The sequence below is a fragment of the Erythranthe guttata genome, chromosome 2, assembly GCF_056151865.1.
Source record: "Erythranthe guttata isolate IM_541 chromosome 2, IM_541, whole genome shotgun sequence".
Taxonomy (NCBI): domain Eukaryota; kingdom Viridiplantae; phylum Streptophyta; class Magnoliopsida; order Lamiales; family Phrymaceae; genus Erythranthe; species Erythranthe guttata.
The window spans coordinates 9,621,734-9,677,427 of NC_142534.1; the positions used below are offsets into that span (position 1 = coordinate 9,621,734).

The following is a 55,694-nucleotide window of genomic DNA, read 5'->3' on the forward strand; positions in this document are numbered from 1 at the left end:
AAGTTTAACTCACACTAAATCTTCACTCATCTCCATAATAATCCATTACCTCTAATATCACATCAATTAACTATCAAACCACATGCTAGTAGTTTTCCAGATACTCTAAAAACATACTGAAATTAATTCATACTATCTACTATCTACACAAACCATACAATTTTTTTTCCCACTCAACATGACATATATATAATTTATGTTCTGCATATACTGATTCAAAACAAAGAAATAACCCCCTTATTTCTTCACATGAAACATAAACAAATATATACTTCTTATTCCCAATGAAACTTAAATAAATAAAACTTTAAGCAACTCACAGATTTAGAAAAAATCTGATCCACAGATGAGGACTCCATCATTAAAGTCTAACCCTGAAACTGTAAAGTTGACAAAATTAGTACTATGAGGGAAGGAAAATAGATCTATAGAGACATGAATGAATTGTAGACAAATACTTTTTATTTTGTTGATCACTACAATCTAAGATTGGTGAACTAAAACTAGAGGATATTACAGAATAAAAATATCCAATTATATTTAGTATTAACGAAAAAATTGAACTATTTATACGTGTATTTATTCACTACTCCAAGTCCCTATCCACATTAGCGTGAGACGCAACTTCATCATCACTGGTCCAATATTCAACTAAGGTGTCGTCTTCTTCTTCTTCTTCATCTTCCTCTTCGTTTTTATCATTTTGTGTGTGTGGAATAATTATCTTTTCAGCAATTTCAATATCTAGAGGAGCTTTATCATTCCGAACTATCGACCCAACCTCTTGAGCAGAAATTCCAATATCAATATGAACACAAGTTTCTTGTTGATATGCATCATTCACGTCAAGTTCATTTCCATCGGTAAAGTGGATGAGTGATGGGTCAAAAAGATGTCGATGTTGTACATGTTGAACAACTTTCCACTCCTCACCTAATTTTGTATCGCTAATATAGAAAACCTGGGATACTTGATTTGCTAAAATATAAGGTTCATTTTTGTACCCAAACTTGCCCACATTTATGCTGGTAAGATCACCATCTATTTTTACTGCTTTATGACGATCCAAATCAAACCATTTACAACTAAATAATACACATCGGTAACCACAAACATAGCTCAACTCAATCACATCTTCTAAGACTCCGTAAAACTTGATCATTTTACCTTTGTGAATAGAATCTGTACACACTCCACTATTTTGTGTCACTCGTCTAGAATCTCTTTTGCTAGTTAGATACTTAACTCCTTCCACGACAAACCCACTACATTTACTATGACGATAATTAGGTCCTGATGCAAGTGCAAGTAACATGCAATCAACAAATAAGATACTAGTTAAAAAATCAATTAAAATATAATTTAGCAAACCATTTCGCAAAATTAATTAAAATATAATTTAGAGCTCTTACTCGATTATCAAACCATTTAGCAAACTCTTTTTTCGTCTAGCCTCCTAACCAATAGAATTTTCTTGCTTCAACTTTTCTTCATGCTCCCTGAAAAAGAACCGATAACTAAATTAAGGGGAAATTTGCTAGACACCCCTAATTTTGGACTTATATGGGTAGAAGTCCTAGTTGCTAGATGAATATAGGCCTAGGTCCATCCACATAAAAAAATAATATAAATTAAATAATAAAAATAATATATAGACATAAGTACCCTTATTGAATAAACATATTTTAGAGGATTCAGTTATTTACGTAAAGTTGGGAAATCAAATCCCACTAATCACGATTGAAGGCAGAGTATCGTGTAAGACGTTTGGAAAACAGATCTTAGTCGATTCAAGTGGAATATGAGATCATCATGAATAGTTCGACAAACCAATACGAGCGTATTACAATTAAACACGAGAGTCGGTGTTGATAATCAGTTTAACCCTTTTTTTGGCCTGCAATCAACATGAAATTGAATTATACGAAAAGGTTTGTTAATGGATGTTTGTTGTTTTGAATTTTCGATTTATGAATCGTCGTTTTTACAACTTAATTTTCGTTCAATATTGTTTGCAGTTTATCGTTCTCCACAAAATTGGTGTTCAGGTATGATGTATGAGAATCGGTGAAGAAAGTGTCGGATGGAACGAGTTATAAGAAATTAGTTGATTTTGTTTGCTCGAAGTGGAGTTGCCTATGTCCGGGTAATTTTTCATTGACATATAATTTGTTAAATCACGGGGAATGCGTCCTGATGGATGACGAAGATGTTGGGGTGATGATGGATTATGTTGAAAAATTTTCAATCGACGAAGTATTTGTGAAAGTTACCTTAAAAGATGGTATGCTAGCAAATGATAACATGGATATTTTTGATTCACCAAATGAAAACCAAATTATTACAGTTTATGAAAATGCAACGTCAGCTCGAATTTCACCCGGAGGATCACAAAACGAAAGGACAATGTTGAGTGCAAAGTGGAGTTATTTAATACAAGATGTGGGGCAAGTATTTGAAGAGGGGGTAGAAAATTTTAGAAAATGTTTAGTAAAATTTGCGTATCAGTGCGGTTTTCAATTTGAGTATTTGAAGAATGACACAAAAAGGGTGACTGCTGTGTGCAAACAAAAAGAAGCTAAAAATTTCCCTTGGAGGATTCATGCCACTGTAAACCTAAATAATGGATTTTTTTACATAGGAGCTTTCAATAAATCGCATACTTGTGGTGTGGCACTATGTCGTTCGAAAAAAATTAGAATGAGTACAGAAATTGTGGGTGAATTAATGGTTAGTGACGTACGAATCATGCCACAAATGACGCCTACCGATGTTGTACAACAAGTTAGGGATAAGTACGGAATCAACGTTACTTACTATGTTGCGTGGAACGCAACTGACAAAGCCAGGGGGCTGTTTTTGGCGACCACCGATCATCATATTCTGCGTTAATCGCGTATTTTAAGGAAGCAGAACGTGCCAATCCTGGTAGTGTGTTCGATGTACAATATGTCCAAGAGACTTTGGCATTCAAACGATGTTTCTTTGCGTTTAGTGGATGCTTAATTGGTTTTCGCGCTTGTCGGCCAATGATACAAATTGATGGAACATTTCTTAAAGGCAAATTCAGCGGTATTCTTCTTAGTGCCGTGTCAAAAGACGCTAACGATGGTTAGTACTTTAAAATTTATTACATATTTTCTTGGTAGTAACTGTGTGTACTGAATGTGTTAATGTTTTATGTTAAATGTGATAAATGTGGTATGTTTTACGAGTTTTGAAGGAGTGTCAATCAAATTTTCCCTTTTGTATATATTGGTAAAACTGCAAATTGCAGATTGCAATCACGAACCAGTAACTGCGAAATGCAAACATCTGTGTTTTTGGCTCACCATTTTTTTTTATGTATTGTTTGATGCAGGACTTTTCCCTATTTCATTTGCTATAGTTAACGAAGAAAACGATGATAACTGGGACTGGTTTTTAGCATTGTTAAAACAGGCAATAAACGACGATCGTGTGTTCACATTTATTTCCGACAGACAACATGGCATTCTGGTCGGGGTTAAAAAAGTGTTTCCAGACTCTTTTCACTCCTTTTGCCTCAGACACATGACATGTAATTTAAACAACAAGTTTAAAGGGGTCCCAACTGGTTAGAGGGAGGCAATCGTTAGCCAATTTATATCATGTGCATTTGAATTCTCAAAGACATCGTTCGACAAGAAGATTGAGAAGCTTAAAGCTAGTGGGTCAACCAGAATTGTCAATTTTTTGAATGACTTGCCTTATCACAATTGGGCGAACGCATATTTCGAAGGGCAACGATATGGTGAAATGTATTCAAATGGAGTTGAATCATGGAATTCAAAAATCCTTGATTATCGCGACTTACCGGTTATGACTATGATGGATACAATTAGGAGTGAACTGATGAAAAAGATGACCTCAAGGAGAGATAAATCATCCAAGTGGTCGACCATATGTTGCCCCAACTATGAGAAATCTTTGGGAGATCTTGAACTCGAATGTAGGACATGGAAAGCTGAGAAGGCTGCAGATGGTATTTACGAAGTTCTTAGTGACCCGTCCATGGTCGTAGATTTGTCACAAAAAACTTGCACATGTCGAAAGTGGCAGATACTTGGGTTCCCGTGTGTTCATGCGGTCTATGTATTGGTCAATGAGACGTCACAACCGTACGATTACATTGACAAATTATATTACACAGAATATTACAGGGAATGTTATGCCTCACCCATTTATCCGTTTGTGAGACACAGTTCAAGGGATGATGAAGTTTGCGTTTGCCCTCCTGAATTTAAAACACGTCGTGGTAGACCAAAGAAGAAGAGGATACCGTCTGTTGGCGAGAAGATAAAAAGGAAAATAAGATGCGGGAGATGTAAAGAACTCGGTAATCACAACAAGAAGTCTTGTACAAATCCGATGTATTCTTAGGGGTGATGCTTTTTTTGTTATGTTTTTTATCTTCTATTTAAGAACTTGTGCTATGATTTTCAAGCTTCTATTTTTTATTTTTTTTTTGTTTATTAATTATTAGCTTATGTTCATGTTTTGATTAGCTTATGTTCATGTTTTGATTAGCTTATGTTCATGTTTTACCATTTCGCAAATGGTAAATTTGATTAGCTTATGTTCATGTTTTGATTAGCTTATGTTTTGATTTAGTAGGTGGTAAATTTTGATTAGCTTATGTTGATGTTTTGAATAGCTTATGTTCATGTTTTACCATTTCGCAAATGGTAAATTTGCTACAGACCACAAACACGAAGCTATTCAGCAAATACGTACCTCCACCTCTTATGTTATAAACAACAAACAACAAATAGCAAACAACAACTATAAACTTTTTTGGCGTTCAGTGAAAATGCCGACTTTGTTTTGGTTCATTACATCGCTAGCTGCACTAGTGAGCACACAATATGTGTAAAACACAACGAAAATAGCAATTTGCCTAATTTGTTAACCTGTCCTAGTAAATAGCGAAAATTGAAACTGCAAACATAAAAAAAGTAACATAAACAACGAGAAAAGTACATCAAGGTATAGAATAATACAAGGATGTTTTAGCAACTGCAAAATTAAAATTGTATCAAAATGCAACCAAATTAAATATCCAAAATAGCAAGACTTCAAGGTAGTTTCTAAAATCTGATCATTATGCGCTAATCTAATTTCACAGTGTGTTCATCATTTAAGAATTGATGAACAAAGTCACTTCGTAATGCGCATATCCCATTTTGTGCATCTTTAATGTCTAAGGGCTGTTGGCGACAAAATTGTCGTGCGATAGAAAGGACGAACATCCCGCAGTCAACTGAATCAGGCTTTTGTTGTGGTGATGTCAAAACGGAAACTAATTTGGCCTTTGACTTAATACCAAATTTCATCTTCCCATTTGCAATTTGCATGAAACTCTTCATTTCTTTGGCATCAACCAAGAATGGATCTTCTTTTCCGTCCAATCTTCTAGGCAATGAGGAGTTGAAATGCTCCCATGAACAGTTAATCCTATCATAAACAAGTAGAGTCCAGTGGGGTATTCTGTTCATGGGACCTTCACCTGAGTTGAACGGGAAAAGTAAGTAACGGAAATTGGTCACATCTTTTCCCGTCATGAAGTGTTGTACCATTTGAGTTGGTTTCATATTTTTTCGTATAACTCCCTGAAAAAACATAAGATATTACCTACATTACAAATTTTGTGTTTAAGACTTATAAACAAGATTAGATTATATATACCAGAAGCAAGCTGGGGAATATCAGACTCCTCCCCATACGAGTGGGGTCTACGCCGCTTGCAAAATGCCCTTCATCTTGTTGTTTCATCAAAAGGTACGCACAAGAGTCCATTATCTGCTTATGCCATAATAACCAACCATTTCGAATAAAATATACGGTATGTACAAATATACGGTATGCAAATGTTAACTACAATTTAAATGTGAAAACACTGTACAATAGACTGCAAACACGAAACTGCAAAAACATATTGCAAACAATCAACATGATAAGTAACACAAATATAAAATGTAAACATCACAACAAACAAAATAAATTGTAATAACATAAGACAAATATTCATGTCTAAAGTGCAAACCACAATTAATAACAAATTGCAAACACCTAACTTAAAACATCAAACCTAGTTAAATGATTACGGAAATGATCAATAAAATGTGCAAACATCAAATTATAAATGTAAAAATACAAACCACACATGCTAACTGCCAAAATGCAACAATTGCCAATATCGAAATGAAACAATCATGACATACTTACATTTCCTGTGACTGACTTCCTCTCCAACAACTTGAAAATATCGTCCAAATTTATACTTTCATTCATATTTGAATTAATACCATCCCAAAGAACGTAGCTGCATAAGACGTTTTAACTAAAATTAGTAAAATATTGAAGATACTTATTTACGTTATAAAATGCTAAATGTAATACTTTTTACTTACTTTAGTGGAAACCGATCCGCAATGTTACTGACTTTCAACCTGTCATCGCTTGGCAGATGTCTGAAAGGTAAAAATTTCTTATATTTTTTGTTTTTTTTCATTTCCTTTGGTTCCATCGTGTCCTCGAAATCATCATCGTCGTTGCCTGATGGAATGGTTTCGTAATGTACAGGCACCTCGTTATTGACATTTTTGTCATTCGGAAATGTTCCGACCACCGTATTATTACCCTTCAGAGAGGCAATTGTGGCACGGAGCTCATCGTTAAACGTTTTCAGTTCCACATTTTGTGCATGCATCTCCATGATCTCTTGAGTTGCCTTACCCGGACTTGAAACATTTGGTTGTGTCAGGTGTTGTGTCATGTTGAGGCTGAAAGACGGTGCTTCAATTCCAGTAATTCTGCGTTCATTTGCAACAACAATTTTAACATTCAACTTTTGCAATTCTTCTTTTAGCGTTCTCTCGGATTGTTTTGATGTCTCGATTTCAATACGCATAGCAGTGTTTGCAGATTGCAGTTTGGCCAGTTCCTCATTCAAACGATGATTTTCAATTTCAAGTTTTGACAATTTAGTATCCTTGGCCAAAATCATTTCGGTTAGCCCAACATGTTTTGCTTCAACTAATTTTTTTGTTGCTTGCAGCTTTGCATTGACGGACTCCAAACTAGCAATCTTTTTCAAGTGATCTTGAACTTGTTGTTCCAAGACTGCCTTTGACTTGATGAGATTTTCATTATCCGCCTCCAATGTGCAAACGTATTTTTTCAATCCAGCTTCGCGTTCATTTCGCTTCGTTGTTACCTCGTTATACTTTGCCATTCCGTCCCCACATTGATCAATAAAATCGTCTTCACAGAGGGGATCACGAGATACATGCTCAGGGGTCGCGACACGTTCTGCATCTTCAACACGTTCTGCATCTTCAACACGTTTTTCAGCAAGAAACGTAGACGAAGCAATAATAGTGTCTATGAGTTTTGCCAGAACTGCGTTATCCGAATTTTCGATATCGTCATCATCGATATCATTATCCATGGCAAGTTCTGTGTTGGCATCATTAAACTCATCAACTAGGAATAGTCTTTGACGTTCATGTGGCAGGGGCTCAAGTGAGTTATGACAAACCTGTGGTGGTGACCATATAATAATTAAAAACAAGTTGTTATGCCAAGTGCAAATTGCATTTTAATAAAACAGTACCTTGTCCCTATCTATTGATTCCAAAGTGCTTCCTTGAACCATATCAAGGATAGAAGAAATATTCCATTTTCTGAATCTTCGAAAAGCATTGACAGATTTAGGTAGTACCAACGATGATCTCTCGGCGAGCCAATACTACGAAAAATAAATAAGATAATTAGTAAAAAAATCATATGTACTTGAAATTTCAATGAAAATGCATAATGCTAATGCTAATAACTAATGGAATTTAATCACCAGTATCAGCAGGCTGCATCCAGTAACCGACTCTGGGTCATGAGTTTGCATTGAATTCAGAAAGTATGAAGTTATCTCTTGCGCCCAATTGTAGTTAATGGTGTTATCCAAATCTTCAACATACTTAATCCATGACCATGGAACCACATCCCCTCCGGTGGTGAAGAAGAAATTGACCATTAGAAACAGCAGAACGATCCTCGTCACATCTTCGATGTCATGATCTTAGTTTTTCTTCATCAATTGATCCAGGGTTGCATTCAGATGTTTAACTTGTAGTCGCTTCACGGATTGAAAGTGCCTTGCTACGATGCCATCCCTCGGTTTATGACTGCTTTTTTTAAACGTTATATTCATGCCGGTGGCGCCGCTTTTTACCCCAAAAATCAGTTGGCACTCAATAGGGCTTAACTGAAGCTCTTTTCCACCAATTATAAATCGACGTTTATTTTTGTCGTACGTCACTAGAATTTTATACATTTCTTGTACAGACTTACGGACTTCCTGCGTTGGGATCTCTCTCCTCATAAACGGCGGTATAAATTCTACAAACGCGGTCCTTTGAACACATTCAACGTGACGTTCATTGAAATTATATTTGTTGAAGAAGCGGACAACAGAAACGAGTGTTGCACGATATTTCGGATTTGGAACTGCTGGTTCTATTTCCTGCTCAACTGGTGCCCTCAAGCTAGGTGCTATTGATTTTGTCTTCACTTTTTTTGACGATGTTGAACCGGCATTTAAAGGCGTGTTCCCTTTCTTTCCCGCGACTGGTTAATTTAAAAAAATATGATTATACGATATTGAACAACAAATGTACGCTTTGAATTCCAAGATGCAAATTCATAACAAAAAACAACAGCAATACTAAGTACGAAATCATAACAATAAAACTACTAAGTGCAAACTCATAATAAACAAACATTGATTGAAACTACCACTAACAAAACTACTCAAATATGCTATGTGCAACTTTAAAATGCAGCCCAAAGTTGGTTATTGTAATTTCAATTTACATTTTTTTTTGTTTTTTTTTTAGTTTATACAAACAAAAGCCTGTCTTATGTTCAAAATAGGCTGCCATATGCAATATTAACCCAACTACGTCCAAATCAAAATTTTCAGTAAATTAGTTTTTTGCAAATGAAAAACGAATAAATGGGTTATTCAAAGTACCAAAAAATATAAAATCAATAAATTTATTATTTGAACAAAACCGGTAAAATGTGGAAATCCAAAACAAACATATTGAAATTCAACTTGCAAACTCATAACAGAGAAATGCAAATAGCAAAGTCAGAACACATAATTAGGTTCTTCAAATGTATTGTTTTAGAATAAACATAACCAAAGTCGTAACATACACAAACCCCTCAATTTACCTGATTTCGGGGATTGGAAATCATCATCATCCTTTGCTGTTAAGGGGGAAAAAAAACGGGTTCTCAAATTATTATTAAAATATTTGAAATAAATAGCAAACAAACAAAATACAAAAGCAAAAAAGGAACAAAATACAAAATTTGAGATGAAAGAAAAAAAATCAAAAGCGAAAACCGAACATGCAAAATTTTTTTTACACAAAGGATCATTGATTACCAAGACTTAATCGTGTTTTGGCCATCGTATGAACTCCAAACAACAAACCCTAAACACCAGCCGTTGATTCCGAGCAACAAACAATTTGTAAACTGCAAACAGAACGAAGTCAAATTGGGCAACAACAAATCGAACGAAGGCAAACGGAATAAAGGCAAAATGCTCAGACCTGGTAATTTGTAAACAGCAAACGAAACAAATGCAAATAGTGAACAACAAATTTGTAAACAACAAACGAAACAAATGCAAATATTGAACAGCAAATCGAACAAAGACAAAATGCAAACATCCTGGTAAAACTGCAAACAATCAAACACCCAAAACCTATGGAAGGATTCAAAATTCGTGGTGAGATTTTCGCTTTGAAGCAACAGCGAAGAAATCGATTTCCATATTTTTGCAATTGGAATTTTCGAAACAACAAACCCTGTAAACAGCAAACGAAACAAATGCAAATAGGGAACAACAAATTTGTAAACAAAAAACGAAACAAATGCAAAAATTGAACAACAAATCGAAAACGAAGACAAAATGCAAACGACCTGTTAAAACTGCAAACGACCAAACACCCAAAACCTTTGGAAGGATTCAAAATTCGTGGTGAGATTTTCGATTTGAAGAAACAGGGGACAAATCAAATTCCAGATTTTTGCAATTTGAATTTCGAAACAACAAACCCTGTAAAACAGCAAACGAAACAAATGCAAATAGTGAGCAACAAAGTTGTAAACAACAAACGAAACAAATGCAAAAATTGAACAGCAAATCGAAAACGAAGACAAAATGCAAACGACCTGGTAAAACTGCAAACGACAAAACACCCAAAACCTTTAGAAGGATTCAAACTTCGTGGTGAGATTTTCGATTTGAAGAAACAGTGGAGAAATCGAATTCCAGATTTTGCAATTGGAAATTTCGGATTTGCAGTATAATAGGGAGAGAAATGGGGGATTTGATTTTGAAGATATATTTTACCGTATATTACTAGGGATATTGATAGGGGTACTTTTGACAAATTATAAATACAAAAATTTGCTGGAAATTAGAGTTTATTAGATGGATTTTAACACATATAATCTCTTATAGGAGGACCTATAGCAAATTGCCCCCTAAATTAAATGATGTTAAAATATTATTGTTATACTAAAAAAAGTTATACTAACCTAAAATACAATTCTATCTCCGCACAATTATTTAAGACAAACCAATGCAATTCATTATATTGTTGAGAGGTCATCTCTAAAAAATCTGTTTCTCCAAAAGTTCGAATTTTACTTTTGAAAACAGAAATTGTTGCATTTGGATGTGCCTCCCCGTCATAATTTCTTTCATCTCTCTTATATTTTGTCTCCATTCCATGGAGATACAATGAGCAAAAATTCAAACACTCTTTCACAATATAAGCCTCCGCAATTGAGCCTTCAGGACGAGCTCTATTTCGGACCATCCTTTTTAGACTACTAAGATACCTGTAATTATATCGTAAAATATTGAAGTATTATAACACATTTAACTACCTAGATAAATTTATGAAAAAGTAACTTTATAAACAAAAAATTGAGAATTTTTTTTAAAATAAATGAATATTTTACCTCTCGATAGGATACATCCATCTATAATGAACAGGGCCTCCCACCTTTGCTTCTTGTGCCAAATGAACTGCTAGATGGATCATAACATCAAAGAATGCTGGTGGGAATATCATTTCCAACTTGCTTAATATCACAGGAATTTTTTTTTCCAAATCATCAAGGACTTCAAGGTTCAATTTCCTAGAACGCAATTGTCTGAAAAACCATGCCAACTCGGTAATAACATCGAGAACGTCTTTATTAAGGTAACCACGTAGTCCTACTGGAAGCAAACGTTGTAACAAAACATGACAATCGTGACTTTTCAACCCTGTTATTTTACCATCCTTGATATTCACACACCTGGAGATATTCGCTGCATACCCATTTGGAAATTTTACTGCTTTCAAAAATTCACAAAAACTTTTCTTCTCCTTTTGAGAAAGAGTAAAAACTGCACGCGGCTTTAAACACTTGACTTTACCTTCTTTATTAGCTTTGGCACCTTCTAGTGGTTTTATGTGTAACTCACTCATTATACCCATATCCTCCAAATCTAAACGAGCTTTTTCCGTATCCTTTGATTTATCATCAATGACTAGTATAGTTCCCATCAGATTATCACATATATTTTTCTCAATATGCATTACGTCAAGATTATGTCGTAATTTAAGTTTTGACCAATACGACAACTCAAAAAGTATACTCTTCTTGGACCAACATGAGTGTTCGGAAGAACATTTTCGTTTTTTATCCATAAAATGTTTGCCTAGCACGACATTTTCTAATTATTTTAGCTGTAAAAGAATATCATCATTAGAAAGCTCCAAAAGGCTTAGATCGAAGTTCTGTTTCACCATTGAATTTAAGACTTTTCCGATACGGATGATGAGGTGGCAAATAACGTCTGTGACTCATATAAGCAATCTTACTCCTTAGCCTTAGTGAAGGAGTATTGGCGCTACATCTCGGACAAGCACAATATCCCTTTGTTCGATGTCCAGAAATATCACCGTATGCAGGAAAGTCATTAATCGTCCATAAAATCGCAGCATGCAACATAAAAAATTCTCCAGTTTTTGCATCTCTTGTTTTTACTCCAGATACCCATAACTCGTTCAATTCATCGATCAAAGGTCTCAAATATACATCAATATCTTTTTCCAGGTGATCAAGGACCAGGAATTAAAAGAGACATCATCAAGTAAGGCTCTTTCATGCATTGCCAAGGTGGTAAATTATATGCCATTAAAATCACCGGCCATATGCTGTAAGAATTATTCATGTTACCGAAAAGATTAAATCCATCAGTAGCTAGGCCAAGACGTACATTTTGTGGATCTTCGGCAAACCAAGGGTATTGCTTATCAAAATCCTTCCAAGCTTCAGAATCTGCAGGATGAATCATCATATCATTTTCCTCACTTTTTCCATCTTTATGCTATCTCATATCAGAGGCTGTCTTTCTTGACATATACAACCTTCTTAATCTTGGCTTTAGAGGAAAATATCGCAAAATTTTGTGAGGGACTTGCTTTCCTTTGCCATCATTGACCTTCCATCTGGACTCTTCTTTGCATACTGGACAACTATTTAACCTCTCATGTTCTTTCCAAAAGAGCACACAATCATTTTTACATGCATGAATAAACTCATATCCCATTCCAATATCTTTTAATACTTTCCTCGCCTCATAGAACGATGAAGGAATAATATCCTCCTCTGGCACAAATTCTTTGAATAAATCAATAATCATGTCATAACATTTATTAGTCATCCGATTAAAAACTTTTATGTGAAGCAATTTGACAAGGAACGATAATAACGATTTCGAGCAACTAGGGCATAGTTCAACAAGTTTACTCAAATAAGTTAAGCGGGTAAGACTCATGAAAATAAACCATTTAATTTATTTAGTAGTGAATAAATTATTTGGTGGTTATAAGATATCTTAATGTGAGGAGAATCTAAATAATGATCGACCGGAGCTCGAATGTAATATTTGAGAGTATAAACGGGAGTTCAATAATTATTTGGTAGTGGAAAATAAATAATTATTTAATGATTAATTAAATGAATTCTTTTAAGAGTTTGGATTTAATTAATTATTAATTGCCCGATTTATATTTTCTCCTTTAGTCCCTATTGTAGCCCAATGGATTTTCTAATTAATCGAGGAAATAAAGTTCAACCAATGCTATATATTGGAATTAATATAGGCGAAAATTAAATCCCATGGGACTGCAATTTTCAACTATATAGAGTTATAGAAGGAGTGGGATTTGTTTCCATGTAATCCTCTCTATGTGTGACTCTAATTCCTTGTGCTATATATAATAAAGATTGGGTTGATGAGAGATAAGGATGCTGCACGTCTATTTCATGTTGGAGAGAAATATTTTTCTCTTCTTCTTTTCTCTCTAAGTTTCTCGATTATAGATTTAGATTCTTCAAGTACAAGTCCACCCTTGTAGAAGAATTATTAATCCGGGATATTCAATAGAAGATTATAGGTTTTTAGAGCAAACTATTATTCCCGAATTTTTGAGGAGTCCTGCGAAGAAATTCACCATAAATCATCCGTTAGTCGGATAGGCTCGAAGTTTATACAGTAGCTTGCTAACCCTTAGATCTACAATCCATCTGAAGGGTTTTATGATCGGATCAACGGTCGCGGAGATATCGGTGAAGGGAGAGGACTGGAAATTTCTAGACAGCAACTTTTACGAATGTTGAAGGCTTGACGTGGATCCTCGTTCGTGCGCCGAAGATAGAAACAGATCTGCTCGCGAAAACTGTAAGTCGCTAGGTTAGATTTATTCCGCTTTAAACGAATCTAATCAAAGCATGTTAATAAAATTAAAACCGGTTAATCTAGAACCTCTTGCTAATTTTTATTGAATCCTGGGCTTAACATCCCAACAATATATATATATATATATATATATATATATATATATATATATATATATATATATATATATATATATATATATATATATATATATATATATATATATATAAGGATATGATTTAAAGTGTAATATCCTACATAATTATAAAATCATTTTTTTACATGTACCTTCCTAGAATAAGATTTACAATATTTCTTCTCAATAAAAAATTATCATCTTTTTATTGCATTTAATGTTTTTTGTATTATTACTATATGTAATTGATTGTTTCTTTTTTCATTGTTCATATACAAGTATATAAACCCCCACTGATTCACTTTATTCCACCATCATTTTTCATTCGATAAAAAATGTATGGTAATGTGCGTCTTGTTTTGATAAAATCGACTCTTTTTTTAAATTATATTTTCTTGATTTTTTTTCTTTATGTTATTTAGTTCTTTCGTTATTTTTGTATTGAGGATTTTTCTTTAATTTTTATTTTTATAATATTGTATTACCTTCGAAATTTCGTAATTATAGTTTCAATATATTATATGCTTAAATTTGGTATTTATACTTTTAATTATTTTATGAAAGAATCATATAGGTTCCAATAAATACATGAATTAATCATCTTTATCTCATGATTTTAACAATATGTTTTTTTTTATGTTTTTCTTACTAATTAATATTTATATTTCATTATACTTTTCATATGAGTATTCTCTCAAAAGCTCCGTTCGATGGGTTTAGGAAAGACATATGCCTCGCTTATACTTTTAATATGATTGAATCGTGCCGATTGACAGACGATGGTTTGCAAAACAAAGAATTGATATTTGGAAATTATAAGTGATTGTCATACTCGGTTTTGAATGGAGAAGCAAATGCTTTGCCGTTACAAGGTCGTATGACACTGTCTAATTCGTTTACTGGACGACCGACAAATTTCTATCGAAGTTACAAACCTTAGTTCAAATGTTGAGATGTCGTTGATTTTCATTTTATGGTTTATGTTCTTCCGATGCATTGAATCTTGCAACTTAATTTATTGAAAAATATTATCTATATTTGTGTATTAATTTTTTTATAATAAAAATTCATTTTATTGTTTATGTTCTTCCTTTATGCATTGAATCTTGAAACTAATTTTATTGAAAAATATTATCTATGTTTGTTTATTTAATTTTTTTAACAATAAAAATTCGCTTTTCACATACATTACTTTGTTCAATAATGGAAATAAAGTTTACGAATAGATGCACGATTTGTTAAGATTTTTTTATATATTAGAGGATTTATTTAATTATGGTTTAATAATATTATTTATCGTTAAAGCTAGATTAGTGTTTAGTATAATACTTAGAATGTAGTATAATACTTTTTGGGTTTTAATTCAGAACGGACCTCTGTTAATGGGTAGAAAATGGATTCCATTCACAAAAAGACAGGTGTACATGTTTAATGAAAATTAAATATTTTTTTAATATGTTATTTTCTTTATTTGCTTTTTGTCATCTATTTTTTTTCCTTTCAATTCTTAATGAGATGGAATTACCTCAATGTGAATTATTATATAATGTTGTTAATTCACACATAATATAATTATTTCTAATTTTCTATTATTATAAAGAAAAAAAATTAATATCAAGAAAAATTAAAAAGAAACCAAAAAATGAAATAATAATAGTAATAAAATTACATAATTAAATGAATTAATTTAATGGCCAAATAAAATAATATCCTCCAACCCTGATATTCTTAAACTAAATGTATTGATTAGTTCATATTTTAAAGGCATAATAGGTTACAAATAACTTTTATTAGACCAAGATAATTCATTTTTTATTAAATATTACTACACGTCTACAATAATTAGTGGAATCTGATTTTTCAACTTTAAACGGAGCATCCGCTATGTATTTACACCCATGCATTTTATACCCATGAGGTTAATAATTAATTATACTTTGTGCACAACAATTAAATAACAATACAAAAATATCCATGTATATTTTAGCTGCTTATACGTAAAAACCCTTAATGAATTTATATTATTATCTATACACGTGATGATAATTATATTTAAAATTGTGTCACAATATTTGTATATAATTACAACCAAAGTCCCACGTAGTTATTTAAATGGTTTTTTGTTAATTTACCATGTACTACTTTGTAATTTTCTAAATTTAAAGTTTTTTGTTAATATATACTACTTTGTTAATTTCTAATACATTTAATATGTGTTTTTTGATGCTTCGACTTCCACACATAAGGAATTAGATATAAAGGTTGGTAGATTGAGTACCAGTATCATTATCAGTTTCAATATTAATATCAATATTAGTATTAGTTTCAGTATGAGTATGGGTACCAGTATCAGTATTAGTACAATTATCAGTTTCAATATCCGTATTAGTATTAGTACCAGTATCAGTTTCAGTATCAATATCAGTATTAGTATTAGTTTCAGTATCAGTATCAGTATCAGTTTCAGTATCAATATCAGTATGACTATCAGTATCGGTATGAGTATCAGTATATGTATGAGTATCAATATCAGTCTCAGTCTCAGTATCAATATTAATATGAGTATCAGTATGAGTATTAGTATCGGTATGAATATTAGTACGAGTATTAGTATAAGTATTAGTACGAGTATCATTATTAGTATTAATATTAGTATTTGTACCAGTATCATTATATGTATTAGTATTATTATTAGTATTTGTATCATTATTAGTATTAGTATTAATATCAATATCAGTATATCAGTATTAGTATCGGTATATGTATTAGTATTAGTAATTAATTAGTATTAGTATCAGTATCTGATACGCGTAAAACCTACGTATGAGAAACCGCAAGTGTACAGTATCGTGTTTTGTAGAATAGTGAATTCCAGATATCGATCCACAGGGAATTAAGTTCCTAAATTTACCAAGTACCGTAATTATACTATCCTAAATTTTATCTAGACATACAAGAATGGAAGGGAGAAATAAAACTAAAAAGTAACAAAAAACAACGGTCCGCCTGTAAAAGCGAGGAATTCCGACGTGTGATGGCTTCTAGGGTAAAATCCACCAGTGTACTATCGATAAAGATCTACAGATCCGAATCTATTGTCAATTCTATGTTCGCTAACCCGGACACTAAAATACCCTAACCCCCGTCTCCAGTGTAGTTAGAGTCTACCCACAGGTCCGACGTCTTTGTTCAGAACCTGATATTAAGAGAGCATTTATGTCAAGTCCTTCAGGGCTACCCGAGGTGCATCACGTCTCCGTTTCCACAACCTGAGCTATGTTTTCCTAAAATCAAACGAGAAATCCTCTCTCGAGTTCATTCCCATTTACAATCAATTCAACTGTTGGCCAAACAATCGAAAGCATTTAATACAAGAAAACATAAACAGAATCAAAGAACGACAAATAGATCACAGATCTGGAAATCAAAATCAATATATACAAGGTTTCATTTCCCTAAAAGAAAATGCTCAGTTCATTACAAATATAGCATCAAAATGAAGAACACGAGAAATTATAAACTAAACGTAATGAAAAGCTTATGAAAAACCCGAGTCGAAGCTTCCCGCGAAGAACTAGCGAAAACCGAAGAAAAGGTCGAGAGATATGTCTTGATATGTCGAGATATATTCGAGATCTTTAAAAATGAAGAAGAGACCTTCTATTTATAGTAGGAAATCAAAGAAAAATATCTCGTCTCGAATTCTGTGCCCAGATCGCAATCTGGGCTTCTTGGATCGCGATCTGGCAGCCTTGGAAATTGCGCACCGCCTTTCCAGATCGCGATACGGGCATGGTGGATCGCGATCTGGTTCTTGCTCAAAAAATATACTGTGAGACCCCCCAGATCGCGATCCAGGCTGGATCGCGATCTGGGCTTCTGCGCCAAATTCAAACACTGTTTTGACCCTTTTTTAGCCCGAATTTGACAATTTTGCATTTCACAAAAGTCGTTGATCTTGAAGTTAGCTTTATACAGACACTTGAATTAGCTCAATCGGAGGTCGTATGCAAATGTTATGCTTGAAATACGAAACGGTGCTACACCCGCGATAATGCACTTTTGCACGTGTTTGGTTTGATTTTCGGCTTCGCTTCCAAAATCGTTTCGAATCGGCAAAAATAGCTTCTCTTAACCTAAAATATAAAAAAAAACAAAAAAAAAACATAATATATACAAATAAAGCCGAAACTCGGACGAACGAAGACCAAAACTCGAAAATTTGATAAGCAAAAATCACGCAAAACGAACACTTATCAGTATCAGCATTAGTATTAGTATTAGTATTATTATTAGTATTATTATTAGTATTAGTATTAGTATTAGATTTAGTATTAGTATTAGTATTCGTATTAGTATTAGTATTAGTATTAGTATTAGTATTAGTATTAGTATTAGTATTAGTATTAGTATTAGTATTAGTATTATCATTAGTATTAGTATTAGTATTAGCATTAGTATTAGTATTAGTGTTAGTATAAGTATTAGTATTAGTATTAGTATTAGTATTAGTATTAGTATTAGTATTAGTATTAGTATTAGTACTAGTATTAGTATTAGTATTAGTATTAGTATTAGTATTAGGATTAAAATTAGAATTAGAATGACAATTTACATTAGCATTAGCATTAGAATTATGAGTATTAAAATTATTAGGGTTAGGATTATAACTATGATTAGTGATAGAAATAGGAAATTAAAATTTGGGTTATGAATAGGATTACGAATAGGACAAGGATTTGGATAATATTAGGATTACAATATAATCTTCATTAGCATAATAATTAGCATATCCAGATTATCATTAACATTAAAATTAATATTAGCATTAGTACATTAACATTATCATAAACAATATTAACATATTAATATTAGTAAAAGTATTAATATTAGTATTATTATTAGTATTAGTATTAGTATTAGTATTAGTATTAGTATTAGTATTAATATTAGTATTAGTATTAGTATTAGTATTAGTATTACTATTAGTATTAGTAATAGTATTAGTATTAGTACTAATAGTAGTATTAGTATTAGTATTAATATTAATATTAGTATTATTATTAATGTTAGTATTAGTATTAATATAAGCATTAGTATTAGTGTCAATATTAATATCGATATCGGTATCGGTATCGGTATCGGTGTCGGTATCGGTATCGATATCGGTATCAGTATCAACATCAGTATCAGTATAAGTATTATTGGTATTATTGTTAGTGTCAGTATTGGTGTCAGTATCAGTATCAGTATCGGTTTCAGTATTAGTACCAGTATAAGTATCAGTTTCAATATCATTATCAGTTTCAATATCAGTATCAGTTTCAGTTTCAATATCAGTATAGTATCAACATGAGTTTGAGTATGAGTATCAATATATGTATGAGTATGAGTATCAATATCAGTCTCAGTCTCAGTATCAGTATTAGTATGAGTATCAGTATGAGTATTAGTACCGGTATGAGTATTAGTACGAGTATCAGTATTAGTATTAGTACGAGTATCATTATTAGTATTAGTATTAGTACCAATATTATTATATGTATTAGTATTATTATTTGTATTAGTATCATTATTAGTATTAGTATTAATATCAGTATCATTATCAATATCAGTATATCAGTATCAGTATGAATATATGTATTAGTATTAGTATTAGTATTAGTATTAGTATTAGTATCAATATTAGTATTAATATTAGTATTAGTATTAGTATAAGTATCAAGTATTAGTATTAGTATTAGTATTAGTATTAGTATTAGTATTAGTATTAGTATTAAAATTAGTATTAGTATTAGTATTAGTATTAGTATTAGTATTAGTATTAGTATTAGTATTAGTATTAGTATTAGTATTAGAATTAGTATTAGTATTAGTATTAGTATCAGTATTAGTATTAGTATTAGTATTAGTATTAGTATTAGTATTAGTATTAGTATTGGTATTGATATTGGTATTGGTATTAATATTAGTATTAGTATTGGTATTAGTATTAGTATTAATATATTAGTATTAGTATTAGTATTAGTATTGGTATTAGTATTAGTATTAGTATTAGTATTAGTATTAGTATTAGTATTGGTATTAGTATTAGTATTAGTATTAGTATTAGTATTAATATTAGTATTAGTATTATTATTAATATTAGTATTGGTATTAATATTAGTATTAGTATTCTTATTAGTATTAGTATTAGTTTTAGTATTAGTATTAGTATTAGTATTAGTATTAGTATAAGTATTAGTATTAGTATTAGTATTAATATTAATATTAATATTTATATTAGTATTATGATTAGTATCAGTATGAGTATCACTATTAGTATCAATATTAGTGAGTATTAAAATCGATATTAGCATCAGTAGTACTATCAGTATTAGTATCAATGTTGATATCAATATTGGTAGTGGCCTATGCATCTTATCTTTTTTGTAGTATTTATAAGTTGTATTGTTGTTTGAGTAATGTGCTTTACTAATTGAACGTCGTTAGTGATAAACTTGCATATTATTTGAATATCTATTGTGTTACATCTCTGCTACCGTGTTTGTTGTTAAGTTAGTTATTTCGCAGAAGATTCACATAGTGTAGTAGATTTTATTCCATGAAAAAGACCTATACCATATATTTTAAATGATTTTACTTAATCTTCATATCGTGTTTTGCGGGCTTCGCTTATTATTTCTTTGTAACATTTAATTGAATTTCAGATATTATATCTCAAAATTAGAAGATAAAGTTTATGTTTTTTTTAATTTCCTTACGTTTTTTTTACTGAAATTGCTGTTATTATAAAGAGATAGTCGTTTATATACTATTATTTTTCTCATTTTGAAACTGACATCTGTGCAACGCACGGGTGAAGTACTAGTAATTTGGCAAATTGCTTGACATTTGACAATTTCTTCAACTGAAATTAGATATAAGAAAATGTTTCTTCAATTGCCAAAACCTTGACATGTGCAATTCACATGTTATTAATACACCATATGTAAAGTACTAGTAAAAGTTAAATAAAATATTGAAAAAGTAATAATATTGCAAAGTGAATTGCAGGGTTTGAAAATAATGGTGAGAATCGCACACATAAACAAAAGGAACTCAGAGATGAAGACCCCTCTCGGTATTGCCGTGGAAACTGCTTCTGTATTAATGGCCAAGGTTTTGAAGGACGCCGGAGCCAAGAGAGGAAACCTGATCCTCCACGCTGTCGGTGGTGATGATCATATTCGTGCTCCACGGGAGGCCGTACAACCTGATCCTCCACGGCAGCTTGATATTTCTGGCGTACAGCTACCTCGCCGCCATGAGATTTATGTCGCCGGAGGAAGACCGCGCCGTCGCGAATTTCACCTTCATCCTCTTATGGCCCGTCATCGTCGCCGCCTTCGCACTAAAGATTATGTATTTTTTTGCGAAGGTGCTGTTCGAGGATTCGTGGTGGCTGCCCAGCTGTACGGTGGTCGTGAGTAATTTCTGCCACCGTGTCGGCGGCCGCACCACCCAGGATGGCATTTCCTTCTTGAAGAATGTTATGAATCTGCTTGTTTTTGAAGAGTAAAAACAAACTCTGATAAAATAGGTAGAATTGTATTGATGAAAAAGTGAGAAACATTCAATACAAACTGGACAAAAACTCCATCACAGCTACTCTACTCTACCTACTTTAGTGATATCATAAAAGCATAAAAGAAAAATACAGATATTGATGGCCTATAAATAGAAATACTCCAGAGAAGCCTTGGGGAGCACTCTGATGTCTTGAAGCATGAAGAAAGTGTGATTTCTCTGCACAGTCATCAAAACGGTGGCGTTTTGATGACTCAAACTTTAAAATAAAAAACGTGTTTTGCTTGAATAGTCGGGCACGCTTCTATATGTGCTGCGACGTCGTTTTGGGAACTTTAATAAAAAATTGAAAAACGGTTAATACCGTTACACTACCCTTCCCTTCCAAGAGCCATGACTCATGGCTTGAAACTTGGGAATTTCTCCTCCATCTCAGCTGCAACTTCCCATGTGGCCTCCTCCACTGGCAGATGTGCCCACTCCACTAGACATTGCACTTGAGCCACATTGTTGTGCTTGACCAACCTCCTTTCCCTCACAGCCACCGGAACCAATAGGAATTGGTTCTGCTCATCCAAGGGAGGTAGGGTTGTTGTGACCCTTGTAGTGTCTCCAATATGCTTTTTTAACTGGGAAACATGGAAGACTGGGTGTACCCTAGCATCTGCAGGTGATTGTAGTTCATAAGCTACAACTCCAATCCTCTTGGTAATAAGAAATGGTCCACAATACTTGGGTGTTAATTTCCACAGCTCACTCTTCCTCAAGCTCATCTGTTTGTAAGGTTTCAGTTTTAGATAGACCCCCTCCCCTTCTGCAAACTCTCTCTCACTTCTATGCTGGTCAGCATAGAACTTCATCCTCTGTTGTGCCTCATTTAATAACTCCTTCAACCTCTGGGATATCTTTTGATGATCCTTAACCCATGCTTCAACTCCCCATGTCTTCCTTAACAAATGAGGTCCATATCCAACTTGAGGTGGGTTGTAGCCGTATAGGGCCTCAAATGGGGTCATGTGGATGGATGACTAGTGGGAAGTGTTATACTACCACTCAGCTTAGGGAATCCAAATGCTTCATTTTTTTGGAAACTGCCCACACATACACCTGAGATAAGACTCAAGGCATTGATTGACCCTCTCTGTCTGCCCATCAGTTTGGGGATGATGGGCAGTGCTCAATTGTTGTTGCACCCCCAAGTACTGCATAAGTTCTTTCCAAAACTGGCTGATGAAGAGAGGATCTCTGTCTGACACAATGTAGCTGGGAAGACCATGGAGTCTGTATACCTTCATTACAAAGATATGAGCTAGTTGTGAAGCACTAATGGGTTGGTTGAGGGCTATGAAGTGGTTGTACTTAGTGAATCTGTCCACAATCACCCGAATTGCTTCCTTGCCTTGAGACTTTGGTAGTTTCACTATAAAATCCATAGTGATGCAAGTCCATGCTTGTTCTGGAATAGGCAATGGCTGCAAGAACCCTTGCAGTTTAACATTCTCATGTTTACTTAACTGACAAATTGCACACTGTCTGACCCACTCCTTGACTTGATTCCTTAACCCTGGCCACAACAAGATTGCTTGAATCCTGTGGTAAGTGTTCTGAATGCCTGAATGACCACCCACAGAAGAGCCATGCATATGTTCAATCACCCTTTGTCTAACCTCTCCTGTTTTCCCCACATATACCATTCCCTTGTACTTGATTATCCCATCACTGTATTGGTGAAGACTAACATCCATGGGTCTCAAAGTAAAACTGCTAATAATCTTTTCTGCTTCTATATCACCTTCATAGCTCTGCAACACCTCTTCAATCCACATGGGCTGTACAATAGTTAACTGAGTCAGCTCCCCTACTTCTTCTTTCCTTGATACTGCATTAGCTGCACTATTCTCAGTACCTTTCTTGTACTCAATGGTGTAGTTGAACCCCAACAATTTGGCTAAGTATTTGTGTTGTAAAGGGGTTGATAATTTCTGCTCCAATAGTTATTTTAAGCTCTTTTGGTCAGTTCTGATCACAAAAGTGCCACAGATGAGGTAAGACTTCCATTTTTGCACAACCAAAAGAATTGCCAGAAATTATTTCTCATAAATGGATATCCCCAGACTCTTTGGTCCCAATGCTTTACTCAAATAAGCTATAGGATGGCCTTGCTGCATAAGAACAACATCTATGCCATAGTAGGAGGCATCTGTTTCTACAATGAATTTATCTTGGAAGTTTGGCAGTTGTAATACTGGAGTAGAAGTCATGGCTTCTTTCAACCTCTCAAAAGCTCCCTGAGCTTCATCATTCGACTGTAACTGTCCCTTCTTAAGCTGTTGAGTAAGTGGCTTAGCTATTTCCCCATAGCCTCTAACAAACTTCCTATAGTAACCTGTTAGCCCAAGAAATCCTCTTAGTGACTTCACTGTCTTGGGAGTAGGCCAATCTTTAACACTTTGAATCTTACCAGTGTCCACCCCCACCCCCTCTTGACTTATTACATGCCCCAGATATTTCACCTTTTGCTGGCCAAAACTGCATTTGGATTTCTTGGCTAGTAAATGGTGTTGCCTCAGTAATTCTAGTGTCTTTTGCAGATGCTCAATGTGGAGTTCTACACTCTGGCTATAGATGAGTATATCATAAAAGAACACTAGTATAAACTCCCTCAGATGTTCTCTGAATACATCATTCATAAGTGCTTGGAAAGTTGCTGCAGCATTAGTCAATCCAAAGGGCATAACTCTAAATTCATAATGTCCAGAAGCAGTTACAAATGTAGTCTTCTCAATGTCTTCTCTCTTCATCCTGATCTGATGGTATCCAGCTCTCAAATCCACTTTAAAGAACATTTTGGCTCCTTTAAGTTCATCCAGTAAATCATCAATCAGAGGAATGGGGTAACCATCCTTGATGGTCATGGCATTCAATCTTCTGTAGTCTACACAGAACCTCCAAGTGCCATCCTTCTTCTTGACCAAGAGCACTGGTGATGCAAAGGGATTGCAGCTGTCATGTATGATGCCAGCTTGCAGCATTTCCTTGACCATTTCTTCAATTTCCTTTCTCTACATATAGGGGTATCTATATGGCTGAGACTTGAATGGGTGGGCATCTTCTTTCAGAGGTATGGCATGCTCATTTTTCCTATGGGGTGGTAACTCAATTGGATCTTGGAACAGATCTGGAAACTTGCTGATCACCTTTTGTATCTCTGTTAGTGTCTTGTCTCCTTCTGAGGTGTCTTTTCTCCCATTCAGCATGACCAAGCATCCCATGTTAATGCTTCTGTTGCTTAACAGCCCTTGCATTTTCTTCTCATCAATCATGAAGAATTGAGGCTCATCCTCCACTCATTTGAGCACAATCTCCCTCTTTCCTTGCCTCGATGTGATGCAGTTTTGATTGTGGTCAAAAACTGCAGGCCCAAACTTCTTCATAAAATTCAACCCAAGTACAAGATCATACCCCCCAGCTCCAAGAGTGTAACACTAATGTAAAAGTGATGATTCCCCAGTTCCCACTGAAAATTAGAACAAATGGAGTCACAAAATAGCTGCTGCTTCCCAGCTACAGTGACTTTCATCCTTCTTGTGCATACTTTATCACAGCTTAGTTTGGTAGCTGTCTGAGGATCTAAGAAACTATGAGAAGCTCCAGTATCAATGAGTTTGGTGATATTCTTCCCCTTATATCTACCAAGTACTTTCAAAGTAATGTGAGATACTTGCCCTGCTATGGCATTGAATGAAATTTGCATTATCTCTTCCACCTCTAACCCTTCTTCATTGCCTTCCCCTTCCTCATCTTGTACTTCCTCTTCTGGTGCAGGAACACATTCAATGTTAAACAACCTTTTGCACTTATGCCCTGGCACATATCTTTCTTCACAGTTGTAACACAATCATTTTCTCCTTCTTTCCTCCATTTCTGGTCTTGTAAGTCTTTTGGTCTCTATGGGTTTCTTTTCAGGATACTGAATCCTCAAAGGTTGCTCTGGATTTGCTCCCCTCAGAGGTCTTTGTGGCTGGTTGGATGTTCTTATGGAATTTCTTATTTCAGACTTCATCTGATCCACACATCCTTCTTGCAGCTTTGCTTGCTGTATAGCATTGGTTAAGGACAGTGGTCTCATCATTTTAACCATGTTTTTCACTTCCCCTCTGAAACCTGCTACAAAGCACACTATACAAAGTACCCCTCTGGTAGGGTTGGATACTTTCTAGACACAAAAACCTTGAGATGCTCAAACTTCAATCTATACTCCTCTACAGAAGTGAGCTGGTGAAGCTTATTGAACTCTGCCAGCAGACTCACTCCTTCTTCCTCCATAAACCTCTCCAAAATCTGATTAGCAAACACCTCCCATCCCAATCTCTCTATCTTCTCTATATAGTCAGAGTACCAATCTTCAGCTTTACCCTCAAGATAAACAGAAGCCAACTTCACCTGCTCTTGTTCATTCATTGGGTTCAACTCAAAATATCTACGGCATCTCCTTAACCATGTTCTAGGAAGGCTGCCATCAAACCTAGGAAATTCCAATCTAATGTCTCTCCTCTCCATATTCCTCACAAAAGTGTTAGGATTACATGCCTATTCATGTGCAGGGCTCGTCCTAGGTGAAATGATCTTAGGATTCCTGTTTTGGGTGGTCAGAAGTGTTGCCAGGCTGCAGTGGTTCTTTGCCTCTATCTCCACCCATAGATCTGATCATTTCTCCTATCATTCGATTCATCTCATCCATCCTTTGGTTGCTTTCCACTTTATTCCTTGCAATTTCAGCTTGAAGAACAGATAATTCTCCTTGGATCTTGTCATTGAAAGCAAGCTGCTCCTCCACAAACATTTCTGCTTCAGATCTAGTGCTTTCCCCTCCAGCTGTACGGACATGGCTCATTGTCATCATCAAAAAAATGGTGTGTTATGGTCAGGAAAGTGAGGCTCTGATACCAAATGTTATGAATCTGCTTGTTTTTGAAGAATAAAAACAAACTCTGATAAAATAGGTAGAATTGTATTGATGAAAAAGTGAGAAAAATTCAATACAAACTGGACAAAAACTTCATCACAACTACTCTACTCTACCTACTTTAGTGATATCATAAAAGCATAAAAGAAAAATGTAGATATTGATGGCCTATAAATAGAAATACTCCAGAGAAGCCTTGGGGAGCACTCTGATGTCTTGAAGCATGAAGAAAGTGTGAGTTCTCTGCACAGTCAACAAAACGACGGCGTTTTGATGACTCAAACTTTAAAATAAAAAACGTGTTTTGCTTGAATAGTTGGGCACGCTTCTATAAGTGATGCGACGTCGTCAAAGAAGCTCCGTAAGCAGTGCAAATTAATTCTACCTTCCGGCTAGTACTTCTAATTCATTACTTATTAATTGTTATATTTTATATATATATATATATATATATATATGTGTGTGTGTGTGTGTGTGTGAGAAAAATAAGTGCTCACAAATTAGAGTTTGCAGTATTAATTTGTCCCAATTATTATAGGGATAATTAGCTGGACCCCTTATTTGGCTGGGGCCAATTTTGTTAGTTGATTATAGCTGTAGGCCCCTTGACCAATAAATGTAATATAAATTAAATTAAATTATTTGTCAATTGACATTAATGTCCTTAATTATTATCTATATTAAGGTAGTTAGTTATGGACAATATGAATAAAATCCCACATTTCACTCTCCCCTATCACTCTTCTCTATCTTCTCTCTCAATCACGTCTCTCTCTCTCTCTCTCTCTCTCTCTCTCTCTCTCTCTCTCTCTCTCTCTCTCTCTCTCTCTCTCTCTCCTTTTTTTATTATTTTTTTATTTTTTTATTTTCTATTTTAGTAGCCTCGCGGCTCTCTCACTCTAAGTTTTGTCAAGTTACAACAACAAATTGCAAAATACAGTTAGCAACATACAAACTGCAATTTATAACAGCAAAAATAAATAGCAAAATTAATATATACATATTCACCGACCATATGTCAAAAATATTATTTTGCAAAGGTCTTTTCACAACAATACAATTTGGACTAATGATAATGTGCTCAAACATCAGAGGTTTAAGTTTATTCTTCCTCGAACAATATAAAATATTTTTACAATATAGAATATAAAATAGGGGTCTTAAGATATAGGTCCCTGGTGACAAAATTAATTTGAACTAAATGACAAGTTCAACTAAACATTTGCTTCACATCCTTTGTTAAATTCATTCCGAAAATACCCTTTCACTCATCTTTCTTTTTTCAATTTTCACTCTAGCACTTTTTACATTATTATAAACAATATTTTTTCCTTATTTTTCGAATTTCGGGTTTCGTTAAATAATTCAGCAGATTTTTAAAATACTATGATATACTATGTTGTACTATGGTTTACACACAACTATCAAAAAAATATTTTATTCTACAGACTATTTTCGTTTTTTTTTTTTTGTCAATACTGTAGTAGACTACGGTATACTACAGTGTACTATGGTATATTAATTAAGGTGTACTATGGTATTCTACGGTGTACTATGGTATACTACGTTGTACGACCAAACCCTAGCATCCTCAAAGCATCAGCCGTCAAACCCTAATAGCCAAACATCTGCAGCCGTCACAACCCGTAGTCACCTACCAACTTTGGGAAAACCTAGATCTACCACTTTGAACACAAATCAAGCGCAATCTCTTGAAGATCATGAAAATCATATTCAAATGGTAAAAAAATATAAGTTTTCCATCAAATCTCCGCCATAATCACATCCACGCCGCTGCCTCAACCACCACATCCCGTCGCCGCCTCGACCACCACGCGGCAGAGCCCCCGCCGCCTCGACCACCATAGCAGCATAGCCCGCCGTCGTCGCCTCGACAATCACAACCCCTCACCCCGCCTCAACCACCACAACGGCACAACCCCCGCTGCCTCGACCACCATAGCAGCATAGCCCGCCGCCGCCTCAATAATCACAACCCCTCACCCCTGTCTCGACAACCACAGCCCCTGTCGCCGCCGCCTAAACCACCACAGACCCCGCCGCCGCCTCGTCTATTATTGTCCCTTCATTGTGCTACTAGTCATGAAAACAAGAGAGAGATATAGAGATAGATAGATGAGAGAAGAAAAAATTGTAAAAGACAATGTGCAGAACCGTTTGAGAGATGGAGAGAGAGAGAGAGAACGTGGGAGAAAATTAAAAGAACGAAATTAATGAGAATTGGAGAAACGTGAATATATAAGTTAGAGAATTTAGGTTAAAAGGGCAAGATAGGGATTAAAAAAAATTTAGGGATGTGGCTCATATATTATTTGAAACTAAGGATTTAATTAAAAAAAAAAATTCGACTTGTCATTTAGTTCAAATTAGGTTTCGTTTGAGGGACTTATAGCATATTACCCCTATAAAATAAAAGATGATATAACAAACCAGCAAACCATTTTTATTTGGGAATAAATCAGTGCATTAAATACAAAATATTGTAAGATACAAATCAATAGATACAAGCAGTGTTGCAATATAGTCAATGAACAAACTATAATCTATCATAACTGATTATGGCTGGGGTGATGTCATAACGGACATAGTCTCGACGTCCGACTGAATTCACAACTTCCAAACGGCATCGGGATCTTTTAGAAACATGATCATGTCAGTAGCATCAATCTCTAATGAATCTCTTGCTTGTTTTCTTCTGGCCTGTAGTTGCAGCGACGGTAAAATAGGAGTTCAACCAAAAAAACATCCAATTAAAATATGCACAAATTTGCATCAATGCATATTTCTATATCAAAACGCATCGTAGAATCCCTATAGAGAAATACAATGTTCGAAGTTGCAACAACGAGATGCAAAAAATACAATTACTCGCAATATGTAGAACTGCAAAAGTAAAAAATGAAAACCGTCTAAAGGGACAACATCAAACAAACTTAGTTGCAAACAACAACATAAAAAATATAAACTTCAACAACATCCACAAAATAGTGGCCATATCAACCAAATAATAGTATGCAAATAACTATATCCAAATGCAATTGTCAACAACAAACTGCAAAATGCAAACGATACAATGACAATAAGTCATTTTCAACAAGTATTTTGTTATGATAGATGAAACCATTTGTTACGTACTACACCAAACTGCAAATATTACAGTAGAATGCAACTTATACTATGATAACAACAAAGTCGAAATGAAATATAATATAAAAGTAAAATACACATCATATAAGCAAAATCCAAAATAAACAGCAAAGTGCAAAATATGCAAAAAACAGCAAAATCAAAAGCAAGAAACCAATAACATGTTGCTGTTTATTTTGCAATTTGTTGTTATGATGCGTAAAAAAACGATAACATGTTGCAATCGACATAAAAAAATTATGTAACAAAAAACAACAAAATCAAAAGCAAGAAACTAATGATTTTCACATAAAAACATATATGGTAACTAGGGTCGAAGAATCAGTATCAACATCTTTCGATCCATTGATCAAAATTTACATGATAATTTGTGAATAAATCGCCATTAAAAACATAAAAGAACAGATATAGAAGAGCAAATCACCTGTACTTTTTCCATCTTTAATCATTGTCTCTAGTTTTTTCTTCTTTTTCTTTTCTTTTTTTGAGATTTACATCTACGAGAACAACGATTAGAAAAATAAATTTCACGATTTTTTCTAGGATTTACATCAATAACTTTCTCAAAGATTCCTTAGCAGAGGCAACGACGTACGTGCATGAACGCCGTCATCGCTTCACCGACAGAAGTCAAATGCTTAGGCAACTTATTCAACTCTTCAATATTCATAGCAAGCTTCTCGTTAATCTTCCGAACAATTTCAGGCAGACATTTCACAATTATATTTGCCTGAATTCTGACCAACCTTTCAGCAAGAACTGGAACCCCAACCATTGACTTGTCAATCTTCGAAAGAAGACAATGCATGCGTGTCGAAAAGCTTCGCCTCTTCCGCCCTTGCTTCCTCGTACGACTCGTCTCCGATACGGTTCCTCACGCAATGCTGACGTCATCAGCGGTAACCTTCTCGAGCAGGCCTTCGGGGGATTTATCAGCTTTCGTTACAACAGCTAGGGTTCTCTGTCCGGTTTTATCGACTTTCTGAGACATCCTTATCGACTCACACGTGGTGAAATCGACACTTGCTGACAACATTTAGGATTATACTCTCTTCCGGTGTGATAAACTCCATTATTATTTTGGAGATTTGTTCGTACATGTCCTCGGGCTGCCCGTAGACTGGAACCGTAGTGATTCCGGGCAGATCAACCATGGTTAAATCAGGGACGCCGTTCTTTTTCACGATTAGGTTAAAGGGTTGCTGGAGATCCCTTTTCCGTTGCCGGAGATTTCCTCGGTGGCGAGGCTGATGGCGCCGGAGATGTGTTCCTCGTCGGTGGGGATTGTTTTTCCGGCGAACTCGAGGAAGAGTTCCAGGTTAGGGTTTGGGTGGTTCTGGAGGCGCATGATGAGCTAGTGGGACACGTGTGCAGATCCCTTGGAAAACTGGTTTAATTTCATGGAAAACTGGTGCAATAAGATAGCAGTTGAAGAGGCCCGCGTGCTTCCCAGGTATAAATAAATACTAGGATGCACGAACTCGCCAAACACTAGGAGAATCCGCGTAATAAGATAGCAGTTGAAGAGGCAATCGTGCACGTACGTCGTTGCCTCTGCTAAGGAATCTTTGAGAAAGATTCTCATTCAAGGGGAGTTCGATGAATATCCCGATGTGAAAGAGATGCATGGCACCGCTAGGGTGGTTTAAATGCTCAACAAATTCTCTGCCGAACTCCAATCAGCAAAAGACGCGAACGCTTCCGAAAAGTACTTACTTGATGAGATTACGGTTTTGGAGGAAGGTAAGTCGATTGGGCTGCCGAATTTTCTCCCGAAAGTTGCGTTTCATACCCTCCTGCAGAGGAAGGTGAAATCGATATCCGCCATACTCTTTGACTTCGTCGAGAAAATATGGGGTTTTGTCGAGAATGTGTTGATCTCCATCTTGGTAAGGGATTCGAAGAACTACCCGCAACTCGTGTCATCCACGAAACGAGCCGCGCAGAATCTCATCGCGAAGATGAAGCAAGAATCGGTCGATTGGGTGAACGACATTGTGGAGATGGATAAGGTGTCCGACTACACGTGCGACCCCACGTACACATCTTCTTGGAAGGAGCGAATGTCTTTGTAGGATCAATTAATCAAAGACATTGACAACTACCGCAAATTTGGTAATATTGATGTTAGTCATCTACGTAACATGACGAGCAGCGTGCCAGAGGCGTTCTATTTGGGAACGAGGGTGAATGCGTATTGGGAGATTGTTATGAGGAGGATGGTTGATAACATGGCGCTGCATTATTTGCTTTTCAAGATTCGTAACCTTGTGAAAAACGAAATGGAGTCGGATATCGTGAACGAGATAATGGGGCCTCATGGTAACGGATTAGAGAGGATGATGGACGAGTTGCCTTCCGTTGCTTTGAAACGGAAAAAGTTGAAAAAGAGTGTTTCGTTGCTCAAGGAATCGAAGGGTGTTGTTGCTAACATCATCGACAAGATCTCGGACAATTTTGATTACTAAGGATTTGGTAATTCCTATGGCTTGTTCTTGATTTTATTATGAATGTTGTACTGGATGTGCTGATGTCATCATATCCCATTTGAGTGTTTTGATGTAATGAAATGCTAAGTATTGTTTCTGGTGTTTTTTTTATGTATTGGTTTATTCACAATTGAATTATATATACTAATTACATTGTATACCAATAGTAGAACTAATTAATTAACTAATTAAATATTATTCAACCCTTAATTTTAAAACTTTAAAAAAATCGTGGACGCTGTTCTTTGTATGAATTTGACTTCCTAACAACTTTTAGCAAACTAATGTAACGGATTCACTTCTAAATTTTTTTATTTAGCCTATAAGATCATATTAATTGCATAAACTCCTACAAAATTTATGACACTTGCTACTGACAAGTCCTTCCGCTCTAGTTATCATATTCAGGACCAATGCTAGAACGGCTGAAATCAAAATTTCAAATGTTTTATTACCATGACACACAAAAGAGTCTTATTTGATGATTATCTTGCATTTCTTAATTCTCTCTGGGGATGGGTTGTAGACCATTAATAAGGCCAATGTTTTTTTCAAGAAACTACAGCACATGCTGCCAGAAAAATGTTTACCAACTCGGCTAGTATACAAGGACTTCTTGACTGGTATTGTTTTCTTTCTAATTTTTATTTTCCTAAAACCAAATTTCTCTTGAACGTATTGACGAGTTAATCATAGTATATCCTGGAAAATCATCTCATAACTTAAAATTGTGCATATTATATTTGATCAATATTTGAAAAATAGTACTTGAAAAAACTTTAAATAACTCATAGTATCAGACGAAGCACTTTCGATCATTTGACACTCAACAGAGCACTACTAAGACTACTCTTCAACATCGAGATTAAAATATTACCTGATACTGAAAATACATTTCTCGCCAATTCTCGATCATGCCCCATATTCCTTCAAATAATGAGAAGTAAAATTAGTAGGAACCATCAAGTTACAAAGAAGATGAGATAAATTACTTTTGGACGAGTCATTTCCAATAGACAATATGAGTTCTAACTAAGGACTAAAATAGTAACCAGCATGACAGAAGCAGGATAGCCACGCAGACGGGCTTGTAAGAGACACAACCTAAGACGCTTTTCTATAACCTACACCCATCGAGTGTCTGGAGAAGTAATTATTAGCACGACAATAGAAATTGCAGCAGTTGACAAATTAACGGTATTGTCATATGAAACGACGAAAAAAATGTCCTTGAGTATCCTTTGTAAATTTATAGTTAATGGAAAATGAAAATCAAAATAATCACTTAAACTTATAAGTTGATATAATATTGAATCTCCGATGAGTTAAATTAGGTATGAGGTTCCCCAATTAATTCGATCAAGGTACTCGAAATTAGGTATCTTCTTCATCAAGTGGAAATTGATTAACACACTGCAATAAAAAAAAGGCAATTGCATTTTCATATAATTCATCAAACCAGTAAATTTCATGGCTTACAATCTGGGAATAGCCATCCTATCAGTACATATATCTCCCACCACCATAACCACGGCGGCGAGCGTAGCCGGAGCACATTAACCAATACAGTAGTCATATTATTGGAATGCTTGTTATTTTCCCATCTCCTCTTCACCAGCTCCATCCTCGATTTACCGTGCGCCGAGAAATAATACGGCGAGGGATAACGTCCGGTGGCAGCGGCGGCGTCGGCGGCGACGATGGGCATGGACATTGCAACTGCCACCTATGGGGTTTAATCTGGGGAGGTGGGGATATTACAACTGATCGACGGAAAAGGCATTTTTTATTTGATCATTTGCTAAAATAAATTAAAGTCCAAACCCCTCAAGTAAGCGGTAATAAGACTTTAACCCCTCCAACTAACAATTGTTGCAGTTAAACCCTATTATTTTTTTCGAGTTGAATAACCTAAAAAAAAAGTTCATCAAATCACACCATGGAAGAGACTTTGATTGCTATTTGAATCAATCTTCAACCCATTATTCAATTTATTCCAATATTTATCATGATTCCGAATTTTACAACATCTTTTGAAATTCGAATTTATACGAATATGATAATAGACCCATATTTACTGGGCCACATGCCCAATTTAATAGCTATTTCTACGGAAATCCAATCACATCCAAATAAGGTTGAGCCCGATAAATTGATCTCGGCCCAATCAATAAAGTCTAAATACAACTCAAGTTCATTTAATTAAGGTACGCTATTATTACCCAATCAATTCTTCTATTTGAATTCTCTCTACAATTTCCAGCTATCCGCACGTCTGACTTGAGCGTCGGAGGGATTTCTGCCGGATCAACCCCCGGCTTAGTTCACGTGTTCTTTGTTCACAGGTATCTCAGAGCCATCTAGCACGTGAGCAGTGATCCACTTTTCTCTCCCACCTCCCTCGATCTCAACTTCTTAAGGTGATCTATTTTTAGCATCATCATAATGGCGCCGTCTGTGGGAAGGCATACAAGATCACGTAGCGAGCATGGTGTCCGTGAGTCATCTACTCGAAGAGAACGTATCAATGCTAACAACCTTCCTCCTTGTGGAGGCTCTGGTTTGCCACTTCCTCCTTGTAATCAAGATCCATCTCATAAGGTTCAGATAAATCCCCCGCAGGATCCACCACTCCCCGCTCCTCGAACGGTTCAGATAACCGAAGAGGCCCTCCAACACATGATTGCGGAAGCTTCGGCTAGTGCTGCTACTGAAGCAATGGCACAATACATCGCCACAACGGGAGGCAACGCTCCCCTTGCATCTCCACCCGTGCCACAACCTCCACCGCTAGCGGATATCGCATCCACCTCAAACCCTAGGGCTCGAATGCAACAATCTACTCATCGCCAAGATGCACGAACTGGGCGACAAGACCCACGTTCACCTTCAAGAGGCAACTCCTCTCGCCAACGAGCTCCTCCACACAATGGTGGAGAAGATGAAATTAATAGTCGGGTATCTCCCTCAAATCACCTTCCCCATATAGGTAATCCCATTGGTGGAAGGGCAATACCTCCAATAAGGCGCAGTCCCTTCACCACTGCAATAATCAATGAGATACTACCCCAACGGGTAAAGGTCTCGAGTCTACAGCAGTTCGATGGAACTAGCGACCCAGATGAGCACCTTGAAAAGTTCTACGCCATGGCAGATCTATATGGCCCAACTGACGCAGTGATGTGCAAGATGTATCGTGCAACGCTCTCCGAACGAGCATTGAGCTGGTTCAACTCCTTGCCCACTAGGTCAATTGAAGCCCTCTCCCAACTGACAGATCGTTTCACCCACCATTTCACTATCAACAAAGAGTATGCTAAGACTCCCGCGTACCTCTTCACTATCACCCAGAGAGAGGGCGAAACCCTCCGCAACTACATTCAATGATTTGTACAGGCAGCTCATAAAGTTCCTAACGTGGGAGGAAGCATGCTCTCTGGAATCATTCAACAAAACTTGAAGGAAGGTAGATTCAAGGAATCTATTGCAGGAAGACCTCCAACCACTCTGTAAGAGCTACTAAGTCGCGCTGAGAAACACGTGCGCATCGAAGAGGCTTTTTCTCTCCCTCCTCCCAAGAGGAAAAGAGATGAAGATCAATTCAACACCCGGCGACGAGATGGCGGACGACAATCGTCGACATCTCATTGACAATCTCCTTCTACATCTCTGGACTTCCAATGATGTCAATGACACTTGGAGTCTCTGGAGCTCATAACATTGTTAGTGATCGCATCATCCTAAACTGGAGGGCTATCCTACCTTAAGGATGATGCATCCCTTCATCTCTCTACATCAATTGGACGAAACCCCTACATAATCTACTTAGTACGAGTTTAGTTATTTCGAGCGATTCGCTCCTTATTCGTTTAGTCACATTCGCCTCAAGTAGGCTTGTAACCTTCACATTTTTAAGCAATGAATAAAACAAATTATTTCCCTTACACTCGGTGTTATTGCTCTGCCACTACATAATTATTTGCTCAAGTCAACCTTAACCCTGTGAACACTTAGAGATGTTATGATAATCTATATAGCCTGGCCAGCTTGATTTCATAAACTTCTCTATCTGTCTTCATTGGGTTCTACATTTAAAACGTGGTCACGGTCCTAACATATTTACGACCCATGAGGTCTAACAAGGGGCACGATCCCCATCAAAAAATATTGAGAGTCTGATCCCCTCATCAAGTACATCACTTACAATGCTAAATGTAAACACATATAAGCAACGCGTCAAACCAATGACAACGTCATACAAAATAAACGTCAAATGAAATAGTAATGAGCAAACTCATCTACTCCAAATATGAAGACACAATGAAAAACCTACAATTCCACACCCCTCGGGCCACGTGCCATAAAAAAAAAGTAGGAAGCAAAAGAAAAAAAAAAATCTGAACCGTACCCCCCCCCCCCCCCCCCCCCCCGTGTTGCGCGGAACCCTACCCCCGCGCGACGCGCCCCACCCCACCCTACCACTCTCACTCTCTCTTCCTCTCTCTCTCCCCCCCCCCCACGTTGGCCTCACCCCACCTACCCCTCTCTCTTTCTCCCTCTCTCTCTTTCCCCCACGTGGGGTAGCTCTCTCCTCACCCACCCCTCCCCTCCCTCTTGTTAGAGTAGGTGACCAACAAGCCAACTTTTGGCTGTGGTCTTTCGTATTTATTATGGTAATAAACGAACCTTTATTCGTATTAATGATAAAACACCTTGGCATTCTATATCTTTGTCCCTTTGTCACAAGCATAGATATAGTCCTTACAGTTATTACAAGTACTAGTAATTGATCGTTAGGATCGTGAGATATTTACTTAAGTATTATAACTGTTAAACGTGTTCCTAGTCGAAGGGTTACGCCACCAATGAGGATATCGGCCTTTCCCATTAGAAGACTAGCACTTAGTGTATGTGTACTGCATCTCATCAGTAAACGGTATTGTGATATCGGCATGCATAAGTGGGTGCTCGTAAGTTGACGAGTTCACTGAACTCCCTCACCCTAGAAATCTCTAAGTGGTTCCCAATAATCGAGTAGAGATATCTATGGTATAGTTGTACACCATTAGTCCTTATGACCTAGACATCACCGTGACTTCACTAGAGGACCAGCTGTATCGTGACCTGTCTCTGAGTTCCACCGAGGACCATCCCAAGGGCCAGTGTTCGTGCAGTCCGAAATCTAGTGGGAGGTCTGTGCATTGTAGTCGGGGATTCGATCGCTAGAATAGTCTTGGATGTCCTGTGTGTTCTGAAAGTTTGTAATCATTCTAAGTCTCTGGCCAGAGCTGACTAAGTGATGATTAGAGAATTCGATTCTCTAAGTCATGCACGTGACGATTACAACACTTGGAACGATCGCACCGTCATCGAACATATAAAGAGGTCTCGATGAACCAATGCCTCTAGTTCGATCGGGACATATGTATCGAAGGGACCGTACTGTACGTTAACTATATCTGAAGGTTCTTGCAGGCACTTCATTTGTATCTAGGGAATCATGACGCGTAGTTGCTAGACGCCAATCTTGATTCGTTGGGTGATTAAGGTGAAACGAGTTTCATCTTAATTGTAACTCTAAGGGGACGAGTTTTGACCACAAAGGGTTGTGGGCCCACGGCTAGCTTACACCTGAACCATCGAGGGTCACACTGCTCGTGCACATGAGATCTTTGAATAAACGGTCAAAGGTAAAATATGTTTATCTTTGCATGATTGGAAGTCAATATGATTGGGTCCAACATTCGTAATTTGGAATTATGAATGAGAATAAGAAAAGGAAAAGAATAGGCGAACATCTTAGTGGACTTTCTAAATCGGGAAGTTTCCAAATTTAGAAAGTGCCCTGAATTAGGGTTTCCACTTTTGGAAAGTTGGAAATCGAGAGTTGGCACTCGTAATGACGAGGACATTATAATGATTCCGAAAATGTAATCGTTACATTTTTCCAATCATTGAATTGAGAGGGACGAGCAAGTAAAGGAACTAACGAACTTAAGCTGTTGGGCCCGGTCCAACTTAAGCCCGTTAGGGTTTTATGCAAGACACTATAAATACAAGATTTATAGGTCTTACAAAGACATACAACACGTCCAAAAACCCTAGCCGCTCCCTCTCTCACGCTCGGCCACCGCGCCGTCGTCGCCGGAAATTCGCCGGAATCGGCCACCCGTTGGCCGATCTCTTTCGGTATTCCTTTCCTTCTTTCTTTTCTTCCGTTATTCTGACTATTACGTGTCTAGTGCCACGTGTTTAGTAGATCGAAGTATACGAGGTGAAATCCAAGAGGAGGAAGATCGAAGAATCGAAGATGCGAGAAGGCAATTCCGAAAAACTGCTCTCGGATTTTCTGCGCTGCCCAGCGAGAAAATTCGCCATAAATCAACCGGTCATCCGATGGACGTGAAATTTTGACAGCAGCTTCACGACTCATAAATCTACCATCTTCCAGAAGGAATTGTTCATCCAGTAAATACGCATGGAGATACTGAAGTCGGAGCAAGGCTGTAATTTCAGATCAGCAAACAGGTTGGATCAATAGGAGTGGGAAGAGCAGCTAGCCATCTTCTCTGCGCGTGAATCACATGCGCCGCCGTGGCCGATTCGCCGCTGCTGCCGCTGCACCGCTGCTGCCCCGATTGTATGGATTGGTTTCCGTAGCAATCTCGACTTGCTAAACGCTCCTACCTCACGCTTCAAGAGGTAAATACACGAAACCCTAGTTTCGATTCGGTTACGTTTAAATTAATATATGCATGTTCGTTTTAATAAGAAACTTGTATGATTTTATGTGACTACATGAAATTGGTTTTATTATTGCGAGCATGATTATTTGATTTAAACGCGAGCATGCTAATTGATTTAATTTGGATTAAGTAATTAAGCATGTTGTTGTTTTAATTTCGCTGGAAGCGCAAAGGTACGCAATGTATGTTGTTTTAATTTCGCTGGAAGCGCAAAGGTACGCAATTAATTGTTTTTAATTTGTCGGGCATGTGCTTATATGCTTTAAAGTCGTTTAAATCGCATTAAATTTTTGTTTTCCGCTGCGTACACGTGCCCGAAACCCAACAGTGGTATCAGAGCTCGTTGCGCAATTAATTGCGTTCGTTTTAATATGAATGTTCGATTTATTAAAGTAGTGATTGTCGTATTATGTAATTGGGAGTTTTCGTAAGTTTAAAATATTTTTGAAATATTGTTTAGAGTTTTTCCAGCTTTAAAATTGTTTAAAATTGGAAAATCGGATCTGAAATTATTTTTAAAACATTTTTTTTTTAATTGTTCGGATCGAACCGGCCGGTTCGATGGTTGTGTGCGATTTAGCTGACCGAATCCACGTGGATTCGGGTCGGTCAGACCGGTTCCCGGTCCGACTGACCCGGCCCACTGATTTGGGTCAGCTGGACCGGACAGAACCGGACCGCTTCGGTCCGAACCGGTCAGACCGGTTGGGCCGAACCGGTTCACTGAAAAAAAAAAAAAAAAAAAAAAATAAAAAATAAAAAATTTATTTCAGATTTCTAAAATTAAACTTAAAACAAATTGATTTTAATTTTTGGAAAATTATTTTCAATTAATCCCAATTAGATAATTGGATCAACAATCATCTATTTTAGTAAATAGGTGTTAGATTAATTAAATTGATTTAAATTGTTAAATTGATTTCAATTAATAGAACACATATATAATATTGATTATAGTTCCACTTAATTAATAGTACCTCAACATTATTTGAATGATTTATGCTAGTTGAGGTTCTTTAATTATTTTGAAAAACCCGATAATTAATTGTTGTAATTAATTATGAAATTAGGTCGTATGTTCCTCTTAGGACAATATGCGCTTCCATATACCTTTAGAGAACATAGATGTAGGAATCACATAGACCAATCCAAAACCTTCTGATGAGATAAAACATTATAATAAAAATCCCTCATTCTTAATTTAATTAAGAATCATTTCAAGCTATAAAGAAAAACCCAATCTGTTGAGTTATTTCTTTCCTTCTGCCAACGGTTGGATTATGTGTAGCCCTTTGCTGTAGTGCAGTAAGCCGTGTTAGCGGGGAGTGCTATGGTAGAGTAAGCTGTAATTCAATTGACATATTGATGAAGGTAGCCATAGAAAAGGGTTATGTTGGATTAACGTGGTCGGCTAGATTAACTGGGGACTGCATTAGTTTGGCATAATCAAGTTCTATGAGCATCTTTGATTGGTAGGTTAGACTTGACACACGACGATTTTGATATTCGCGAGATTAACTTAGGTCATTATCAAGTGTGAGGAAAATTAATTTAGGGTCATATTGTGGATATGATTGATTGTGATCTACCTTTGGGCAAATATAATCGGGCTAGATTAACTACGGGTTATATTTGTCTATTGGACCTAAAGCCCATTAAGAAAAATCAGTTTTCTCGTTTGTCTACTAGAGGGAAGTGGAACTCGATAAAATTAGTGGGAGAACAATTAAATAACATAAGTCCAAACATTTAATTGTAACAATCATATAACGCGAATCTCTAATAATCCTCTTCTCTATATGTCTCAGAAAATCATGTCTAAGAATCCCATAATGTCAATCCTCGACAAAAAACTCAATGGCCCTAATTACCTAGATTGGTTGCGTAGTCTTAAGCTTGTGCTAACTGTTGAGGGGCGTCTCTATGTTTTGAACGAGAGGCTTCCCGCCACTATACCTGCCACAGCGACTGATGCTGAAAAGGAAACTTATGAAGTTTGGAAGAAAGATGACACTCATGCTAGGTGCTATATGATAGCTGCCATGGAGCCCGCGCTTGCGAGGAAATATGAGTCTCACATGCATGCTTTCGATATAAAGGCTCATCTCGATAGCATGTATAGTGAGAATATTAGGGCATCGAGGTACATTGCTACAAAGGAGTTGATCACAGCGAGACCGCGCGAAGGGACTTCGGTCCACGAGCACTGTCTCAAAATGATCACTCTCCTTGAAAAGCTAGTGCATCTCGATGTCACCCTCCCGGCCGAGCTCTCGTTGGATTTGATCCTGTTGTCTCTTCCTAGTTCCTATGAATTGTTCATAGTGAACTTCAACATGAACAAACTAGATCCTCCCTTGGATTAGTTAATGAACATGTTGGTCAGTTTCGAGTCCACCATTAAGAAAGAGAAGTCTGTTCTCATTGCTGTTACTTCTAGAAAGAAGAGTTCTTCCTAAAAGAAGAAAAATGAAAGAGTTCCCTTTCCAAACAGCAAGTTCGAAGTGGGTGAAGGTAGTGGGGGCCCCTAAGGCGAAATTCAGCAAAACGTAAGGAGATAGGTCAAAACCCCGCACAACTTTGGCACGCTAGATTAGGTCATGTCTCTTTAAGAAGGATGAACGATTTTGCTAGTGAAGGACTGTTCTCTTTGGAGGACGTGAAATCACTACAAATTTGTGAATCTTGCCTTAAAGGGAAAATGACCAAGTCACCCTACAAAGGGAAAATGGAACGAGCCGAGGGTCTTTTGGATTTGATCCATACAGACGTATGTGGTCCACTAAGTGTTAGTGCGAAGGGTGGATATAACTACTTCGCTACCTTTCGACGATTATTCTAGGTATGGGTATGTGTACTTGATGAAGTACAAGTCTGAAACATTTGAAAGGTTCAAAGATTTTAGACACGAAGTGGAAAAGCAACTCGGACGAAGTATTAAGAAGCTGCGATCCGATCGTGGTGGAGAATACTTGAGCATCGAGTTCATTGACTATCTAAAAGAGAATGGGATACAAATCCCAATGGACTCCACCGGGAACTCCTCAACTTAATGGAGTCTCCGAACGTCGGAATCGAACTTTATTAGATATGGTTCGATCAATGATGGGGTTCACAAACTTACTGGCATACTTGTGGGGTCATGCACTTCGTACTGCCGCGTATTTGTTGAATAGAGTTAACACCAAAGCAGTTAAATCCACACCTTATGAACTTTGGCATTCCCGGAAACCCAACTACAAACATATTAGGATATGGGGTTGTCCCGCTTATGTGAAGCGATTAGTGGGAGATAAGTTGGATAGTAAATCCGACTTGTGCTATTTTGTGGGGTATCCCGAAGACTCGATGGGATACGAGTTCTACTATGTCAAAGAAGCAAAGACGTTTGTTTCGAGAAATGCCACCTTTTTGGAAAGGGAGTTTCTATCCGATAGAAAGGGCAGCATGATAGAACTTGAAGTAGTTCAAGAACCACAAAGTGAAGTTCAAACGCAAGAACAAGTAATCGAACCAATACAACAAACCACTAATATACCTCCTGAACCTACGGTACGTAGATCCGAAAGAGTTCGGAAAATGCCGGATAGGTTATTCCTCATCGAAAATGATGAAGATCATGTTGAGCTTGGACAAGATCCAAGAACATACAATGAGGCCGTATCGGATGCGGACATGGGACATTGGCTAACTGCCATGAAATCCGAAATGGACTCCATGTACTCCAACAAGGTATGGACCTTGGTAGATCCACCCAAAGGAATTGTTCCTATAGGCTGCAAGTGGATCTATAAGAAGAAAATTGGAGTGGATGGAAAGGTATCGACCTATAAAGCTAGATTGGTAGCAAAAGGATACACTCAAAGGCAAGGTGTTGACTATGAGGAAACCTTTTCGCCAGTCGCGATGCTGAAGTCCATTAGGATTTTGCTGGCCATAGCTGCGTGGTACGACTACGAGATATGGCAAATGGATGTGAAGACCGCCTTCCTTAATGGAGACATTGAGGAAGAAATTTACATGGCGCAGCCGGAAGGCTTCATATCTTCTGGAAGTGAGCAAAAGGTTTGCAAGCTCCAGTGATCCATTTATGGATTGAAGCAAGCATCCCGTAGTTGGAACATTAGGTTCGACTCAACTATCAAAGAGTTTGATTTTGAGAAGAATCCGGAGGAACCTTGTGTATACAAGAAGGTTAGTGGGAGGGCAGTGATATTTTTAGTGCTTTACGTTGATGACATTCTACTCATTGGGAATGACGTAGGAATGTTGCAGCAAACGAAAGCATGGTTGTCCACACGTTTCTCAATGAAGGATTTGGGAGAAGCATCTTATGTATTGGGAATACGCATCTATAGAGATAGAGCAAGGAAGATGCTTGGCTTGTCCCAAAGCCTGTACATAGACACCGTTATGAAACGGTTTAGCATGGAAGAATCCAAGAAGGGATTCTTGCCAATGTCCCATGGGGTTCGTCTCTCGAAATCTATGTGTCCGCAAACACCTAGTGAAATCGAGGAGATGAAAAGGACGCCTTATGCTTCTGCCATATGAAGCATAATATATGGCATGCTATGTACGAGACCCGATATTGCGTATGCTGTGAGTGTCACAAGCAGATATCAGTCTAACCCCGGCCCGGCTCACTGGAAAGCCGTGAAAGATATCCTCAAGTACTTGCGAAGAACTAAGGATATATTTTTGGTCTATGGGGGTGCCGAGTTGAAATTGGAGGGTTTTACTGACTCTAGTTTTCAATCGGATGTGGACGACTCAAAGTCGAATTCTGGATTTATATTCACGCTTAATGGTGGTGCCGTGTGTTGGAAGAGTTCCGAGCAAAGCACAACGGCCGATTCCACTACCGAAGCGGAATACATTGCAGCGTCCGAAACTACAAAAGATGGGACTTGGATAAGGAAGTTCATCCAAGAGTTGGGTGTCGTTCCTTGTGCTAGTGATCCAGTACCGTTGTACTGTGATAACACCGGAGCCTTGGCGCAAGCTAGGGAGCCGAGATCTCATCAGAAGTCGAAGCATATTCTGAGAAAGTATCATGTGATCCGAGAGATCATTGATAGAGGTGAAGTTAAAGTAGAACGAGTCACCTCGGAAGAGAACGTTGCAGACCCCTTTACGAAGCCTTTACCGAGATCGGTCCATGAGAAACATCGAGAGTCGATGGGATTGCGATTCATGGGTAGTTGGCTTTAGGTCAAGTGGGAGATTGTTAGAGTAGGTGACCAACAAGCCAACTTTTGGCTGTGGTCTTTCGTATTTATTATGGTAATAAACGAACCTTTATTCGTATTAATGATAAAACACCTTGGCATTCTATATCTTTGTCCCTTTGTCACAAGCATAGATATAGTCCTTACAGTTATTACAAGTACTAGTAATTGATCGTTAGGATCGTGAGATATTTACTTAAGTATTATAACTGTTAAACGTGTTCCTAGTCGAAGGGTTACGCCACCAATGAGGATATCGGCCTTTCCCATTAGAAGACTAGCACTTAGTGTATGTGTACTGCATCTCATCAGTAAACGGTATTGTGATATCGGCATGCATAAGTGGGTGCTCGTAAGTTGACGAGTTCACTGAACTCCCTCACCCTAGAAATCTCTAAGTGGTTCCCAATAATCGAGTAGAGATATCTATGGTATAGTTGTACACCATTAGTCCTTATGACCTAGACATCACCGTGACTTCACTAGAGGACCAGCTGTATCGTGACCTGTCTCTGAGTTCCACCGAGGACCATCCCAAGGGCCAGTGTTCGTGCAGTCCGAAATCTAGTGGGAGGTCTGTGCATTGTAGTCGGGGATTCGATCGCTAGAATAGTCTTGGATGTCCTGTGTGTTCTGAAAGTTTGTAATCATTCTAAGTCTCTGGCCAGAGCTGACTAAGTGATGATTAGAGAATTCGATTCTCTAAGTCATGCACGTGACGATTACAACACTTGGAACGATCGCACCGTCATCGAACATATAAAGAGGTCTCGATGAACCAATGCCTCTAGTTCGATCGGGACATATGTATCGAAGGGACCGTACTGTACGTTAACTATATCTGAAGGTTCTTGCAGGCACTTCATTTGTATCTAGGGAATCATGACGCGTAGTTGCTAGACGCCAATCTTGATTCGTTGGGTGATTAAGGTGAAACGAGTTTCATCTTAATTGTAACTCTAAGGGGACGAGTTTTGACCACAAAGGGTTGTGGGCCCACGGCTAGCTTACACCTGAACCATCGAGGGTCACACTGCTCGTGCACATGAGATCTTTGAATAAACGGTCAAAGGTAAAATATGTTTATCTTTGCATGATTGGAAGTCAATATGATTGGGTCCAACATTCGTAATTTGGAATTATGAATGAGAATAAGAAAAGGAAAAGAATAGGCGAACATCTTAGTGGACTTTCTAAATCGGGAAGTTTCCAAATTTAGAAAGTGCCCTGAATTAGGGTTTCCACTTTTGGAAAGTTGGAAATCGAGAGTTGGCACTCGTAATGACGAGGACATTATAATGATTCCGAAAATGTAATCGTTACATTTTTCCAATCATTGAATTGAGAGGGACGAGCAAGTAAAGGAACTAACGAACTTAAGCTGTTGGGCCCGGTCCAACTTAAGCCCGTTAGGGTTTTATGCAAGACACTATAAATACAAGATTTATAGGTCTTACAAAGACATACAACACGTCCAAAAACCCTAGCCGCTCCCTCTCTCACGCTCGGCCACCGCGCCGTCGTCGCCGGAAATTCGCCGGAATCGGCCACCCGTTGGCCGATCTCTTTCGGTATTCCTTTCCTTCTTTCTTTTCTTCCGTTATTCTGACTATTACGTGTCTAGTGCCACGTGTTTAGTAGATCGAAGTATACGAGGTGAAATCCAAGAGGAGGAAGATCGAAGAATCGAAGATGCGAGAAGGCAATTCCGAAAAACTGCTCTCGGATTTTCTGCGCTGCCCAGCGAGAAAATTCGCCATAAATCAACCGGTCATCCGATGGACGTGAAATTTTGACAGCAGCTTCACGACTCATAAATCTACCATCTTCCAGAAGGAATTGTTCATCCAGTAAATACGCATGGAGATACTGAAGTCGGAGCAAGGCTGTAATTTCAGATCAGCAAACAGGTTGGATCAATAGGAGTGGGAAGAGCAGCTAGCCATCTTCTCTGCGCGTGAATCACATGCGCCGCCGTGGCCGATTCGCCGCTGCTGCCGCTGCACCGCTGCTGCCCCGATTGTACGGATTGGTTTCCGTAGCAATCTCGACTTGCTAAACGCTCCTACCTCACGCTTCAAGAGGTAAATACACGAAACCCTAGTTTCGATTCGGTTACGTTTAAATTAATATATGCATGTTCGTTTTAATAAGAAACTTGTATGATTTTATGTGACTACATGAAATTGGTTTTATTATTGCGAGCATGATTATTTGATTTAAACGCGAGCATGCTAATTGATTTAATTTGGATTAAGTAATTAAGCATGTTGTTGTTTTAATTTCGCTGGAAGCGCAAAGGTACGCAATGTATGTTGTTTTAATTTCGCTGGAAGCGCAAAGGTACGCAATTAATTGTTTTTAATTTGTCGGGCATGTGCTTATATGCTTTAAAGTCGTTTAAATCGCATTAAATTTTTGTTTTCCGCTGCGTACACGTGCCCGAAACCCAACACCTCTCTCTCTCTCTCTCTCTCTCTCTCTCTCTCTCTCTCTCTCTCTCTCTCTCTTCTTTTCTCTTACCCACCCCCTGGCCCGCCCACCAACCCTCCTCTCTCTCTCTCTCTCTCTCTCTCTCTCTCTCTCTCTCTCTCTCTCTCTCTCTCTCTCTCTCTCTCTCTCTCTCTCTCTCTCTCTCTCTCTCTCTCTCTCTCTCTCTCTCTCTCTGCATCACACACCAAACGCACGGCTCCACCCTCACACACCAAACGCACGGCTCCACGTCACGCGGAGCCAAGCCGCGCGGCTTCTCTCTTATTCTCGAGTCGCGCGGATTGGTCTACTGGCTCCACCGCAATATCTCCGAATAACCCTAATCACGTGCTACGGAACGCGCGATTTCTTTCTCCGGTGCAAATTTTTACCGGAACTCGATCCAATCACCTTCCCCACGTCCACGACACAAACAAGAAGATCGAGATACAAGTCTACTCTCGACACGATCCGGTACCTCTCTCTAATTCGCTCCCACATCAATTCGAGAGTGGGGGCTTAATGATAATAGACCCATATTTACTGGGCCACATGCCCAATTTTATAGCTATTTCTACGGAAGTCCAATCACATCCAAATAAGGTTGAGCCTGATAAATTGATCTCGGCCCAATCAATAAAGTATAAATACAACTTAAGTTCATTTAATTAAGGTACGCTATTATTACCCAATCAATTCTTCTATTTGAATTCTCTCTACAATTACCAACTATCCGCACGTCTGACTTGAGCGTCGGAGGGGTTTCCGCCGGATCAACCCCCGGCTTAGTTCACGTGTTCTTTGTTCGCAGGTATCTCAGAGCCATCTAGCACGTGAGCAGTGATCCACTTTGCTCTCCCAGCTCCCTCGATCTCAGCTACGTAAGGTGATCTATTTTTAGCATCATCAGAATATTATAATGAGTACTGGCACTAGCTCATCGTTAAGTTAAAAGTAGATAATGAATCATGTCACTCTCCTACTTTTTATTCGTAATGAATCTAAGATAACGAAATTATGAAAATAAGTTACATTATTTTTTATTTTATTGTTACATTAACTATGTACTAGAAAAAGATAAAATAAAATGGCATTGCATACGCAGTTGCGTGATGGTTTGGAAATTTATCAAATTGCTTATACTCAAGTGTTCGAAATCATGATCGAACCGGCCGGTTGAACCAGTTAAACTACGAACTATTGTCTTGTCTGGTCCAGTTTGTCTGGTTGAATCATAATATCGAAATTTCAGTGAAATCAGATTTTTTGCCCAAAATTGTATTTTTTTAATAAAAATAAGGAAATAAGATGGCCAAAACAACGTCTATTTACTACACAGTTGAAATACAAAATTAAAGTAAAAAAAAAAATGAAATTGGAAGACGTTTAATTTTTAATTATAATTTCTATAATATTTGAAATGATTTGGTGTGATATGTGGATGTTGATATGTTACGTGTGAAAAAAGAAAAATAAATTTGATTTACATTTGGCTGAAAATGAGTAATGCGTTAATGTGGATGAAAGAAAATATATTTTATTTACTATAAAAATTATGTACAAATAATTATAAAATAAAAATAAAAATTAAAAAATCAGTTGAACCCCAATTGAATCGGTCCAACCGTGATCTAGTAACTTGTCCGAGTCAATGTTCGATCAGGTTTATAAAACATTGATACTCCATCCGTTTTATATTATTAAGAAAATTGAAACTGCTATGAAGTTAAAGATATATTTTATAATAAAAAAACAAAAAGGCTGCGGCTATATGCAAGACTAATTCTACTTGTGCAAGATCAAATTAAAAATTTCAATGTATAAATACTATAATACCCTTACTTGTTAAAAAAATAAAAAATTCCAAATATGCAATACAAAAAACTCCAAAAACTCAAAAACACAAAAAATCCTATCACAAAACCACAAGACCAACTCTCATCTTCTCCATCTTCCAAAACCCACAAAACCTTTCTCCTTCCTCCTCCATAAACCCACAAAACCTAAACATTCAAAATCATCAAAACTCAACAAATCTTTCAAAGATGGCAAGTATGGAGTCACAAGACATCAAAAGAGAAGATTCTACGGTGGAAGAACCCAAGAAAATATGCATTTATGTGTTTTTTAGCTAGAATATCGTTTTTCCAAAAACAATTTCGCGCAGACGCAGTCGACATGTACATGTTGAATTTTATAGGTACAAATCGACAGTGAGATGTCGATTTTGGAGTACAAAATCGACACCTTAGTGTCGAAATTTAACTGTTAGCAAATTAGTCCAACTATACTAAATTTTGACATTAAGGTGTCGAATTTATGGACATATATTCGACACCTTAATGTCGAAATTTAGTTGTTTCATATATATGTTTTTTTAAAATCCCGCGCAGACGCGGTTGTCATGTACATGTCGAATTTTATAGGTAAAAATCGACATTGAGATGTCGATTTTGAAGTAAAAAAAATCAACACCTTAGTATCGAAATTTAACTGTTAGCAAATTAGTCCAAATATACTAAATTTCGACATTAAGGTGTCGAATTTATGGCATATATTCGACACTTTAATGTCGAATTTTAGTTGTTTCTTATTTTTTTAACTTTCTATTTTCCAATTACTTTTAATTTCAATATTCATTTATCTTTTATAGCAAAAGGCAAATGCAAAGACTCAGATTATTGTCCAAATTCATCCAACAAAAATGTGTACAAGATATTAAGAACGTCGCATCAAGAGCGGCAGTCAGCGACGGAGCTTTGGTGGCGCATGGGCGTATGGTAGGATTTCACGGGGGAGAAGGGGGTGCTGGGTTTTTTTAGTTTTTTTAATTTCACGTTTTCTTTGTTTTCTTCTTTTTGTTTTTGTTTTTTTTTTTTTTTTTAATTTTATTATTTGTCATTTGGTCTTGCATGAGCAAACAAAAGACAATTGAATTAATGGGTATATGTGTCATTTCATCTTAATAAAATGGAATCTTTTGGAGTCTTTCTTTAATTTGGTCTTCCACAAGTGGAATTAGTGTTGCATATAGCCGCAACCAAACAAAAAACATTCATGTCAATTCTGATTTGCCAAAGTCACTACAACTCACAAAAAACGAAAAAAAAAAGATTGCTCAAATTTTTGAATGAAAAACGTTAACGCATCGGTAGATATGCTGTCACTGAGACGTAGAAGACTCGGCGGCGGTGTTTACTTTGTTAAGGAGACGCAAAATGTCTTGCAAAAGATAGGCTTTCATATGAAGGTCAATAAGGTGGCCTTTTGTTTCGAGAATCAATTTCATCCTCTTCAACTCCCTCTTCACTTCTGCAAGACTAGGTATACATTATCTCCTTTGGAATAAGAAATGATACGTAGTCGATAAACAGGGTAGAAACGACATACATTCATCAATTAAAATTGCAAAAAAACATTATGAGAGCACATAAAGATCTTCACGGCTCAAAATTCATGAACGAAAAGACACTTGAGCCAAACAGAGTATTGACATTTTGAAAATGTTGTTTGGCCCATAAACAGATTACAAGCCACATTATGAGTTAATTAAAATGTGAAGTGTAAACCACGACCAAGAAACGATTACAAGAAATAAGACCTTAATTGATGAAATAAGCTATACGAAGAACATCCTTATTTTTAGAAAACTAATTTGTAAATAATCCAACAAACAGAAGAATGTAAAACGAGAAAAAGGTGTCATATCCAACCACATATTTCACATTTCAATTTTTTTGATTGACAGGATAAATCATAGTAGAGAAGTGCCATAATTGTAATTACGAAATTTACCTTCAGATTGGGCCGCTTCGTCTGAATTTTCCTTCATTAGTAACTTCATAATGCCAAAAAAAAAGGGGTCATCAGAAAGAGGAGCAAGATAGCTAGGACACAAAAGGGTCATTTTCAAATCTTAAATGATAAATATATGACCTCTTCGACTCGTTCTAATCCAAAGTAGAAGCTGCCGTATTTTCAAGAATATCAAGAGAAATGAAAATTGCCAAAAAGAACTGGATAAGTTAATCAACACGGGAGGGGGGATGAAAGATCGGAAAGTACAAAATTCAAAAACAAAAATAAATTGCGTATCACATTAAACGACATGTCATCTGATTTTGAACCAGAATAAATAAAAGATCATCAAATCATCAATCCGATAAAATAGTTGGAAGATGGAAAATTAAATATTGAATACAACGGGGGGGGGGGGGGGGGGTGGTCATCATTCGAAAACTAAATAGAAAAACCTTACAAAATATCTGAGAAAATGATGAGAAGAAAACTGAAAGCGGAAGCGAGAGATGGGAGATATGGGAATGAATGGGGGAAGGGAAAACGAGTGTTCCATTATAATCACTTGTGCATAAGATGATTCCAACCAATGATTTTTGTCGTAAGAAAAGATGTTAGTACCATAATACAGAGCTGAAAGACGGGAACAGAAAATAACCCACAATTCCTCACCATTTGGTGATGCATGTAATACAATAACCCTTCTTATTGCACCTTGCGCATCTTACGACTCTTCCTTTGTCGTTTCTGTGACATTGATGGCAATTATTTGAATCGCTTCTTTTCTTCTGTCACACCCAAAGAAAAAAGTATTAACATAGGAACTCATTGTCCTCTCGTTTGAATATCAATTCTTATTCCATTTTTAGAACTATGATCTGAAGTTGTTAAAAGGGAAAATAAAATGTTGTTCATAGTTATGAAATGGTCAAGGATATGATAGAATTTTAAATCTTTATTGATATACAGACTACACGGAAGGCAACATGTTGTTTTCCTTTTCTCATTTTTGTTTTTGATAGATCTTTCACAATTAACATTACTAGTTTACCTTTAAGTTGGGTTCGTTCATCTGCATATTTCCATCAGAAGATGCATCTTCATTTGTATTTCTCCACGGCATCATTTCAACTCCTAATTGTCTTTGTAAATCTTGTTTTTCCAATCATTTTTCTCAATCAGGCACCACGTTCTCTTAACTGCAATGGCAGAAATGTATGCATAATTGTTCCAGGGAAGACCAAATAAGGATATCTTACCAGCAAAAAAGGAAAATTGTGTTGATTACTTTAATCCGATACTGCTCACTGCAATATAATGCTGACTATTGCAATTTTATGCTTATTACTACAATCTTATGCAGATTCACAGAATATATAAATAATTTTCCTTTTCACCGACCAAAATTTTTTTTACTTACCATGCCTGTAAAATGGAGGGCACTAGGAAGTGAATCTCGAATTATATTGGAAATTCTAGGAAAAATATTTATTTTATACTATTGCTACTTACTACTTATGCACATTCACAGAATATATAAATAATTTTCCTTTTCACCGACCAAAAATGTTTTTTTACTTACCATGCCAGTAAATTGGAGGAATCCAGGAAGAAAATCTAGAATTAGCATTACTTAAGATTATTTTAGGAAAAATATTTATTTTATATTATTGGTACTTACTACTTGTGCACGCTGACAATAAAACTGGTCCTAATTCTCCACAATCTGTTAAATAAATATTACAAAAATTAAAATTAAATTGTAATATGTTTACATAGCCTACGCTGGAAAATGTTTTTTAAACGTTACAAAATCTATGAGAGAATGAAGTTATTTCAAGACATGAATGCATTGTAACATAAAGACTAGGAGAGAATAACAACCAAATTTAAACCACTAAGCATTTGTATATTTATTTGAAGAAATGGGTTAGAGCAGAGCAGAAAGGATAATATTCGAGAATATATGAGTACAAGTTTAACAACTTCAGCAAATGGCTCATAATCAAGTAGAAACTAACTGTAAAGTAAATCATAGTAGTTATTGGTTTCTTCATAAGGATTGCTCAATTGTACTAATAATTTATTATTTTATTTTTTAATCACTAGTAACAATACAAGCAGAGATTAAACCCGTCTTATTTACGGAACAAAAGTTTTCCAAAATTGTTAGTTTGACAACATAATCACTAAAACAATCACCAAAAGGAGGAATAATAAAAAACTAGTCCAAAATCTTATCTTCAAAATCAACATGACAACAAACACATGTTCTTTTCTAATCAAGATAGACAGCCGGAGAGATAAAGACCACTCAGTGTAAGAAACAAAAGGAAAACCAACAAAAAACAATATAAAAACATAGGCATCATTCAAACACAAAATGAAGTAAAATCACCGAAATCAGATCACAAAACTCCTCGATTTTGAACCTTTGATAAGAGAAAATGAGGAGATGGGGATGAAAAATTGAACAAGGGATTGAGAGATGCAGAGAATGTGTGAGAAAGTAGAATGAGAAAAGGGAGGGGAGGGTAAAACTTATTTGTGGGAAACTCCGCCAATAAAAGCGATAAGGTCAGCATTGATTGTATCGATCCCTAATAAATTGCTTCATATCCAATGACGATACCAGCTAATTTTACATATTAGCAGTTGCACCAATCGTAGCTGGCAGCGAAATGACATTTGGCGAGATATGAAATGTACCATACAGTCTATTGTGAACTTCCTTAAGCCATTAATTTAGTTTACCTAGGTATGAAAAAAGCAAAAACTCAAGGACTGACCAATCCAAGATCATTGCTAAAAAGCTCTTTTGCGACTATTTTATCGTCTAAATGATCAGGCCTGGTTTCATTTTATTAAAAAACCAGGACTAGAAAGCCAGACAAAATATTATTGAATAGCGGCTTCTAAAGATGATGGTGCACAAGCAAATTAGTTATTATATTCAAGACTATATCCAATAAATCATTGGCATATTAACCGGTACCACAGGCACACAGAACTGTGGAAATCAGAATTTCAATTGTTTTATTACCATGACACACAAAAGAGTCCTATTTGATGATTATCTTGCATTTCTTAAGTTTGGTATTTTGTATTAAGTCAAGGGTTCAATTCTCTTCGGGAACGGGTTGTAGGCCATTTATACGGCCAATTTTGTTTTTAAGAAATTACAGCACGACTTAGTATGCAAGGGATTCTTGACCGGTCTCGCTTTCTTTCTAATTTTTTATTTTCCTAAAACCAAATTTCTCTTGAACTTATTGACGAGTTAATCATAGTATATCCTCGAAACTCATCTCATAACTTGAAATGTGTATACTATATTTGATCAATACTTGAAAAAAAGTAATTGAAAACATAAAACAACTCAATAGTATGTTATTCTTGTATAACTAAGTCACGCAGTCATTTCTGTGATATTTGCTCACTCATATAAATGTAATCAGATGTAGTACTTTTCAATCATTTGACACTCAACCGATCACTAAAAATACTCTTCAACATCCAGATTACCTGATACTGAAAATACATCTCTCGCCAACTCTCTATCATGCTCCATATTCCTTCAAATAATGATAAGTAAAATTAGTAGGAACCATCAAGTTACAAAAAAGATGAGATAAATAGTAACAACCTAAGACGCCTTTCTATAACCAACAACCATTGAGTGTCTGGGGAGGTAAAATTTAATACATGACAACAGAAATTGCAGCAGTTGACGAATTTACCTGAAACAACGAAAAAGGTGTCCTTTTTAAATTTATAGTCAGTGGAAAAAGAAAATCCCAAATAACCACTTATAAATTGATATGAATATGAATCTCCCATGAGTTCAATTAGGTATGAGGTTCCCCAATTAATTCGACCAAAGTACTCGAAATTTTGTTTAACAGAAATGAAGTACAGCTACTAGCGGTTCTTCATGGTTTCCATGTGCGATTAACATACTACTATCAGAAAAAGGCATATAAAAAGGCAATTGCATTTCCATACTGAATCTCCCGAGTTCAATTAGGTATGAGGTTCCCCAATTAATTGTTAAAATTTCATACTGCTATCAAAAAAATGCATAGAAAAAGGCAATTGCATTTTCATGGCTTACAATCTGGAAATAGCCATCCGATGAAGAATTTCCACATCCAATTAACTCCGTATATCTCCCACCACCATAACCACGGCGGCGAGCATAGCCGGAGCATCAACCAATATAGTAGTCGTATTGTTGGAATGCCTGTTATTTTTCCATCTCCTCTTCACCAGCTCCATCCTCCAATTACCGTGCGCCGAGAAAGAATACGGTGAGGGATAAAGGCCGGTGGCGGTGGCGGCGGCGGCGACTGTGGGCCTGGACATTGCAACTGCCACCAACGGGGTTTTAATCTGAGGTGTAACAGAATTACCCGTCTTTTGAATTTTCTTTATTATGATTAAACGGCGTCTTTTTAACTTAGTAAAACGCGTCCACGTTTTTAATTTTATTACGTTTTCTTTAAATAAGAGGGGGGAGCCATACGACGTCGTTTCGATAGCAGCATGGGCAGCATCACATGCACAGCGTGTTCTGAGCTAAGGAGAGAGAGAGAGCCGTTGCTTTATTGCTATAAATGGGCCGACAGACATGAGGGGTTGGCAAGCATTATCAGTACTCTAGTCTAGCTTAGTTAATGTAGAGATAAGATAGAGTTTTGGTTTCTTTGTCCCCAAGTTTGTTGTTCTTTTCTTCAAAACTGTAAAACCTATTTTGCACTTTTGAATGAATTAATCTTTCAGCCGATAATTCGATATTAAATCCGAGAGTTTATTTGATTATTGAGGTGATTCGTGACATTTGGTATCTAGAGCAGTCTTTCCTGGATCTGCCTCTCATTCATGATGACGATGAGCCATGTTAGAACTGGCTCAAGTGACAACACAAGGACAGAAGCAGAGGTGTTCGTGGATGAGCAGATGACTTTCAACATGAAGATGCAAGCAGATCTAGCGGGGTTGAGGGAGGAGATGGAGAGAAATAGGCTTGAAACCAGCCAGAGGATGGAAGATATACAGAGATTAATGAGTGAAGTGGTCAGATCTATGAATGGGAGCAAAGGAAAGGAACCTATGGCTCATGGTAACACCTCAGAGAATCCAGTGAGAAATCCAGAGAATGTTCCACCAGGATTTCACCAGATGCCACAGGAAGGAGGTAATGTTAACATCCCTTTAAGAAATACTGATTTGAGGAATGTTAAGGTGGATTTTCCTAAGTTTGATGGCCAGTTTCCTAG

The 55,694-nt window shown here is 36.6% G+C and overlaps 2 protein-coding genes, 1 long non-coding RNA gene and 2 pseudogenes across 5 annotated transcripts; 1 reads left to right on the forward strand and 4 right to left on the reverse strand.

Moving 5' to 3' along the window:
* The first annotated feature begins 3,029 nt into the window (after positions 1-3,029).
* On the forward strand, positions 3,030-4,401 carry LOC148772284 (uncharacterized). The gene is made up of 3 exons (XM_088814965.1): positions 3,030-3,111; positions 3,362-3,498; positions 3,652-4,401. The coding sequence occupies exons 1-3, from the start codon at positions 3,030-3,032 to the stop codon at positions 4,399-4,401; spliced, it is 969 nt and encodes a 322-aa protein (XP_088671091.1).
* A 728-nt stretch (positions 4,402-5,129) lies between these two features.
* On the reverse strand, positions 5,130-10,649 carry LOC148772285 (uncharacterized). Its single transcript, XM_088814966.1, has 6 exons — positions 9,259-10,649; positions 7,874-8,646; positions 6,432-7,771; positions 6,247-6,343; positions 5,707-5,820; positions 5,130-5,630 (listed from the first exon to the last, which is right to left on the reverse strand). Exons 3-6 carry the CDS (start codon positions 7,469-7,471, stop codon positions 5,130-5,132), a joined length of 1,752 nt encoding a protein of 583 aa, XP_088671092.1. The 5' UTR covers positions 7,472-7,771; positions 7,874-8,646; positions 9,259-10,649.
* On the reverse strand, positions 8,099-12,802 carry LOC105969495 (uncharacterized; annotated as a pseudogene).
* A 17,423-nt stretch (positions 12,803-30,225) lies between these two features.
* On the reverse strand, positions 30,226-31,307 carry LOC148772286 (dynamin-related protein 4C pseudogene; annotated as a pseudogene).
* An 18,241-nt stretch (positions 31,308-49,548) lies between these two features.
* Positions 49,549-54,810, reverse strand: LOC148772287 (uncharacterized). Of its 3 annotated transcripts, none has more exons than XR_016035023.1 (6): positions 53,941-54,810; positions 52,814-53,169; positions 51,467-52,141; positions 51,088-51,203; positions 50,413-50,455; positions 49,549-49,929 (listed from the first exon to the last, which is right to left on the reverse strand). It is a non-coding gene; the product is annotated as an uncharacterized LOC148772287 (long non-coding RNA). The 3 variants fall into 3 exon arrangements; XR_016035018.1 differs by having other exon boundaries at positions 51,467-51,614; positions 52,097-53,169; XR_016035016.1 differs by having other exon boundaries at positions 51,467-53,169.
* Positions 54,811-55,694: the final 884 nt, after the last annotated feature.

Bases quoted from the DNA above. Each gene is read 5' to 3' on its own strand.
- LOC148772285 (XM_088814966.1), bottom strand. From the start codon at position 7,471: ATGGATAATGATATCGATGATGACGATATCGAAAATTCGGATAACGCA. The intron at 6,344-6,431 runs GTAAGTAAAAAG...CGTCTTATGCAG, and splicing joins GCGGATCGGTTTCCACTAAA to CTACGTTCTTTGGGATGGTA. The intron at 5,631-5,706 runs GTATATATAATC...ATGTTTTTTCAG, and splicing joins TATTCCCCAGCTTGCTTCTG to GGAGTTATACGAAAAAATAT.
- LOC148772284 (XM_088814965.1), top strand. From the start codon at position 3,030: ATGATACAAATTGATGGAACATTTCTTAAAGGCAAATTCAGCGGTATT. The intron at 3,112-3,361 runs GTTAGTACTTTA...TGTTTGATGCAG, and splicing joins GTCAAAAGACGCTAACGATG to GACTTTTCCCTATTTCATTT. The intron at 3,499-3,651 runs GTCGGGGTTAAA...GAATTCTCAAAG, and splicing joins ACAGACAACATGGCATTCTG to ACATCGTTCGACAAGAAGAT.